This window comes from Pleurodeles waltl, chromosome 2_2 (assembly GCF_031143425.1).
Source record: "Pleurodeles waltl isolate 20211129_DDA chromosome 2_2, aPleWal1.hap1.20221129, whole genome shotgun sequence".
NCBI classification, from domain to species: Eukaryota; Metazoa; Chordata; class Amphibia; order Caudata; family Salamandridae; genus Pleurodeles; species Pleurodeles waltl.
This window is the reverse complement of record NC_090439.1, coordinates 839,904,540-839,976,628: the sequence shown is the minus strand read 5'-3', so window position 1 is coordinate 839,976,628 and position 72,089 is coordinate 839,904,540.

The window sequence follows — 72,089 nt, the reverse complement described above, 5'->3', positions numbered from 1 at the left end:
CACATGCCACCACAGAGCCTCCCCCCTCAGGAAACACCAGCACAGCACCCACCCAGCAGGCCCATGCCTCTGTCCCCAGGACATGTCAAGCAGCAGTGTGTCCACCACTACAGGGAACCCAGGCAAACCCACCACCCCAAGAAAATCAGGGACCTGGGGGCAGTGGCAGTGGGCACACGGTTCAGGGGACAGAGCCACAGGAAAACAGGGAAGCTGGGAGAGCAGCTGTGTGACAGGGAGAGGACAGGCCCAAGGAACCCACTCTCCACTAGACCCTCTCCAACATCATGGGAGCGTACCATCATTCCCAGGAGACGATGGCAACGGTACTGGCCAACTTTCAGGAGACCCAGCGGCTGCAGGAGCAACACTATCTGGGGATCAGAGAGGAACTCAAATCCATCAACACCACCCTGGTCACCATTGTAAGGGTGCTGAAGGACCTTGTCAACACCAGCAGGGACACTGTGGCACAACATGGGGCCCCTGACACTAGCTGGAGGATGAACAGCCCACCACCTCTGCTGGCGCTAGTGGACAGGAGGCACCGCCACAGGACCACGACACCAGCACTGCACCCCCTGCAGATGGAGAACCACCCCGCAAACGGTCCCTGAGATCCAGGAACAAGACAGAGAACAATTCCAAGACCCCCACCAGGAAATGAGACCCCCCTGAATGTAATCCTTCTGTCCCACTTTGTCACCCTGTCCATCCATCAACTGCCCTAGCTCCACTTCCTATGCCCCTTTGGATAATGCACCTGTGAAACAAATAGACTGGACTCTGCCATGGACTTTGATCCACCATCACCCCTGACCATTTTACAACCCCCTCCACCTATTTGCACAGAAATAAAGACCCTTGAATCACAAAACAATCCTTTTGTTTTCCCTAAGCCCTTGGTGGCAGGTGTTTTCTGCTTCTCCCTCCGGGATGTGGGCAACTTTTTAACTTTTGCAGGTGGCAGAATGTCCTTGCCTTCGCTCCGTGGCACACTGGCAGCCCTGTTGGTTGGCGCACTCCAATAGCCCACAGTTGCTGGCACCACTGTGCCTGGTGATGTGGTGGATGAGGTGCTGGGTTGGGACCTGGAAAGCCTGGCCCTAGGGGACAGACGGGGGGGAGGTGGAGGGAAGTGGTCAATATTAGCCAGCAACAGGTTTTTTAGACACACTGGGAGGGGGTTTGGGAGTGGAGGTAGAGGCAGTGGTTGTAGGAGGTGTACATTTGCTGAATTTGGGTGACGGTGCATGGGCTGGAGGCTGTTGTGAGGTGGATGGCTGTTGGGTGGGTGTGTGCCTGCTTTTGTGTACTTTTGGAGGAGGGCTCACAGACACACTGGGAGAGGACACAGGGATGTGTGAATGGTAGTGGGGCTGGTGAGTGCACGTGAGCGGTGTGTGGTGATGGGCGTGCTGGTGATGGAGGTAGTGGCTGAGGATGTAGTGCATGCAGGTGTGAGTGGAGACGAGACTGGGAGTGAGGAGGAGGACGTGGAGGAGGGGGACACAGTGGAGGCAGTGGATGTTGGTATGTGTGCATGGGTATGATGCTTGTGTGAGTGCCTGTGAGATGTGTGGTGCTTATGTTTGCCTGAGCCACTCTTGTGTGTTGACTTGTGTGAATGCTGGTCTGATGGTGTGCTTGGGATAGGCTGAGGTACAGGGGATTGGGTCTGGGTGGAGGAAGTTGGAGGGGGAGGCTGGACACAGGGACAATGGCTGCCATCAGTGCTGAGGCCAGAGCCTGAAATGCTCTCTGTTGGGCTGCCTGGCCAGAATGAATGCCCTCCAGGTATGCATTTGTTTGTTGCAAATGGCTCTCAACACCGTGGATGGCATTCCAAATGGTAGACTGCCCAACAGTGAGGGATCCCAGGAGGTCAATAGCCTCCTCACTGAGGGCAGCAGGGCTGACTGGGGCAGGGCCTGAGGTGCCTGGGGCGAAGGAGATGCCCACCCTCCTGGGTGAGCGGGCACGGGACACATGCTGAGTGAGCGGCTGCTGGAAGGGGGGTGCTGGTAGGGGGGGTGGCGGCTGTACCTGTTGATGCGGTGGGCACAGAGGTGCCCGCCACCGCAAAGGAGCTCCCATCAGAGGAGTCTCTCCGTCCCACTGGTGGCTTCAGACTCCGTTGTTTCGCCCTCCAGGGCCAAGTGGGATGCAGCTCCCTCCTGCTCCGGTGCCAATGCACCTCCACCTGATGATGCTATTGCACACAAGAACAGGGGGACCACAAAAAGGGGGGTGGACTGCAGAAGGACATGTTCAGTGCATGCAACGCCACTACAGTTGGCGGACACAACAGACACAGCAGCCCTCTGCACTTCGCCATGCACTTATAGTTCCTAGATTAATCACATGCCCATGGGGTACAATGCCTAAGCCTGATTGCTGCACACCTGGAAGTCACAGGAGCCTGACTAGGTGTAGATGGCACTAACCACTAGTGGGGTTGGGGTGCCACGGAGCCTGCCTCACAAGGGACCTTGCCTACCAAAATCGCCCTGGCCTAGGGGAACACTCTGCCCAACTCCCCCACCCAGACACATCGTAATGCACGCAGAGTCAGCTGCATGCAAATGTACCCACCCCCTTGTGGCTGGTGTGATGCCCTCAGGCGCCCATCAACTCTGGATACACCACTGCCAGGATCCGGAACATCAGGGGGGTCGTGGTGCGACGGGCACCCCTCCCACGTTGGGAGGCCATCCCCTGCTGGGCCTCCGCCATCTTCTTGCTTCAGCGGCGCAGGTCCTCCCATCTTTTACTGCAGTGGGTGCTCCATCTGTGGTGGACCCCCAGGGTCAGGACGTCCTCGGCGATGGCACGCCAAATAGCCTTCTTGTGGTGGGCGCTGACCTGGAGGAATAGTACAGGGTGAAAGGAAAGTCATTACGCATCCGGACCGTCTTCCTCATTGACCCACGTTCCCACCCTTGCCCTGATGCACATAAAATCACCATCTGCACATGCAGGCCTCAGCCACCCCATTTATCTTCCATCCACACCACTTCAAACAGGCATTGACCATGCAGCATGCTCACAGTGTACTCACCTGTTAGTCTGGAGGACCGTACAGTTGTGTGTACTGGGGGAGGACCCCATCCACTAGTTTCTCCAACTCCTCCGAAGTGAAGGCAGGGGCCCTTTCCCCAGACACATGAGCCATCGTCGCTTCCAGACACAGGTCACAGCAGCACTTGCAGTGTAGGTCCTCTCCTGTTGAAGGTCAGGTATCAAGTGAGTGAACAGACAGAAAATGGCGGTCACGTCCGCGCCGGTGCATACCGTCACCGCCGGCGTACATCGTCGTTGGCTCCTCTGACCCATAGGGTCCCATGTTAACCAATGCTGGACACACTGCTGATTGACGTGTCCTGGGGACAGAGGGATGGGCCCGCTGGGTGGGTGCTGTGCTGGTTGTTTCTTGAGGGGCGGGTCTGTGGTGGCTTGTGCCAGTGTCAGGGGAACCGACTGTCCCGAGGTCCCTGATGGGCCGGGCTGGTCATCTTGATCCAGTTGTGCAGAGCTGCTGTCATCACTGTGGGTCTCTTCTGTGGGGAGACTGGATATGTTTGGTACCTCCTGTCCGGTGACGTTGGGTTGGGGTCCGGCAGGGGTGTAAAGGCATGATTATTGCATCTGTGTGTGCCATTGTGTACAATGGGTGAGTGACCCTGTACTCCAGTGCTTGCATTCTTGTCTTGGTCCTTGTGTGATATTTGGTTTGGGGTCTGTGTGGGTATCTGCAGTGGACATGCTTTGGTGTTGGGTGTCCATGCTTTGGTGTTGCATGCAGGGTTGGCATTGGGATGGGTGAGTTGTGATAGTGGGGCATATGTGAGGTGTTGGAGTGATGGGGGTGAGTGTGAGGGTAAGGGTGGGAGTATGTGATGACATGTAGGTGGGAGGAGGATGAGGTAGTAAAGATTTGACTTACCAGAGTCCAGTCCTCCTGCTACTCCTGCGAGGCCCTCAGGTTGCAGTATTGCCAAGACCTGCTCCTCCCATGTTGTTAGTTGTGGGGGAGGAGGTGGGGGTCCACCACCAGTCCACTGTACAGCAATCTGGTGTCTGGAGACCACGGAACGCACCTTCCCCCGTAGGTCGTTCCACCTCTTCCTGATGTCATCCCTAGTTCTTGGATGCTGTCCCACTGCGTTGACCCTGTCAACAATTCTGCGCCATAGCTCCATCTTCCTTGAAATGGAGGTGTGCTGCACCTGTGATCTGAATAGCTCTGGCTCTACCCAGATGATTTCCTCCACCATGACCCTGAGCTCCTCCTCAGGGAACCTGAGGTGTTGTTTAGGTGCCATGATGTGGTGTGGGAGATGTGTGAGGTGTTGTGTGTTGTGATGTGTGAGGGGATGTGTTGGTGTGTGTTGTTTGAGGTGCGTGGATGTTGTGTAAGTGATGGTGTTGTGTGTCTGTAGATGCTAGTGTTGTTTATGGTGGTGTCTCTCTCTGGCGTGGTTTCAGAAATCTGGTAGTGAGGGTTTGTGGGTGATGTGGGTGTGTGCTTTATTTTGGATTGGGTGTGTGGGTGTGGTGTGTGTATGTGTGTCAGGTGTGTGTATTTTGAATTGTCCAATGTGGTTTTGTTTTGTAAATGTGTGTGTATTTTAAGGGCGGCGGTGTGTACCGTCAATGGAATACCGCGGTTGAAAGACCGCACGTGGATTCGTGGGTCGTGATAGTGTGGGCGTATTCCTGTTGGCATGATGGCGGAGGTTTTGTTATCGCCAGTTTTTCACTGACCTTTGGTGTGGCGGACTTGTGTGGGTGTCTGGATTATGGCGGATTCCGAGCTGTGGTTCGTAATGGCTGTAGCGGAATTCCACGGCCGCAGCGGTATGTTGGCGGTCTTCTGCACGGCAGTAAGCGGCATTTACAGCCAGGGTTGTAGTGAGGGACTATGTATTTAAATGGTAAAAACAAAATGATTTCCCTGAATGAATCTGAGATACCTCAGCAAAGAGTTTGAGGTCCTGATTTAGATTTTGATGGTGTTACTGCCAATCTGCATCGATGGCGGACCCGAGAAGACTGTCAAGTCGGCAGTGTTCTGCCTGCCATATTTAGATGTTACAGCTCTGCAAGCAAAGGACTGGTGACAGACCACTGACAGAGTGAGACACTGGCTGGACCCTATGACTTTGTACAATGGCAGGGGCAATGGAATAGAGGTAAGTGACATACACACACTGTACCTTAGCCATATGTGTCCCCCTACATTGCACAACACACCAGATACACACCATCATCCATCAAAATCCCATTACAACCCGTGCATGCCTAAAACACACATTGACATACATCCACGTCACAACACACACACACACACACTATTGACACTGCACTCACAATTGACACAACTACGACAACCAACACAACTACACACTCAGCTATATAAGTACACTCACAAACAAGCACAATGACATACATCACAACAACACCTGCCACACAGCAACAACACTCACCTGAATGTGTCACACAGCAACACAAAATATACAATAACATCGATCTTGCATGCGAGTGACACAGATACAGACATAACCACATCATCTACTCCAGCTCCCTTCTCCTCAACCTACCAATTCACACACACAGACACACACACACATACTGACTCACATACACAACAGATAGCGCAAACCTTCCAGTACAGGTTCCCTTGCAATGCATACATGGACTCTGTTGTCAAGTGTAAGAGTACTGTCATTGTGGTGCCAGCATTCATTTGGCAATGAATACTGACACCACAATGACATGTGTGTATGTGTGCAACATGTGTTGTGTACCTCTGTGTCTCTATCTGCATCTGACCCTCTCATGTCTCCATCATATGCATGTCAGAGGGATGTTAATAAATTACTGTGATGTACATGCCTCAAGTGGTCTTGACGTTCCATGCAGGGCCCACCCAATGTAGTGGATCCTATTTGGTTTTATTGGAAATCAGGAGATAGCTTAGCCTTCTGGCTTGCAGGCCTGTGCACCCATCACCTAGTGAGTTTTAACCTACTTACCTTGCTCTGTATTAGCACATTTATTTAATTATTTCTTCCAAAATGGCTGCTATATGTATAGTTAGGAAGATGTTTTAATTTCATGTTATCAGTGCCACTCTTTGAAGGCGTCATTATCAGTGTCAAAGACAAGTGATATACGTAGGTAGTCACATAATGTACTTTCCCACTTATGTGTAACAGTAACATAACATACTTTTCAGGGAATTGTTAATATAATTGCCGCCACAGACATGTCTTCTTATCAATTGCTTGGGAACATACTTGCGTCAGGGGTCTTACAAGATCTGTATAATTACATTTCACGCAGACAGGGTTATCAGAGGGATTCCTATCAGATGCGACACATCACCTTGATGCGTACCCAGCCTCTGTGTCCCCATGTACTCGGATCTAGACACCTAATTCCAAGGTAACGAGGGGTGGGGGGCTCTTCTCTGGGACATGGTACTGGCAGATTAGGTTTAAGAAACCTAGCTCTCGTTAGGTTAGGGATTAGGGTCATAATGCAAGGGTATTAAATCCTATTGCATATCTCATGTTGGTGCAAGATGGTAGGGCCCTTTATAGTCACGACTCGTTTGTACAATTCTTTTTTTTGCATTGATCATTATCCTAATCATTGCAGCCTATGCATTTTACAGTAGATTGTAGTCTTGTTAATAAAACCTATTGAAAACTTTACTGCATCTCCTTCATTGCCTGTGTGTGACTGAGACCTATTGATCATGTGAGAAAAGGGTAATCTTCGTTTAACCACTTCTCCCCTGAGATGTCACACTCTTGAATCCATGCATAAAAACTACCACAGATCACCATTTACTGTTTGGGTTTTGGTGAGGTACTGCTTGTGAGCCGGGTGGGTTGGGCTGACAGTTGCAGCATGCTGTAGGAATGGCCTAGTCGCCTACAAACAAAAGTGCTGTCATCCTTAAAGTAGCAGTCTTGCTTAGAGCAAGAGTCCAACTACGACACCAATGTATCCTGGCAATGCGGCATCTGTTAAAAAACACACCTACAGAGGGGTGAGAGGAAGAGATTCCTTGTCCAGCCTCTCAACCTATATATCAAAACCACAAACAGGACAAGAAACCATGGTGGAGGCCCCTACCACAGCAGACCAGACTATACCACACATCAGGCACAGCTCAGCTATTAAAAATTGCCCTCACCCACTGTTTGTGGCATGCTTCATCATAGAGCTTTTGCATCCACATCCCTGCGCTAACCAATGTCAAGGATGGAGCAATGGGGGAGGGGAAACAATACAATACAAAACAAAACAAATAGGGTCAATCAGACAGAATACCACTAACAGCTATTAAAACTATCTCATAGGTGTCCACTGCTAATCTTTATTCCGGGACCACCTGGATAGGTTAAAAAGATAGATTCATGGTGAAGATATTAGGATACAATCGCCCTTTCACCCCAAGTCTCTGCTATTAAGTCAACATGTTTCAGCCATATCCGTTGCCCATATAGATCATTCGGTCTTCATCAGGACCATCGAACCCCTTTCAGTTAAATCCCCTGCCTGCTGTCAAAAAATCTTCGATCAACAGGATTGCTTGAGCTCAATTGTCCCCTATCAGAACACAGACTCTGGGTTATTGAGTGTTCATTATGTAACTCCTAAACTGGAGCTCGGTGGGAGCACCTCCCTGTAGTCATAAAGGGATAGAAGCTTTTTCTGTAGTGTCTTGTGAGTAAAGCTTTTCATCTGGACCAATAAAAAAACAATGTCTTCATAGGAACAGGACAGCTTCCGTCAATTTAGCAAGCCTAACAAAGAACGTCCTAAACATAAGATACATTTGACTACAAATTGTAACACGTTTATCAATTTGTTTCATTCTCTCAATGGTTCTTTCTATATGACAAAACAAGTTAAGGTAAGTACATCAGATTACTCTGTCAGATCACTTCTGATCTCATATGCTTCTATTGCCAAAACCTATTCATAAAGAAACAACTTTTGAAGACTGGAATGACATTAAATACATTATTAGAATTTATGTAGGTCAAATGGGTAAGAAAGCTAAACCCTAGCAAATACTCCATTAATTCTACTGTTTCAAGAAGGCATTTGTGTCATGAAAAGACATACACATGTGACCATGATGCAGGTCAGAGCAAAAAAAAAGATAGGAAAGAAAGAGAAAAATGCATTTGTCAAAGCTTTAAGCTAAATACACATCTTTATGAAAACACAGTGTGAGAAGTCATGTTTGAAGCAGCGCTCAGTTGAGTCCTACATGACATATCATACTTAATTATGTCAATATCAAATTAGTGAAAACGCTTCCACAGGACCTCATAAATGACTGACCAAAGACTTCTGGTTAATTGGTCGGGGGCATGCAGTTTGCAAGATAGTTAGGCAAACAATGAAAGAGCAACATTTGTATGAAGTGTTTTGAACGCCACTCACTCTTTTCAGAATGCCATTGGACAGATTACGGGTTGGATTATTGCGATTACAATGCATGAGGCCAAACAATAGGCATGCTACATAGTTTTAAACTTTATGTACTTTAGAGAGTGAGCTGCTGAGTAGGCGAGTACATATGTTATTGTAGTAGCCTAGGCCTGGTATGACTAGCTCACTTAGCCAAACACCAGAGCTGCAACACATTTCCATGGAAAATTATTGAGGTAGCGGCTTGAAATAAAACCATATAGCAAGTAATATTAAAATAAATTAAATTATTTAAAATACTTAAAGAATATAAAGACATATAATGCAATGGTGACTACATCTACAAATGAAATATTTTATTTTTACTGCATAATAAAATTTAGAAGGAATGTTTTTGATTTTTAATTTAAACTTCAGAAAAACTAATTTTGAATTAATTTAATTTATTTAGATGAGTTAAGGATTTAATTAAAAATGAAATTACGTTGCATTTTACCATAGGGAGGCTCCAATGTCAAGCTGAATATCTCCGGCAGTGTAGGTCCTGCAAGGATGTGAAAGAGCTCATCTATAAGGTGAATGTAGAAAGGCTGTGATTTCTGTGATTTTCAACACTCTAATTACTTTTTTAAATCCAACAACCCATAACAGCTTAAGATAAATTGTAGTCCCCTTTATGGCTGAGGAGTCCTAGAGGACTACCCTCAATCAGGCTGGGAGTTGTCAGGGGCTCATATAGAAATATATGCAGATGAATCCTTCTTTTAAATTCTGCAAGGATGGTATTTGGCAGCAGATATGTTCTAACAAATAGACATGGGATTTCAGGTGCTGGAGAAACTTCCCTCCACAATGAGTGTTCAATTCCCTAAGCAGAATATTGCTGGAAATAGGTTCTTGTCAGGCAAAGTTACACACTAGTTGGGACCTCCATATTGACAGCCTACATATTCTGTTTAGTGCTCCGGTTGGTGGCTGCTGGACCCACAGACACTCTGATGGCAATGGTTCTCAATCTTGCAGAGAACTTAAGTTTTTTAAATTAAACTTCAGTAAAATATTCTTTAAATAATGTTATATATTCAGATTAATAAAATTTTCCACATTGTGAAGCATAGAGACGATCTTTAAAATCTATTAAAAATATTACAAATATTTTATGATACATAATATGTAAATCCTACAGCACTATTAACTTAATTTTCAATTCAATCTTTAGCTAGCATTAATATGATAAACCAAATTAGATAATTAAATAGATGAAACAATGTTTCTTCTGACAATTAAACAAAACACAAATTCCCACCTAAAGTAAAAAAATATACTTTTTACTATGCATTAATAATTATTAATACTTGTTGCTGATTTGGAAGTTCATGGGACCAAAATAGGTTTAAATTCAGGATGAGCCTCAAGAAAGAAATTATTTTAGAGGGGTTCTTATTAGATTATACAAATATATTCTTAATAACATGCGAGTTACAAGAAACAGTTTTATTTTGGTGTTAGGACTCCCTGTTTACTGCCCACTCAATGAAAAACAAGATTTCTGTGTTGGTGGCATGATGTGTCTGGTGGCTGTCCATGAAAAAGGGTGGGGCATAGTATGTTCAAAATGTACAATCTGCGCTCAAATAAAGTCCATCAGAAAGCCTTGGGTTTATTGATTACTTTAACTTCCTCAGCCAAACCTTGGAAGAATCTATCAATTGACTTTTTACAGACTTACACCATTCCAGAAAGCATATTGTAATCTAGAGTGTGATGGAATTTTCACCTTATCATGGAGTACTCATAGCCCCTCAGTTACCTATTGTATTCCTGCAAACAGAGGTCAAGTGGTCTGGATGGCTCCTTTTTTTCAGGTTCCAAGACTCTTTCAATGAGTGTGCCGCATGGGAGCTACATCGATCCCCACACTTTATAATGTTTGTCTTGCATCTCTGGAAAAGCTGGTGGAGTCTTTTGGAGCAAATGTAATTTCCCATGAGGGTGACACAAAGCTTCTATTCTCGATTAACAAAACTTTCCCCATGTAGATCATGGTCTTAAGTTTTGTCTCTTCAGTGTTTTTAAATGGGTGCATCACAATCTTTTTGGGCCTCATTACGAGTATGGTGGTCGGACAAACCAACCACCTGACTTGCGGTGAGGAGACTGCCACAGTGCTGGTGGTCTTCCCGCCAGCCCCATTACTAGGTTTCCACTGAGCTGACCAGCGGAAACCAAGATTTCTGCCAGTCAGTCCAGTGGAAACTCTACTGTTGCATTGGTCTTGGCTCCACATGGAGCTGAGGCCAATGCCGTTGCACAGGGAGGCCATAAGCACCCTCAGAATGCGCACTGTCTGCATGATGACAGGTCCCATTCCAACGGTGCTGGGCAGGGGGCCCTTGAACTGCCCATTACCTGGGCATGGGCAGTGCAGAACCCCCCCGTGGTCCACTCCACTGGCTTATCATTAGCCTTTCTATGTCTGTCACACAACGCCATGGAAAGGTAGGAGATAAGTAGAGTTGTAATCAGCTAAGCCTTGTTAAACTCAGTGCCGCCCTGGCTGAGTACAACTCAGGCTGATGTCACCCCATCGGTAACCATGTTCCTGGCGGACACAGCTGTCCCCTGGTGGTCTAAACACTAGGTTCGTAATGTGGCAGTCGGGCAGCCACAGTTGTGGTGATCTCACCGTCACAGTGAGTTTGGGGGTCCCAGCCTCATAATGAGGCCCTTTATGTGCAACATAGACAAGACAGATGTCCTGCTAGTCAGGTCATTCCCTCCTCACAAGTAATTTGTCTGTTGGCACCACAGAGCCCCCTCACCAACTTATCAGTAGGTAAAGGTTAAAAATATTGGCTGTTCTTTTTGGCCACAGGTTTTGACAGTGGGGAAAATTTGCTTCAGTCTGCTTCAGTCACTAAAGAAATTCTTGTATTTTCTCCTCTTATTTGAAAGGAAGACAGTTGACCCTGCCTGTACCAATGTTCTTTATTTGATCATCCTGGACTACCTGATCAAAGGACTCCAAATTGTGCAGTATGCGCCTGCTCAGCGTATTCCTAAGATCCCTTTCAGAACATTAGTGTCATGAACCTTTAGCTAAGGTTTCAAGGGTAATGATTACCAGAAGGTGAGGCCCCTCTTTTTCTTTTTGACTGTTGGAGCCTGGAATAAGCTCCCTTATAAGCTTCGCTCTGTAGCCTCCAATTCACTGTTTGAGAAAAATGTCAAGGCTTGGGTCTTTGGTCAGACATAATTCTTTTCACCTGCTCTTTAGACCTTAGCAATACTCAGAGAAAAAGCAGTTGTGCTTTATAAGACCTTGTTCATTCATTCATGTTCATTCATTCCTGAAGGAAATTGTGAGATTGCATGAGTGTCCTTCAGAAATAGTGACTGACAATAGGTTCCTGTTCATTTCAAAATGTTGGAGTATTTTGATTCGGAGATTGGGTACTTTAAATCTACTAGTCATCACCTCCAACTAATGCCCATACCAAAAGGGTAGGTCAATCCTCAATACTGTTGATGTTTTGTCTTGAATCAACAGGAACAATAGGTTACGTGGTTGTCATTAACTTAAAAGGTGTACAATAACTCCTTAAATTATTTCTTAAGGTTATTCTCTCTTCTTTTGCTCCTTTGGATTCAACTCAAAATTTCCCTCTCAATAATACACTTCAAGCTACAGTCCCTTCAGTCACCACATTAACTTTCTAGTAACCCCATAGCACAAGTCAACATTGTCCTTCATGTACAACAAGCCAAGGCTGACTACTAATGCTCTAATGAAAGACATTGTCAAAAGAAAATTATGTATCAGTATGGTCCTCCCTCTGTTGCCTGTCATTCCCTTGTTTTCATCCTAGGTTTACATCTGGGCTTGTAGGTCCTTTTCCAAAAGTATTAGTAGAAGGCAAGTTAAGGCAGTTGCCTTAACTCTTCCTAGGGGGTGGCAGGCTCCCCATGTTTTTAACTTTTCTAGGTCAAAAAAGCTACACTGAAGCATACCAATTCACCTTCTTCATTTATCAAGGATTGGATTACAGTATTTTAGATGGAAGCTAGTTGACTCCAGAAGAGCAAGTGGTGGGGGGACCACTTGAAGTACCTAATAGCTTGGAAGGGGGAAGGACTTGTTGAGTACTCCTGTGAACCAGATTCATAGATTCTTTTTACCACATTAGAGGCCTCTTTTCTCTACATCTCCCATCTAAAGTATTGACAAGAAAGGTAAGTCTGTGAGGGGGAAGCAAAGTGCCTCAAAGTATTGGTGTGCTCCTGGAATGCGGCAGACAAGGACTGTGAGGAATTTTCCAATAAGACTGTGGCAGGCCAGCCTGTGGTGACTATGGTGGCTGGGGTGCTGAGACTACTAGGTTGAATAGAGGTCAATGGGTGGGACTTACAGAGTATTATTGGCAGCAGAGGTTTATTTAAACTCAGAAGGTGCCTGGCAATTTTTTGAGTTGCCATCGTATTTTCATTTGCTGGCTAGTTTGTTTATCTTGAATGTATATATTTGGTATTCTTATAGCGCAAAAATATTAAAAAGGCAACAGAGCACCCTGCAGGTTGAAAGACAAACATAAGGCCATTACCTGGGCATGGGCAGTGCAGAAGTCCCCCGTGGCCCCCAGCACTGGCTTATCACTAGCCTTTCTATGTCTGTCATACCGCCATGGAAAGGTTGGAGATACATAGAGTTGTAATCAGCCAAGTCTTGGTGAACTCAGAGCCGCCCTGGCTGAGTACAACTCAGGCTGCTGTCAGACCATGGGTAACCATGTTCCTGGCAGACACAGCTGTCCCTGGGTGGTCCGACCACTAGGTTCATAACTTGGCAGTCGGACAGCCACAGTTGAGGTGATCTCACCGTCACCGTGAGACTGGGGGTCTTGGACCCCCAGCCTCATAATGAGGCCCTTTATGTGCAACATGGACAAGACAGATGTCCTTCTAGTTAGGTCATTCGCTCCTCACAAGTAATTTATCTGTTGGCCCCACAGAGCCCCCTCACCAACTTATCAGTCAGTAGAGGTTAAAAATATTGGCCTTTATTTTTGGCCACAGGTTTTGACAGTGCTGAGACTTTGCTTCAGTCTGCTTCAGTCACTAAAGAAATTCTTGTATGTTCTCCTCTTATTTGAAAGGAAGACAGTTGACCCTGCCTGTACCAATGTTCTTTATTTGATCATCCTGGACTACCTGATTAAAAGACTCCAAATTGTGCAGTATGTGCCTGCTCAGCTTATTCCTAAGGTCCCTTTCAGAACATCAGTCTCATGAGCCTTTAACTAAGGTTTCAAGGGTAATGATTACTAGAAGGTGAGGCCCACTCTTTTTCTCTTTGACTGCCTTAGCCTGGAACAAGCTCCCTTATAAGCTTCGCTCTGTAGCCTCCACTTCACTGCTTGAGAAAAATTTCAAGGCTTGGGTCTTTGTTCAGACATAATTCTTTTCACCTGCTCTTTAGTCCTTAGCAATACTCGGAGGAAAAGCTGTTGTGCTTTATAAGACCTTGTTCATTCATTCATGTTCATTCATTCCTGAAGGAAATTGTGAGATTGCATGAGTATCCTTCAGAAATAGTGACTGACAATAGGTTCCTGTTCATTTCAAAATGTTGGAGTATTTTGATTCGGAGATTGGGTACTTTAAATCTACTAGTCATCACCTCCAACTAATGCCCATACCTAAAGGGTAGGTCAATCCTCAATACTGTTGATGTTTTGTCTTGAATCAACAGGAACAATAGGTTACGTGGTTGTCATTAACTTAAAAGGTGTACAATAACTCCTTAAATTATTTCTTAAGGTTATTCTCTCTTCTTTTGCTCCTTTGGATTCAACTCAAAATTTCCCTCTCAATAATACACTTCAAGCTACAGTCCCTTCAGTCACCACATTAACTTTCTAGTAACCCCATAGTACAAGTCAACATTGTCCTTCATGTACAACAAGCCAAGGCTGACTACTAATGCTCTAATGAAAGACATTATCAAAAGAAAATTATGTATCAGTATGGTCCTCCCTCTGTTGCCTGTCATTCCCTGGTTTTCATCCTAGGTTTACATCTGGGCTTGTAGGTCCTTTTCCAAAAGTACTAATAGAAGGCAAGTTAAGGCAGTTGCCTTAACTCTTCCTAGGGGGTGGCAGGCTCCCCATGTTTTTAACTTTTCTATGTCAAAAAAGCTACACTGAAGCATACCAATTCACCTTCTTCATTTATCAAGGATTGGATTACAGTATTTTAGATGGAAGCTAGTTGACTCCAGAAGAGCAAGTGGCGGGGGGACCACTTGAAGTACCTAATCGCTTGGAAGGAGGAAGGACCTGTTGAGTACTTCTGTGAACCAGATTCATAGATTCTTTTTACCACATTAGAGGCCTCTTTTCTCTACATCTCCCATCTAAAGTATTGACAAGAAAGGTAAGTCTGTGAGGGGGAAGCAAAGTGCCTCAAAGTATTGGTGTGCTCCTGGAATGCGGCAGACAAGGACTGTGAGGAATTTTCCATAAGACTGTGGCAGGTCAGCCTGTGGTGACTATGGTGGCTGGGGTGCTGAGACTACTAGGTTGAATAGAGGTCAATGGGTGGGACTTCCAGAGTATTATTGGCAGCAGAGGTTTATTTAAACTCAGAAGGTGCCTGGCAATTTTTTGAGTTGCCATCGTATTTTCATATGCTGGCTAGTTTGTTTATCTTGAATGTATATATTTGGTATTCCTATAGCGCAAAAATATTCAAAAGGCAGCAGAGCACCCTGCAGGTTGAAAGACAAACATAAGGCCATTACCTGGGCATCGGCAGTGCAGAAGTCCCCCGTGGCCCCCAGCACTGGCTTATCACTAGCCTTTCTATGTCTGTCATACCGCCATGGAAAGGTTGGAGATACATAGAGTTGTAATCAGCCAAGTCTTGGTGAACTCAGAGCCGCCCTGGCTGAGTACAACTCAGGCTGCTGTCAGACCATGGGTAACCATGTTCCTGGCAGACACAGCTGTCCCCGGGTGGTCCGACCACTAGGTTCATAACTTGGCAGTCGGACAGCCACAGTTGAGGTGATCTCACCGTCACCGGGAGACTGGGGGTCTTGGACCCCCAGCCTCATAATGAGGCCCTTTATGTGCAACATGGACAAGACAGATGCCCTTCTAGTCAGGTCATTCGCTCCTCACAAGTAATTTATCTGTTGGCCCCACAGAGCCCCCTCACCAACTTATCAGTCAGTAGAGGTTAAAAATATTGGCCTTTTTTTTTGGCCACAGGTTTTGACAGTGCTGAGACTTTGCTTCAGTCTGCTTCAGTCACTAAAGAAATTCTTGTATGTTCTCCTCTTATTTGAAAGGAAGACAGTTGACCCTGCCTGTACCAATGTTCTTTATTTGATCATCCTGGACTACCTGATTAAAAGACTCCAAATTGTGCAGTATGTGCCTGCTCAGCTTATTCCTAAGGTCCCTTTCAGAACATCAGTCTCATGAGCCTTTAACTAAGGTTTCAAGGGTAATGATTACTAGAAGGTGAGGCCCCTCTTTTTCTCTTTGACTGCCTTAGCCTGGAACAAGCTCCCTTATAAGCTTCGCTCTGTAGCCTCCACTTCACTGCTTGAGAAAATTTTCAAGGCTTGGGTCTTTGTTCAGACATAATTCTTTTCACCTGCTCTTTAGTCCTTAGCAATACTCGGAGGAAAAGCTGTTGTGCTTTATAAGACCTTGTTCATTCATTTATGTTCATTCATTTCTGAAGAAAATTGTGGGATTGCATGAGTGTCCTTCAGAAATAGTGACTGACAATGGGTTCCTGTTCATTTCAAAATTTTGGAGTATTTTGATTCAGAGATTGGGTACTTTAAATCTAGTACTCATTACCTCCAACTAGTGCCCATACCAAAAGGGTAGGTCAATCCTCAATACTGTTGATGTTTTGCCTTGAATCAACAGGAACAATAGGTCACTTGGTTGTCATTAACTTAAAAGGTGTACAATAACTCCTAAAATTATTTCTTAAGGTTATTCTCTTTTCTTTTGTTCCTTTGGATTCAACTCACAATTTCCCTCTCAATAGTGCACTTCAAGCTACAGTCCCTTCAGTTACCACATTAACTTTCTAGTAACCCCATAGTATATGTCAACATTGTCCTTCATTTACAACAAGTCAAGGCCGACTACTAATGCTCTAATGAAAGACATTGTCACAAGAATATTATAAATCAGTATGGCTCTCCCTCTGTTCCCTGTCAATCCCTGGTTTTCATCCTAGGTTTACATCTGGGCTTGTAGGTCCTTTTCCAAAAGTACTAGTAGAAGGCAAATTAAGGCAGTTGCCTTAACTCTTCCTAGGGGGTGGCAGGCTCCCCATGTCTATAACGTTTCTAGGGTCAAACCAGCTACACTGAAGCCTACCAATTCCCCTTCTTCATTTATTAAGGTTTGGACAACAGTATTTTAGATGGAAGCTAGTGAACTCCAGGAGAGCAAGGGGTGGGGGGACCACTTGAAGTACCTAATAGCTTGGAAGGAGGAAGGACCTGTTGAGTGTAAGTCTGTCAGAGGGACGTAAAGCACTTCAAGTTATTGGTGTGCTCCTGGAATGCGGCAGACAATGACTGTGAGGGATTTTCCTATAAGGCCAGCCTGTGGTGACTGTGGTGGCTGGGGTGCTGAGACTGCTTGGTTGAATAGATGTTAATGGGTGGGACTTCGAGAGTATTACTGGCAGCAGAGGTTTATTTTCACTAAGAAGGTGCATGGCAATTTTTAGAGTTGCGTTGTATTTTCATTTGCTGACTAGTTTGTTTATCATGAATGTATATATGTGGTATTCCTATAGCGCAACAATATTCAAAAGGCAGCAGAGCACTCTGCAGGTTGGAAAGACATACATAAGGCCAGATTTAGAAGGTTCTAGCACCTCCTTGCATCACATTAGCGGCATTCTCATGTTATGCTAATGTGGCTCAAGGAGGCAACTTTCGGTACACCATATGAGGGCTTGAGCAGCAGTCCTGAAGTTGCTATCCTGAAGAAATAGTTCCACTTTGTTAACAGAGAACTGACACAAGGTAATTTTGCTTTTTTGGCAATGTGTTCCTTGAGGGTAAGGTTGGTGTCGAAGATGAATCTAAGGGCCACATGTACGAACACATTTTCCCATTGACACAGAATGGGAAAAACCGTTTGCTACATCTGGCCCTAAGTGACTTGGTGTTCGGTGAACATTAGGATTCACAGCCATGAAGGTTCATGTCATTGTACCGATTTACACATTTTCTTGTATTTCTTGGCAAATAACAAGAATGCTATCTTGGTTGGGCTGAACTTTAGGTCAGAGCTGTACATCTTGATCTGTATGACATGAAGACAGTGTTTGATATGTTTGGTGTCCAAAGCAGAGGAGACTTTCAGGTAGAGCTGTGCATCTCCAACAAGTTAAGGAATCCTGATTGTGTTATATGTGAGAATACCAAGAGCCTATTTGTAGAGGCAGAAGGTGATAGGGGACAGTATGGAAGCCTGGGGCACTCCACAGGTGACAGGGATCTTTTGGGACCTGGAGGTGCCCTTCTAAAAAAACTGCCATTGGCTAGAAAAGTAGGAAGAGAACCAGTGAAGGACACAGAAGGTAAATCCCATTCAAGACTCCAGGGTGTGTGTGAGAGTGGCATGGAGTGTCAACTGTAGTTGTGTCCCCCACTTTTTTTGTTTTCTTACCATTTATGGTTATCTCACCTCCTGACTATTGACTGCTCTAAGACCTTGATGACAGATTGTGTTTTGACTTGGTTGTTTTGCGTTGATGTGTTCTTTTAATCACTTTAATTTCAGGATTGCTAGCGATCTAGACTGGTATCATTCTTTACACAGTTTTTTATCACGCATTGTGGCTTAGTTTCCTAGTGGCCCACCATTTTGAAGCTGGTAATCAAATCCTATTATTATATCTGCTTAATGTATATTCATTTATGTACATTTATAGTGCTAATAAGATCAGTGCTTTATTTACTTGTTGGTGTGTACCTAATTACCTGAGAACATCAGCATGCAAAAAAGCCCATTCTTGAGCACTCCTATCTGTCTCTATTTCTCTCAATTCTGTTCCTCCTTCCCTCCAGTATTTAGTTTTGCTTCTACTATTTCACCAGGTGCGCACTAGAAGAAACACATTCCAGGGAGCATGGCTTCAGACTCTGCTAGATCACAGTTGTGAAACTTGGCAAACCTTTGTTGGGTTTCTATCTGTACCGACAGATCAATTAATGCTGCAGAGGTAATAGTCTTGTTGACAACCAGTGAAAGAGTTTTTTTTAAATCTTCTTGTCCCCTGTTAAAAAAAAGCAATGATGTTTTGCCACCAGTTGTTGATACTGTATAATATACCTGACAATGTCTTGATTGCCCTGTTTAAGTGTTAATAACTCAGCATGATTTGAGGAGTTGTCTGACAAAAACATATGTGAACTGAGTGAGGAATTGAGCCCAGTATTTAACCAAGGACTGTCTTTTAAGATTAGAGTGGGGACCTATGTAACAGCATCCTTGGTTAAATAAGATAGTATAAAAGCTACAATGGAAGTGTCATTAGAAAACTTGAGATTTGGTCAAAAATATGTAGCTGACATTGCACCATAACACTCTCCTTTTATGTGAGTCACCACGACATTTCTCAGTATATTAGGACAAGCTTATTACTTAGTAGTGGCTTTCTTTCTATCTCCATTCTAAAGTTGTTATTATTTTCAAGATCATTACTACATTCACTGTAAGTGTTTCTGCAAGATGTGAGACTACACCAGTGCTATGCAAACTTGGTGCTATCTGATTGATTTAATATAACAGAAATGCTCAATATTTACTAGCAGTTTCTAATTCATCATGGATTTGTGCTGTAGTTTGTGCAATTGTCTGATGGGAGTTTCAGATGGGTAAATTCTTTAGGCCTTATATACTCTTAGATTATAGATATGTGGACCTGCTGACATCCCTACCATCCCTGAATACTTACCCAGCTTATCAATGGTGGGATTGCTACCTGCATTACAAGGCTGAGAATAACAGGAGGGAGAGAGAGAAGCAATGGACTGGACAGCACTCCCCAAAAAAGAATGATCCTGTTTTAGAAATGGCACAACTCTTTCTTGATGTTTGAAAAACAGGCATTACTGAATTTGTTGAGGGGTGACGACGAGCAAAAGAGAGTAAATAAGTAATGCCAGCCTGGTTTAATATTTTTACTACAACCATTTTGTCAGTCAATATGAAAACCCTAGGATGTCACCGCATATTCACAGGTCAGAAACTAGGAGGTAATCAAAGAAACGTACAATATACACCTCAAGGAGTTGGGGGGCCTAATGAAAATGGCCTAGGGAAACCAAAAAAGTAGAAAATAACTAATATTCAGCCATTTCATAGACCAGTGTTTCCCAAATTCTGCAGCTTCCACTAACCTATTGTTCATTTTCCCCAATACCCAGGCACCTTTGCACCAGCTTGTGTGTCTGCTCTTATTCTGAAACTTGACAACACATAGCATTTTATGACCCTTATATAAATTACCCTAGATCAATGAGTAACTTAGCCACCAGGTTATTCATCTTTCCAGCACCAGTATTAGGTTAGGGAGATTTTAATGAATATTTTCATAGGTGGGGTCCTAAACAGAGCTGCACCCCTTCCAATAAAAAGCAACCAATAAGATTGCACCTTTCTTAAAAATGTGATGACTAGGCTTGTGCATAGTTTTCATTATGACAGCATAATGATGTGTAAACTTTAGGGGCTTATGGATGGCCTTGAATTCATATCAAAGTTGGGTATTTATTTCCTTAGTATTGCGTGTGGTCGCTAAGTTGGCAATGGTTCTGGTATTTCAGAGTCCAGACCCACGGAGCCAGATATTTTCTTTGTTCTCAGACACCTTCCTTCTTATATGCTTGCTGGGCACTTTATGTGTGTATGTAATGGTTGATTAATGTGCATTCATTTTCTGTAATTGTTTCCATTTTGCTGTGCTAATATTATAAATATTTTCTTTTTTAATTGCTACTGCTTTGCCATGTGGGTGGCCACCATTTTGTGGAGTCAGTGTATGTGACTGATTATTAATCTTGTATGCTACTGTTAAAATTTGTTTGCTAGGAGCATTGATTGGAATTACTCTTTTGGAGGTCATGTTATTTTGGTTCACCTTTAACATATTTTTTATGTTAAATGTATTTGTGCTGTGGATAATTGGAGTAGTCTGAAGTACATGTTTGTTGTTTTTTAAATAATTTAATTGTTTAATGCATGTCTTCCCCTGCCTCCCATGGAGGACCCATGGGCCCTTGGAAGATCCCATGTATTTTTATACTACTTTAATCACATTTTTCATAATATTGTTATGACACTGATGATAATGATGACGATCATCATCACCATGATTTGTACTACATTGAGAAGAATTGCCAAACCTCCCTTTATTTTTTCCTATTTTTTATTGCCAGCAGGTGCACAAGGGGAGGAATAAAGTATATGAGTTTGTTGGAATCAATGTCAAGAGACCTCTCTGGTAAGTGCTTCTGTGGCTGACCAAAAATAGAAGACGTCAAAAGAATGGCCCCACAGAAGCAGAAATAAAATGGCCAGTGAGGAGAGGTTTGTTGCCATCACTGGCATCAAGTCCTCTTCTTTTTTCTGGCAACGCAGCTTAACTGCTGCACCCTCTTATGGACCGGAACACCCTGGGCATTGGCTCATGCTTTGAGCAGCCTCCACCAAAACTAAAGAAAATGTCATTGAGTACAGCAATGGCAGTCGAAATAGGCAAGATTGAACCGCCAGCATGTTGGTGGTGCAATCGCCAAAACAGCCCTGGTGGTCTTTGATTGCCAGGGTTGTAATGAGGGCCATTGTCTTTACTTAAATTGTTTCCTTTTTAATGGAGAATGGTTCCACCAGATCCAAGAAACTGCTATGGAGTACAGGTTGACCCCTCTTATGACAAGCTATTTAATGACTGGTTTGAGAAGTGGTATGCCTGTCCCTCTTCTGCTAGTAAATGGATGGAATACATGTATTATTGAGGACACATTATAGGTGATAGTCTTATTAGTTAGATGGTTTCCCAAACTCAATAGCAAGAGTATTTAGTATACTTGAATGACAATTCATATAATGTATAGTTCACCATGTATTGCAACAATAGCAGTATTACTTTTTTGGATATAGATTTATATGAGAAGGATGGTAAAATTCAGAGCAAACTCTTTAGGACCACTGGTAATTCTTTGAGGGTGGATAGTTTGCATCCTAGATCTTTCATTAGAAAGATACCCTTTGGGGAAATGATTAAATTACAGAGGAACTGCAGCAAGAAACTGAATTTTGAAGCAGTAATACATGATTTCACAAACAGGCTGGTGTCACAGGATTATAGTGAAAATCTTTTAAAACAAGCAGAGGGCAGAATTTGGACTGTGGACAGGAATAGTATCTTGCTACAGAACCCAAAGAACAATAATGGTAACTGACTGACATTGGTGACTATGTATGTTTCTGAACATACTGCATTATCTAAATTCTTATTGAAACATTGGTTGTTTCTTGCAGAAGGTCTGGATTGGTTTAAAGGATTTCTAGTAAGCCTCTGCTTACTAATAAAAGGGGATGTGTAATTATGAAATAGAGTCAGCAGGAATTATTTGCCACCAATCGGTAATAGTAAGAGTGGCAACTGGTTATCTTAAATATTATCTTAAAGGATTCTATGTGTGCATGGATTGTAACGTGGCATATGGAATGGATACGATAAAATTTGTTAAGTACAACTCTGACATGGTTTTCCATATAGCACATTAATTAATTGCAATACAATTTTTGTGGTATATGCAATTGTATGTGATTGGTCTAAGGTATATGTGGACAGTACCAAAAGATTTTCAAAATTAAGCATCCAAGAACATTTTAGGGCCATCAAGAATAAGGAGGCGAGTTCACCTCTTGCACAACATGTCAAGGGATGCCATTCAGATAGGAAGGAATGTAGATTTCATTGGTTGCAAACGATTAACCCTAGTACTCAAGGTGTTAACATGGAACTCATTCCCCTCGAAACAAGGACAAGGTGGATACGTTGGTGAAGGACATTGGATAAGGGGGCGAATTGCATTAATTTCCATAATTCAGTGAATGTGCTTGCTTAGATCTTTACATTCTAAAGCCTATAGGGTAATTGGATAGCTAGGGGAAAACCCACAGCTTGTTTTATGAGTGGAATAACTAAATATACTATACAAAAATAATGATCAGGCTTGCTCAACCATAGGTGTCAGGATATGATTTATTGTTACTGATGCTGACATGACATGTACACACAGTTGTATAAAATCAATGCTTTTCTTTGGCAGTGATTTAGAAAGTGAGTTAAATTTCATGTCTATTAAGGATGCATTTACAATCCAATGCAAAAGAATGTTTACTTACCAATATGCCTCTGAACATTTGCCATGACATTTTTAAGATTTTAAGATGTAACAATGAAAATAATTCCTCTTGGAATGGAAGTTGAAGACAATTTAACCATTCAAAATGGCAGGTAGTGAGACGGGATAGTTGACACTTTGAAAATTAATATATATATTTGTTCATGAGAGGGCCCTTGTGGGATTAGCCCATATTTTTGAAGATGGAAGGCTTTAACTGGTGAGGAAAGTGTATGTGTGTTTTTTAGGTTGATATTCTTGCATGTTGTTGTAGGATTTGTAAATATAATGTGTTTAAGTCTGTTTGCAGAATAAGAATTAGCCATTTTAAGACAGCAGCAAATTAGAAGGAATAGTTATTGTGTTATTACTGTGTTGCTGTATTTGTTAGCAGGAGTGTCTAATTGGGTGGATATGTTTTATGTGAATTACACGGTAGATATTTATAGGTTGAAAGGGTGAGGAATATTCCCCTTAGAATTGATGTTGATTACCATTTAACCATTGCAAGAAGGCATGGACGTGTGATGGATTAGTTAACATTTTAAGAATATATATACATTTTCCTGTGTGTGGGCCCTTGTGAGCACTGACACGCATGATTGGTTGGGGTGTACTTTAAAAAATGGCAAAGATCATTTGTTTCAGGATCTTTACGGACTATGAATTAACCATTTTAAGATGGCATCAAATTAGAAGGGATATTTATCTTGCTCTTACTGAGTTGCAATATAGGTTAGCTGGAGTGTCTAGTCGGGTGGAGATGGTTTTTGTCAGTTATAGGATAGATATGTTTTGGTGAGGGTAATTCCACTTATGCTTCATGTTGAATGCCATTTAACCGTTCTAGGATGGCGGAGAAGTGAGATGGGATAGCAAACACTTTGAGAATATATATATCTTTTGACACATATGATTGGTAGGGGTGCATTTAAAAAATAGCCAAGACCTTATTGGCCACTTTTGCTCTCAACCAATGGCGTGTTATATTGACAGTGTTTTAAAAATGTAAGGTGAGGTGTGTTGAAAGTTAACAGTATTGATGGGATGTTAAGTTGTATGTGAGGGGTGATGCTAAATATGTTTTGGATGTGAGAGTGGCAATTCTTTATTTGTTGAGTTATAAACTTTTCTATTTGTTCAGGAAAGTGTTGTATAATGATGTATGCGTCTCGCAATATATATTGTGGGTTGATGATGTTGAAAGTGGTTGTGAAACTCAGAGTATGTGATGATTTTGATGGTGAATATAGATGTGAGTAAGCAAAGTGTATGTTGGTCAATAGTTAAATATGCCCTAGTGAATTAAGTGGGTGGTGCACATATTTTCTGTTTTTGAAATTGAGTGTAGAGGCTTTTAATTTTTTTTAAAAAAGTTGGACACATATATCTTCTAATATTATATACTGTTGGAGTGAAGATAATAAAGGGGGTTTCTTGTGTTTAACTGCATGTTTTAAATTATGTTTGTGAAAAGGATTTATTTGAATGTTGAAAATAAGGATATTTACAGATTTGAGATACTATGATGCAAGTAATTTTAGATTGTTTCATGTGTTATGATATAAGTGTCTTCATATATTGTTTGACTGATATTTGTGGAACTGGGATGAGGATACAGGTTTTTTCTTGGAAATTGTCGATATGCAATGATATTGATATATGAACATGTGTATCATTATAAATTTGAGTATGGATTTTGAGGGCCTCTGTCAAAATATGAAATTGCATATAAGAAGTGTTATTTATGGACTAATCGAAATAATTCTTGATATGTTGATTTATACAATTGTATAGTAATGATATCTGAAGTATATATCTGTTTAGGCAAGTTCAGTCCATTTCTTGTTTCGTACATTAGAGCCATTTGCCAATGCTCTACTGGGATATTGTAACTCATGATGATGTCCTTGCAAATTTTTAATATAATCTTTGTATTTGTATGTTTGTTTACAGTTCTGACGAAGTCCTTTTTTGGGTGAAACACATTTACTGGACTAAGAAGGCTTTTTTGAAGAATAAACTGTGTTACAACATACATTGGCTTCTGTGATTTTAATGGTTTGGATGAAAAAGGACATACATTTAGATACCCAATGACTGATTACAGGAAATATACTTTTGAAATTATCTTCACAGCTTATTGAGTGTTCCCCTTTCCAATGTATACAACATCTTTACTATCTTCTCTAAAGATAATAAAGAATGATTCCCCCTTCTGCTCAAAGCCCTGTCATATAATTGTGACCCCTGAACATTTTCATGGGAGATAAGGGAAAAGGAAGGCTGCCGAAAGTCTTGGAAATGAAGAAGATGAACTAGTGGTTGTTCCTGTGGTGAGTGGCATAGAGGAAGTCCAGCTCACTTCTATTCAACCTGCTGTGAGTCATGTAGTGACATCAATAATACCTGCAAGAATACCTACTTCCACCTTTTCATGAGCCCAAAAATATGCACCAACACCCATCCTTACAGCAGTTGCGACCTTTAGAGAAAGGCAGATGCAACCACCTAGCTCTGCCACCACAAGGTGTTCATATTTTGACTCTATAAGGCCACACGAGAAACACATCGCAGATTACATAATTTTCTGTAAATCAGTGCATCATGGGAAGCCAGTTGGACATTATGGAACCAGGGGACAAGTGGCTGACCTGAAAAACTAACATGCAATCATGTGGAAAATGACATTTGAAAACGATAGCTGATGCTGAGAGAAAGGAAGATGTCACCATTATGTGAAGGCATCCAGTTGCCCGCCTCCCTTTTTCTTCAATGGAACAAGAGGGATCTATCAGCATTCAATGGAGAAATGACACACAGGTACAAATATCCTGCAAGACTTTAACACTAAAGTCTTCAAACAGCTTCAACCTAGAGGTCTCAGCATGGATTTGTTACAATAGACAATGCCAGTAATAAAATCAAAGTGATAGTCGAAGGAAGATACTTCAGAGTACTATAGTTAGCTCATTGCATCATTGCTAATGGTGCAGTACTTCCTGAAATAAGAAGAAACAATTAACAACATGTTGGTCATCTGTCACAGGATTTTGTATCACTTCAAAGTACAGAAGCCTCTGAGGATCCTTCAGCATGCTACAAGAGTTCCTGTCGAAGTCCTCATACAGGAAGTCCTAAACCAGTGGAGCTTTATTTCTACATGCTGCAACACCCGATTGATCAGTACAGATCAATGATTAACTACTACAAAGAAGAGGGGATCCAACGGCTAAAACCAAACCAATGGCAGTTGAAAAATAGGTGTCAGACAAGTACTTGATCCTAAAGCTACTGTCTTTTAGGATTTCCATATAAAAGTCATTAAGGAAGATTGTACCATGCGTCAATCCAATTAATTGCTGCAGTTGCTAAAGGACCATTTGCTAAAGGTGAAATAAACATAAATGACAATAAAGAAGCAGCTGCTTTGGTAAGCAGTTTATTACTTCATGTGAACACAAATCATATGGCTGCAAAAATAGATTTTGTCCTCCTAAAAATGCACATCTGTGCCACAATATTAGATCCACAATACAAGAAATGGATTATCCACTTCAATTCTTTTTTCATCGCTGAATGTCTCCATTTGCACAAAATTGGATTGTCCAAACAGTGAGGGACCTAAATGATGAACAATTGCAAATTCAAGGCATAGCAGAAGTTCTGCCTTCAACCTCTGAAGTGTGCTGTGGTGACCACAAGTCTAGAAGTACGTTGAAAATTCAGCAACAGCACCCACCAGTGGTAACACAGTTGCCTGCTGCTAACCTCACAACACAAACAGCATCACTTTCATATCCAACATCTGCAATTGGTTGGTTTATGAATACTCCAGGATTTATAACAGGCACACAGGTACAGGCAACTCCAAAACACCCAATGTTTACAACTATGGCAATGTAGAAGAAGGTACAAGACACTTTGGGTGACCGACTAGACATCTACTTGGATTAAGACCTGTTGACCAATTGACATGGAAAAATTGAGCACATCAACAATCAAGCAAGACATGGCATTTTTTAGTGGTGACCCTAATTCAACCCCAGGGTCAACCATAGACAATGAAGTGAGCAATGTATCTAATCCAGCAGAGGATGCCACCATTTTCTGAAACACCAAGATATCTGCCTCACATGCCTAACATTGCATGCCAATCAATGGATTCATAGAGCGCTGCTTCTCAGTCCTGGGGATATCCAGGTGGTATGGATTGTTGTTGTGGGCTGGTGGATTCTTCCTGAAGTCAGGGAGTGTGAGAGCGGTGCACATGTGGAGGGGGAGGTAATTCCAGATTTTGACGGCAAAGTATGAGAAGGATTGTCCACCGCTGTGACTGCTACAAACTCTCTGGACTTGAGCAAGGGCAAAGGTTGTGGAACGTAGCTCCCTGGTGGGTTGGAAGGAGAGTCTATGGTTGATGAGTTTGGGTCCAATGTTGTGGAGGGCTTTCTATGCGAGGGTGAGAAACTTGAATTTGCACCTCTTGTGTACAGGCAGCCAGTGGAGATCTCTGAGGTGGGGGCTGATGCACGTCCTCCTGGGGAAGTCCAGAGTGAGTCTTACCACAGTGTTGTGGATGCTTTGGATGCAGCAGATAAGATGGGCGGGGAGTCTGATGCAAAGGGTGGTCCCATAATCCAATCTGCTGGCGATGATGGCCTGGGTTACCATCTTTCTTCTTTTGATGGGGATCCATCTGAAAATCTTCTGAAGCATGTGAAAGTTGTGGTAACAGGAAAAGGCTACTGTGTTTATATGTCATTTGAAGATGAGTTTGCTGTTGATGATGACGCCGAAGTTGCGGGCGTAGTTGGACAGCGTTTGTCCGAGCGTGGAGGACCAGCCTGAGTCGTCCCGGGAGGAGGTGTAGTGTCCAGAGATGATCACTGTGTTTATTTTTAGTCAGTTGAATGCCATCTATTTGGCTACATGGGTCATGGTGTTGTTGAAGTTGGTTCTGTGGGAGGTGTGGTTTTTTTAGAGAGAGACTATAAGTTGAATGTCGTTGGCATATGAGATGATTTTGAGTCTGTGGGAGTGAACAATCTCAGCTAACAGTGTCATGTATGTGTCAAAAAGGGTGGGGCTGAGTGAGGACCACTGGGGAATGCTGCTCTCCGGTTCTGAGGTGAAAGAAGAGAGGCAGACTCTCTGGGTACGCCCTGTGAAAGAGGCATGGATCCATTTGAGGGTGTTGCTTCAGATCCCCATATGGTAGAGTCTGGCAGTGAGGGTGTGGGGGGAGGTGCTATCAAACACAGCAAAGAGGTCAAGGAGGATCAGGGCCGCCTTTTACTCTGTGGTGGAGGAGGGATCTGACGTTGTCCATTTGTAGCGATCTGGGCAGTCTTAGTGCTGTAGTTGGTGCAGAAACTGCATAGGAGGAATCCAATAGATTGTGTTTTTCCAGGTGGTCAGAGATGTTGGTTGATGACTCTTTCCAAAACCTTAGATGGGAAAGGGAGAAGAGATATTGGGTGGCCATTTTTTTGTTTGTTGGGGTCAGAGGATGGTTTCTTTAGGAGCGGCTTGACCACTGCTTACTTCCAAGCTTCTGGATGGAGGCAGTCCTGATAGCGGTGTTGAGGATATGGGCGAGGATGTTGCTGATTTCCTTCTGTCCTAGGTTGAAGATGTAGTGGGGTTCTGCTCACAGGTGTGTGAGGAGGTGGCAGGCAATTTACTTCTATGCAGCTAAGAGTGTGGGAGTGATCAGTTGTGGGGTTGGGCTGCTGCTAGTAAATGTTAAGTGATTATATGACATCTATATTCCATTGGTTGTTGTAAGTAGTATTCCTCCTTAGAAGTAAGTGGTGACAAGGTGTAGAGAGTAGGGCACTACACAGATATTACTACTGATGAAAAGATGGGCTCTCGGCTGCCATAAATCATGAAGGGGCAGTACAAAGTTATGCATTATGGGTTTCTTTACAGTGATTGCAGGAGGGTGAACTTGAGGCCTGAACTGGAGACAGACGTGTAAGGGAGCTCAGATCAAGTGAAGCTTAGAGATAAGATTCTGAAAGAGGAATACTGAACAACTTGTTGGTGATATATCAAGTTCTGAGCTCAGCTTCTGTTGGTAGGAAGGTGGAGTATCCTGGCTTAACATGGGTGGTACAATAAACAGAACAGCTAATAATAATAATAATAATAATAATAATAATAATGATGACAAAGGAACATTTTCACTGCTGTATGACAGCTATTAATAAATGGATGACCTGCAACTGGCTGAAACTTTATGGGGACAAAACAGTGATCATGTACTTGGGGGGCAAAGTGTCCCCTTGGGATAATAACTGGTGGCCTCCCGTTTGTGGGTGCTGCCCCTCACCGGTATCAGCTGCCAAAAATGTGGGTATTATGTCTGATGATTTATTGTCTTTTAAATCACAGATCAATCAGCAGGTTAAGGTTTGTTTTTGGACACTAAAAACCCTCAAGAAAATTCTTCACCTTCTGGAGGAAGACCTTAGACGCCCGGTGATACTGGCGTTGGTCACCTCTAGACTAGATTACTGTAATTCTTTACTGCTTAATGCTAATAAGTCCTCTCTGGATAAATTACAGTCTATCCAGAATGCGGCGGCCCGCTTAACTTTAAATATGCCCAATTTTGCCTCTGCTTCTAGGTGCGTGTTATCCCTCCATTGGCTCCCAATCAGGAAGAGAATCATGTTTAAGACACTTTGCCTTATGCATAAAGCACTTCAGTCATTAGGATGTGACTATTTAAAATCTACTTTTTCGTTTTATCAACCTCCGAGACTTTTGAGATCAGCTTCTAGATTTTTGATCAAAGTCCCACGCTGCAAAAAAGCGAGATGGGGAGATCGCGCTTTTTCGGTGCAAGCATCCAGACTCTGGAATGGTTTGCCGCTTTCGTTGTGAAAAATACGGAATCATTTGGCCTTCAGGAAGTGCCTGAAAACCTGGCTCTTCGCAAACTAATTAGTAGTATCTTTCTGTTTTCACTTTTTTCAGCATTTAAGGTCTGCATAGCGCTTCGATGCTCCCGCCGGAATGCGCTCTATAAATAACTCAATACAATACAATACAATAATATTATTAATAATAATCATAATAATAATATTAATACCAAAAAACTCCTAATAAAAAGCATTTATTTCAGACAAATAATTAACCATATAAAACATCAAGAGCCTGGTTTAGAATTTGACGGAGGGGGTTACTCCATCACAAAGGTGATGGATATCCCAGCCGCCATATTACAATTTTGTTATATCTGATGGAAAACATATTACAGCGGACGGGATATTCATCATGTTTTTGACGGAGTAACCCATCTGCCAAAATCTAAATCAGGCCGTAAATTTTGATACTCCTCCTTAAATGTCCCCACCCACACTATACACAACAGGCCCAAACCCTAAAAAAACACTGAACCTAATTTCTATTTCCTATACATTCCCCAACTGATCATACCCCTACCACCAACCAGAGGTCCACCCTGTCCCTCATTAAAATGTCCCCTTTAAAATATTAAGGCCATAACTAAGACAATGGCGGTATAAGCCACCTACCGCCGCTGTGACGGCCACCAAAAGACTGCGTCGCGGCTAACATCTGTCCGCCAGATTATGACCACAGCTGGATTTCCACCACAAGAATGGTGGAAATCTGGCTGTGGCCATACTGGCTGATGCTGTTAAGGTGGCGCTGCTAACACCAGCAGCGCCACCCCAGTAGACCGCCGCCAGCCGTATCATGACACAAAATACGGCCTGGCGTTGTTCTGCTGGTGGGCGCTGCTGGCGGTAGTAGCGCCCCGTGCTGTTCCCTGCCAGAAGACCCCCTTGATGCAGGTAAGTTGGGTTTCTGACAGGGGAGGTGGTGGGGTGGTATGTGTGTGTGTGTGGGGTTGTGTGCATGAATGTGTGAGTGTGTGTATGTAGGCAACTGTGCATTTAGTGTTGTTTGCGTGGGTGTATGCATGTGTGAGAATGCATGTACAAATGGAATTGTGAATGTGTGTATGCATGTCAGTGTGAATGTGTGGACGGATGTGTGCGAGAATGAATGGATGCATGCGTGAATGAATGCATGTATGCCATTGTGTGTGAGTATGTGTCTGCGTGGTGCGTGTCTGTGAGTGTGTGCGTGTATGGGGAGTGGGAGATCCGAGGGGGAACGTGGATGGAAAGGGGTTGGGGTGTCTGGGGAGTGTTTGGGGGGGTGGGTGAGCCTCCTACCAGTGACAGGTAAGGAATTCCCTGTCACTGGTAGTGCCTACCACCATGGTTTTCACGAAAACCATGGAGGTAGGCAGCGTCAAAATGCAGCTGGTGATACAATAGCGGCCGCCGGGCTGGAGATTGTTATCTCCAGCCCAGGGGCTGCTACCGCCATGGTGGTCGGAATGGTCAGTAGCCAACTCACCAATGTCTTAATGTGGCAGTATGTACCACCAGCCTGTTGGCCGTACTACCGCCACATTATCACCAACTGCCTGGGTAATAATGACCCCCTAAGTCTCTTTAGAATTTCTTTCTGGAACTTCTTGACTTCCTCCCAGCCTTGCAGGACCTCTCAAAGAGGTGTAAGGGGTACACTGCTCTGGGGGATGGTAGTCTTAGATGCATCTGGTGAGTGCAACAATGGTGGTGTCTTCTGATGCCATCTGCTGGCCACTGGAAGAAGCAGGCATTGCTCCTTCCTCCTCCTCCTCATCCTACAGAATCACCAGCTAAAGGAAGGCCTCTCCTGTGGCCTCCATCATTTAGTGGAGCAGCCAAGTACCTGACCATCTGTCAGGGTTGGTCCTCCTTACCACAGGAACCTGGGACTTCAGTGGAGACAGATGTATGGTCTGAGGAGAGCAGAAAAGTATATGAATTTTAGTACTAACTGCAAGTAGATTTTTGTATCGTCAGACAGCCACTCAGCATTGCTGAAGCTCCAGTGCAATTTGCATTCTACATGTGATTCTGTGTACTCTGGCCTTTTTTAATAATAATATTAATAACAAAAAACTCATAATAAAAAGCATTTATTTCAGACAAATAATTAACCATATAAAACATCAAGGGCCTGGTTTAGAATATGACGGAGGGGGTTACTCCATCACAAAGGTGACGGATATCCCAGCCGCCATATTACGATTTTGTTATATCTGATGGAAAACATGTTACAGCGGACGGGATATTCATCATGTTTTTGACGGAGTAACCCATCTGCCAAAATCTAAATCAGGCCGTAAATCTTGATACTCCTCCTTAAATGTCCCCACCCACACTATACACAACAGGCCCAAACCCTAAAAAAACACTGAACCTAATTTCTATTTCCTACACATTCCCCAACTGATCATACCTCCACCACCAACCCGAGGTCCACCCTTTCCCTCATTAAAATGCCCCTTTAAAATATTAAGGCCCTAACTAAGACAATGGCGGTATAAGCCACCTACCGCCGCTGTGACGGCCACCAAAAGACCGTCGCCGCGGCTAACATCCGTCTGCCAGATTATGACCACAGCTGGATTTCCACCACAAGAAGGATGGAAATCTGGCTGTGGCCATACTGGCTGATGGTGTTAAGGTGGCGCTGCTACCACCAGCAGCGCCACCCCAGTAGACCGCCGCCAGCCGTATCATGACACAAAATACGGCCTGGCGTTGTTCTGCTGGTGGGCGCTGCTGGCGGTAGTAGCACCCCGTGCTGTTCTCTGGCAGAAGACTACCCTTGATGCAGGTAAGTTGGGTTTCCAACAGGGGAGATGGTGGGGTGGTATTTGTGTTTGTGTGGGGTTGTGTGCATGAATGTGTGAGTATGTGCATGTAGGCAACTGTGTGTTTAGTGTTGTTTGCGTGGGTGTATGAATGTTGGAGAATGCATGTACAATTGGAATTGTGAATGCGTGTATGTATGTCAGTGTGAATGTGTGTACGGATGTGTGCGAGAATGAATGGATGCATGCATGAATGAATGCGTGTATGCCAGTGTGTGTAAGTGTGTGTCTGCGTGGTGCGTGTCTGTGAGTGTGTGCGTGTATGGGGAGTGGGAGATCGGAGGGGGAGCGTGGATGGAGAGGGGATGGGGGTGTCTGGGGAGTGGTTGGGGGGGTGGGTGAGCCTCCTACCAGTGACAGGGAAGGAATTCCCTGTCACTGCTAGTGCCTACCACCATGTTTTTCACGAATACCATGGAGGTAGGCAGCGTCAAAATGCAGCTGGTAAAACAATAGTGGCCGCCGGGCTGGAGATTGTTATCTCCGGCCCGGGGGCTGCTACCGCCATGGTGGTCGGAATGGTCAGTAGCTAACTCGCCAATCTCATAATGTGGCAGTATGTACCACCAGCCTGTTGGCCGTACTACCGCCACATTATCACCAACTGCCTGGGTAATAATGACCCCCTAAGTCTCTTTAGAATTTCTTTCTGGAACTTCTTGACTTCCTCCCAGCCTTGCAGGACCTCTCATAGAGGGGTAAGGGGTACACTGCTCTGGGGGATGGTAGTCTTAGATGCATCTGGTGAGTGCAACAATGGTGGTGTCTTCTGATTCCATCTGCTGGCCACTGGAAGAAGCAGGCATTGCTCCTTCCTCCTCCTCCTCATCCTACAGAATCACCAGCCAAAGGAAGGCCCCTCCTGTGGCCTCATCATTTAGTGGAGCAGCCAAGTACCTGACCATCTGTCAGTGTTGGTCCTCCTCACCACAGGAACCTGGGACTTCAGTGGAGACAGATATATGGTCTGAGGAGAGCAGAAAAGTATATGAATTTTAGTACTAACTGCAAGTAGATTTTTGTATCGTCAGACAGCCACTCAGCATTGCTAAAGCTCCAGTGCAATTTGCATTCTACATGTGATTCTGTGTACTCTGGCCTTTCTTAACACATAATTCATATACTGCTGTTTGCAGTATGTGGCATTAATTATGAATCCACATACACCTGAATACACATTTTTTCTAATACAGTGGATGACGTGTAAATGAATGAATTCATGTGGTGAAAGTTTCAACGGATGCTTAAAGTGTGCGTAAAAAATTACTAAAGTCCAAAGAAATGCTAAAATGCATATCTACATATTCACTGTAAAAAAAGCAAAGCTTAAAGTCACGTTATAGTTAGATGCTGAAACAAGGTAAATCTAATGTTTAAAAACAAAGAAAACCTCTGAAACTCACGAGTTATAGTCTACAAAGCTAACTATGACTTGCACCCAGCCTTTAATTGCTTGTGACTTTGACATATTACATCACTGATGACATGGTAAATTACATTACTGATGACATCACTGATGGCACCTGAAGTTACACCATTTGCCAAATAAAAAGTGGCTGAAAAGATTTGCATCAAATAATGAAAAGCACACTTTATGAGTAAAGCTCTAACTTCAAGCTAACTTTTGTGCAATTACCTTTAGTCATTTTTTATGTATCACTTTCCTAAAATTCCTATACAAATTATCATGGGAAATCTTAGCCCCTGCTTAACAGATCGGCATGAAAATTTCATAGAGCTAAGATGGATGAAGTTTTATTTTTCGAAATGTTAGTGGAGATTTGTTGAAAGGTGCCAAAGGTATCAGAGAAACAAAAATCAAAAATCATTCTTGGTATGGAAACACTGATCTTACTGTAATTACACGGTGGCAATCACCACGGGGCAATGTGTATGTGTGGGGGTGGGGGTGTGTGGGTGTGTGTGTGTGTGTGCACGTGCCATCAGACACTTGACATGCATTTTAAAAAGATGAATAAATTACATAGTGGATGGAATGGAAGATGCTAGATGCGGATGTGCGGGCCTTAAGCAATAACCTCTTCTACCTATTAATTTAATTGGCAGAGTCAGATATAGAAACGAAGCAGGATGAGCAATTTAAAATGTATCAGGGGCCGGGCTGAGATGTAAGGTAGGGATACCTAAACAAATTAAGAAGTTGTTATTGAGAAAATAAATGTACTTACCAATCATCCATGCAGCTGCTTTGTTCTTCTGTTCCACATCCACAGGTTGTTGTTGGTGCTAGCCCTCCCCTTCAAGTGTGTCAACCTGGACAAATTCTAGACAAAAGCAAGAGGCATTTATATAGTAACGTCACTACCAACCACTTTTTATTAATTTACTAAATAAATTTATGATGTCACCAGTGATGTCATAAATGATGTGATACAACATGTCATGAGGGATGTCATATATGAGGTCATAAGCATTCCATGGTGGGGCACAAGTTATAGTTAGCACTGCAAAATATAACTGGTGAATTTTCTGTGTTTTTTAGTTAAAAAAGATAGCATTGTCACTGCACAGTTCACCCAACTATAATTTTACCTTAACCTTTGTTTTTTCAGTGAATTTCTAAGATTTCTTTTTAAACAAAAACAGATATTTTTATTACAACAAACTATAACGTTACTTTAACCATTGTTTTGTTTTCAGTGAATTTCTAGGCTTTTATGAAATAAAAATATATTTATAAATACTTAGAAACTAACTCATAATATTGTAGATTTATGCACTAATCTGTTGCAGAGTTCTTTTTCATATAGGCAGTTATTGCTAAATGTTCATATTTATTTAATAATAAAGTCAGCACAGTATGTACATTTTATTAGTTGTTTTGTTTGCAAACGTACAGCTCTCACGAGACAACCGCAGGAGCTGAACACACAATCCCCTTTGTGGACTACGAGGGGGCTGTACTTCTTGTTCCCCTCTTGCAAGGCACATTTGGTGTTCAGTTCAGAACAGTGCATTTTTGTAGAAATACATGAGAAGTGTTGTTTAAAGTACAAAGACAATTGAGGCATTCTTGCATTTGAGATATTGAGAAAGTTATCTGTTTTTTATTATCTTGAGTGCCTCTTGTGAGACACTCGCAAGCTACGTGGAAGAGGAAAGACATCCCAAGGAAGGATTGTGAATGGTTCATATGGATGTTCTTATTTAGCAAAGAAAAATGTATTCCTTGTTGCATCCTTTGCCTATTGGGATTTTCTGTGATGACACCTCTTTGGATACTCTCTGACTTTGCTTGTTTTCTACGATCAGAATGTCACCATGTGACTCAGATGAGAACTGTATCCTGTGCCTGCAAGTCAGCCATCTCAGCCACTTAGGGAGTCTTTGGTCTGGCATTTTTTTTAGATGAAGCCTGGTGGGAAGTAAGTGTCTGCCAAATATGTAGTTTGTAACATATACAAAAAAGAATTCAGCAGGGGCAGCAGGAACAAGGAATATTCCATGAGTACCACTCAGATGTGATGACACTTGAGGGATATGCATCCTCACGCCTTGCTGAGGTAGACCGTGCTGCAGAGCTTGATAACTCCTCAGGGAAGTATAGTTCTTTCCAACCTGGTGACTCGCAATTCCTTGGCGTACATGTGGCCACAATCACAATCCAAAAAGGGAGCACCCTGTCTTACATTTCAGCTCGAATAGCCCCAAAGCATTATGATAAATGCAGTCATTAGAATGAGTTCGAATAAAATTTCAAAAAGTCTTTCACCTAAATGGGTGCAGCAAATGCTGTAACGTTGTAGAAAGTTTTTCACCAAAAGTTGGTGTGGCGAATGCCGTATCTCCGGACACGTGTTTCTGGCTTTCGTTCGTCATCAGCGGAGAGCAAAGTGTGGCAGACGGGGTTGCTTGAAATGCCGCCTAAACGTTTTCTCAGGTTTTTGTACCACTCAGTAGGCGCTATTTATATTTAAATGACAGCATTTACCATGATGCCTTGGGGCTATTTTCCGCTTGAATGCAAGGCAGTGTACTCCCTTTTCTTTTTGGATGTCTAAATGACGGCTCCCATGAGCCTCTTGCTGACGAGCACTGGCATGCACCTGTGTGCCGACTGAGTGGTACAAAAAGCTGTGAAGACGTTTGGCGGCATTTCAAGTGACCCCTTCAGTTACATACGCTCTCTGCTGATGACGGCCGACAGCCAGAAACAGGTGTCCAGAGATACGGCACTCGCTGCACCTACCTTAGGTGAAAGACTTTCTACAGCGATACGGCACTTGCTGCACCTACTTAGGGTGAATAATTTTTTTTTAATTCTTGCTATTTATATTTAAATGACTACATTTACCATGATGCCTTGGGGCTATTTTCCGCTTGTATGCAAAGCAGTGTGCTTCCTTTTCTTTTTGGATGTCTAAATGACGGCTCCGGTGAGCCTCTTGCTGACGAGCACTGGCGATGCACCTGTGCGCCTACTGAGTGGTACAAAAACCTGTGAAGACGTTTGGTGGCATTTCAAGTGACCCCTTCAGTTACATACGCTCTCTGCTGATGACGGCCGAAAGCCAGAAACACGTGTCCAGAGATACGTCACTCGCTGCACCTACCTTAGGTGAATGACGTTCTACAGCGATTGGCACTTGCTGCACCTACTTAGGGTGAATATATTTTTTTCAATTCTCGCTATTTATATTTAAATGACTGCATTTACCATGATGCCTTGGGGCTATTTTCCACTTGAATGCAAGGCAGTGTGCTCCCTTTTCTTTTTGGATGTCTAAATGATGGCTCCCGTGAGCCTCTTGCTGACGAGCACTGGCGATGCACCTTTGCGCCTACTGAGTGGTACAAAAACCTGTGAAGACGTTTGGCAGCATTTCAAGCGACCCCTTCAGTTACATACGCTCTCTGCTGATGACGGCCGAAAGCCAGAAACACGTGTCCACAGATACGGCACTCGCTGCACGTACCTTAGATGAAAGACTTTCTACAGCGATACGGCACTTGCTGCACCTACTTCGGGTGAATACATTTTTTTTTAATTCTCGCTATTTATATTTTAATGACTGCATTTACCATGATGCCTTGGGGCTATTTTCCACTCTAATGCAAGGCAGTGTGCTCCCTTTTCTTTTTGGATGTCTAAAAGACGGCTCCCGTGAGCCTTTTGCTGACGAGCACTGGCGATGCACCTGTGCGCCTACTGAGTGGTACAAAAACCTGTGAAGACGTTTGGCGGCATTTCAAGCGACCCCTTCAGTTACATGCACTCTCTGCTGATGACGGCCGAAAGCCAGAAACATGTGTCTAGAGATACGGCACTCGCTGCACCAACCTTAGGTGAAAGACTTTCTACAGTGATATGGCACTTACTGCACCTACTTAGGGTAAATAATTTTTTTTAATTCTTGCTATTTATATTTAAATGGCTGCATTTACCATGATGCCTTGGGCTATTTCCTGCTTGAATGCAAGACATTGTGCTCCCTTTTCTTTTTGGATGTTTAAATGACAGCTCCCGTGAGCCTCCTGCTGATGAGCACTGGCGATGCACCTGTGCGCTTAATGAGTGGTACAAAAACCTGTGAAGACGTTGGTGGCATTTCAAGCAACCCCTTCAGTTACATACGCTCTCTGCTGATGACGGCTGAAAGCCAGAAACACGTGTCCAGAGATACGGCACTCGCTGCACCTACCTTAGGTGAAAGACTTTCTACAGCGATACGGCACTTGCTGCACCTACTTAGGGTGAATAATTTTTTTTTAATTCTCGCTATTTATATTTAAATGACTGCATTTACCATGGCGCCTTGGGGCTATATCCCGCTTGAATGCAAGGCTGTGTGCTCCATTTTATTTTTAGATGTCTAAATGACGGCTCCCGTGAGCCTCTTGCTGACGAGCACTGGCGATGCACCTGTGCGCCTACTGAGTGGTACAAAAACCTGTGAAGACGTTTGGTGGCATTTCAAGCGACCCCTTCAGTTACATACGCTCTCTGCTGATGACGGCCGAAAGCCAGAAACACGTGTCCAGAGATACGGCACTCGCTCCACCTACCTTAGGTGAAAGACTTTCTACAGCGATACAGCACTTGCTGCACCTACTCAGGGTGAATAATTTTTTTAAAATTCTCGCTATTTATATTTAAATGACTGCTCCCTTTTCTTTTTGGATGTGGCCATAATCACAAGGGCCACATGTAGGAAGCCAAAGAATTGCGACTCATTGCAAATCGTTACTTCCAACTCGCAAAACGGGATGTAGGTAGAAATAGCAATACCATTTTCGATTCGGTGCGGAGTCGCACCGCAATTTGCGAAATCGCACATTGCAATATCGCAAATTGCACAAGGGTGTGGTCCGGAGTCGCAAATTGCGACCGGCTGCTAATAAAATTATGGTTCTGAGTGATGACATCAGAACCAGGAAGTACCCCCCATGGAACAGGGAGGAGTCTACCCAGCACAGACAGCAGAGACACCCCCAGCTGAGAGGAGCAACTACAGCTATGTCAGCTCAGGTCAAGGAGACACCAACTGCAGGGAGGAAGAGGAAACTAAAGTTTTCAGAAAAGGAGCTGGAGGTCCTGACTGAGGAGTGCTGCCTGCACCATGATGTCTTGTTCGGCACGGCATCAATGAGTGTCCCTGACACACAAAAGAAGAAGGTCTGGCAGGACATCCTGAGTAAAATCAATGCGATTGGAGTCAGCCATTGCACCATAGATAAGGGCCGCAAAAGGTGGTACGACCTCAGGTCCAGGACCAAAGAAAGGGTGGCAGAGCGGATGTGGGAGTTGCACAGAACTGGAGGAGAACCATCCACAGTACCACCTCCTACAGCCATTGAGAGCATGGTGGAGACCACTCTGGAGCCGAAGCTGTGGTAGGAATTGGAGACCTGGACAGTTCTGCACCGGGAACATCCAAAAGTAAGTAGAAAAAATCACTTATTTATACCACTCAATGCACCATGCACACAACTACAGTACACAAAAGCATGCATCCTCCAGATCTGCTCCATGCCTATATTGCAACCTACAGAACAGTGCATTATGGGCAATGTAGTACAGTAGTCCAACTTTTGATGAATATTTATTGTGATACATCACACATATGAGAGGCACTGACAGTGTATCCCCTGTGTCCCACAGGTCTCCCACAAGTACCCACCAATGACCCTAGTCTGCAGGGAGAAGAATTTGCCACCATCACAGCAGACGAGGCAGCCAGTGTAACAGCAGGGGAGTGCATGACCACACCACTTGTCCACCATGCACGTGAGACCACCGAGGAGACAGACCTCGACACTGAGACAGGCAACGTAACACCGGAGCCACAGATGGGTGTGAGTCAGCCACATAGGTCAGCTGGGTCTGGGCGGAGACGGCAACGTCAAACACAGTCAGCAGGTGAGGAGGATGTCACAGGTGAACAATTTCTAGGACTGGAGGCATCCTTACTGAGCAGTCACCGCCTGCAAAATAAACATATGGGGGTAATGAACAGGAACCTGCACAGACTGCAACAGACCCTCTCACAGGGTTTTGCCAATGTTGACACACAATTACTACCAAGAACAACAACATGGTAAACCTCTTCACCTCCATCAATGACCTGGTCAGGGAAATGGTGGCAGATAGGGCCCATGCAAGGTGCAGAGAGCGCAACACTGCTGCCCGTTTGGACTGGCTAAGTCAGTCGATTGGCCGCCTTGCAACCACTACTACCTGCCTGTCAAGGCGCAACGTAAAGTTACAGGTGGAACTTGGGCATTTTGCTGGTGATGTAGCAAGGGGACTAGGGAGCATCAGTCATGCAGTAGACCTAATAGAGACCACCCAGGCAGCAAGGGGCATTGGTGATACCCCTCACGGATAGTGAGGACATCTCCAGCGTGAGCAGCGTTTCTGCCTCAGATGCACGCATCCTGCGGAGTAGCAGTGCCCGCCAAGGATCAGGGGACCAACCAGGATCGGCCCATGGTGGCCGTAGTCGCAGGAGGGTGTGATTTTGGTAATCTGGGATTTGCCTGAGGCACATGATGTAAATGTGTCACACATTACATGTTACTTTTTTTCTTGCTGTTTAAACGTCAACAGTTCATTATTACACTCCTGACATTAAAGGTGTTTTTGTTTGTACTGCACAACCTGGCTATGTGTATCTTACATTTGTGAGTGTTGCCACGGTTGCCACGTACCTGCCAAAGTAGTGAGTTGCAATGTGGTCCCGTCTCTGTCTGCCCTCCAATGCGATGCTACCATCCCAGGAGGTCGGTGTGGTAGCTCTTGCTCCTCATCCTCTGAATCTGTGTCGTCAAGGGTGAGATGTAGCCCACGTCTGGTGGCGATGTTGTGGAGGATGCCACATGTTGCCACGATCTTGCATGCAGTCTCTGGGGAATACTGGAGTGCCCCTCCACTTTTGTGCAGGCATCGGAAATGTGACTTCAACAAGCCAAAGGTCCTCTCAATGTTGTAGCACCTCTCATTCTGATTGGCAGGTGTTGTGTATGGGGTGAGTATCCATGGCCTCAGAGCATATCCACTGTCACCTGTGTGACAAAAGAGCAGATTTGAGCATGGCTTCACATGGTTATCAGTGACATGTATTTAAGACATCGGAGTGTACTACACAGTACCTAATAAATGTCCTTTGCCTAACTCCCCACGTTCTAGGCGTCGGAGAATCCCACTGTGCCTGAATATGTATGCATCATGGGTACTCCCTGGTAATTTAGCCACTATGTCAGTAATGACATTATGGGCATCACATACCACCTGGATGTTTAGTGAGTGGGTACATTTCCTATTGCGGAACACATATTCCAGATTTGCTGGTGGGCAAATTGGTATATGTGTCCCGTCCACACACCATAGTACATGGGGGAAGTTGGCAATTCTGTAGAAGTCCAACTTTCTGCTGTTAATTTCTGCCTCATTCGTGGGAAGGTATATGTATGTAGACATGTGTGCGAGTATGGCATCTAAGAACCGTCTAAAGAATCGTGACAGGGCACTTTGGGACACCCCACTAGCTACAGCAATCACCCCCTGGTAGCTACCGAGGCCAAGAGGTGCAGTGAGCATAGCACTTGCACATGTGTGGGGATAGAGCAGCCATGCATTGTCTGGCGTTCTAGCTGAGGTTTCAGCAGTTCAATAATCTCTAAGATAACTGCGCTGCTCAGTCTGTAGTTATCATAAATCTCATCCTCAGTTTGTTGAAATAGATACTGCCTGGTTCGGTATATCCTCTCCTGTCTCTGCCTCCTTCTCCTCTGCTGGGCAGCCTGCACTCTCCTCCTCCATACAATCACGTATAGTGCAGCCATTTTGAGAAACCCTGATGCTTTCTGGGTCTGCTTTTCAACTTTGGTTCTGGTTACCACCTGTTCGGAATCAGTGCTAATGTGGGTGTGTAAAATGGGGTTTTTTGCAACTACTCGCAATTTGCGACTGCCTTGTACATTCGGTTTGCGACTCGCAATTTGCGATTTCTTAATTGCGACTCGCAATTTTTGCAAGTTGCTAATTGGTCGCATCGCTATTTGGGACCATTTCACTTTTTGCAAGGTCACAAATATCGCTGCGACTGATTTGCGACTTGCAAAACTTTCGTACTCGTGGCCCTAAATTATCTGAAGATTTCTACATTTTCACCCACAATCACATTTATATGTAATGTACCACTAGCTTCATGTTCCTTTCTGTTAAAAAGATGTACAGTGTGAAAAACTGAATTTTTACCCACAATTAAGTTATAGCATGCCTTCAAACTTGGGCCGATATTTATACTTTTTGACGCAAAACTGCGCCAACACAGTTTTGCGTCAAAAAAATTTGCGCCGGCTAACGCCATTCTGAAGCATCATGCGGGCGCCGTATTTATTGAATGACGTTAGCCGGCGTTAGCCGACGGCGCTGTCTGGTGTGCGTTAAAAAAAACGACGTACACCAGGCAGCGCCGGCGTAGGGGGAAAATGGCGTATGGGCGTCCAGAAATGGTGCAAGTCAGGCTGAGGCAAAAAAATCACCTCAACCCGATTTGCGCCATTTTTTTACGACGCCCATCCCCCATTGAAATGACTCCTGTCTTAGCAAAGACAGGAGTCATGCCCCCTTGCCCAATGGCCATGCCCAGGGGACTTCTGTCCCCTGGGCATGGTCATTGGGCATAGTGGCATGTAGGGGGGCACAAATCAGGCCCCCCTATGCCACAAAAAAAAAAAAAAAAATACTTACCTGGACTTACCTTAATGTCCCTGGGGTGGGTCCCTCCATCCTTGGGTGTCCTCCTGGGGTGGGCAAGGGTGGCAGGGGGTGTCCCTGGGGGCAGGGGAGGGCACCTCTGGGCTCATTCTGAGCCCACAGGTCCCTTAATGCCTGCCCTGACCCAGGCGCTAAAATCCGGCGCAAATGCTGGTTTTTTAGTCCCGCCCACTCCCGGGAGTATAAATACGACGCATATGCATCACAGTCATTTTTTAAGACGGGAACGCCTACCTTGCATATCATTAACGCAAGGAAGGTGTTCACGCAAAAAAATGACGCTAACTCCATGAACTTTGGCGCTAGACGCGTCTAACGCCAAAGTATAAATATGGAGTTAGTTTTGCGTCGAAAAAAACGATGCAAATTCGGCGCAAACGGAGTATAAATATGCCCCTTGGTTCCATAAGAATTTGTAAAGTAACATATTCTTCTTCACCCACTTTTCCTAAGAGTGAACTCAGTGTGTGTTTTACTGTAGAAATTGCAATGTTTCCACTCAATTATTTCATGGGGTAGATTATGTGCACAGTAAGGTTCATTAAAACCCTAGGCTTTGTGTTAACAGATTGCAGACACTTTGGGCCAGATGTATGAAAAAAACCCTTTGCGAATCGCAAATAGCGATTTTTAAGAAATCGCTATTACTGAGTCGCAAACTGCAATGTAACAAATTTGCGATTCGGAAATAGCGATTTCTTAAAAATCGCTAATTTAATGTGCACGGCCCAAATACCGAATCGCAAAAAAATTTGCGATTCGGTATTTGAAAATCGCAAATTGCGAAAACGCACACCTGGCACAGCCTGATGACATCACAAGCGGGAAGTGAGTCAGCCCAGGCTGTTTCCAAGTGCCACACCCAAAGGAGCAGTGAGAGAGACACAGCCCAGCCCCAGGGAGCAAGTCTGTGATCAAGGCTGGACTTTACATCACCATGGCCAATGCTGCTAAAGGGAAGGAGAAGGGAGAGAGGAAGAGAAAACTGAAGTTCAGTGAGCAGGAACTGGAGGTGCTCACTGAGGAGGTGGTGAGGAGCCATGACCGGCTTTTTGGGACAAGCTCACTCCAGGTCCCAGAGAGTGAGAAGCGCAAACTCTGGGCAGACATACAGACCAGAATCTGTGCAGTTGGGGTTGTGCAGCGCTCAGTGGAGGAGATTAGAAAGAGGTGGTACGACCTACGCTCCCGTGCCAAGGAGAGGGTGGCCAGCAGACTACAGGAGGCAAGGAGCACAGGAGGTGGACCATCCACCCAGACACCCTCCACCCCCATGGAAGACCTGGTGGAGTCGACACTGCTCCCAGAAGCTGTCAGTGGGGTCACTGACAGACACGTCCGGCACACCAAGCACCAGTAAAGGTAAGTGCAATAATGAAATGTAACTCCATATGTGTATGTGCAAATGCCACTTAGGAATTAGCAATTAGTGCTAAGCATTGTGATAGGTAGTCCATTCCACATCTTAGAAGGGGCACAACAATGCCTTATGGGAGTGGTAGTCCACAACCCAGAGCTGAAAGTAGCACATAGAATGTAATTAGGTAGAGCGGCATCCAGAAGAACAAAGCACCCACTACATAGTGATATGATGTAACTGTACATTTATTACCATTGTGCAACATTTGGTGATACAAACATAAATGACATGCTGCACATTGTCGTTGCAGATGGCCCAGGCCCAGCAGCATCAGCATGTGCCATTTTGGGGGATGCTGAAACACAGCCCCCATCAGACTCCAACACCAGCGAGTCAGTGAGTATTGCGCCAATCAGACGCAGGGCAAGGGTTGTACCTCTCCCAGAATTGAGCCAGGACTCGGATGACATGCGGGATGAAGGCCACACTCCATCCCCAGAAGCCAGATCCACCATAAGGCATCATTCCCAGCATCACTCACCACCCTGCAGGAGGCCTCAGGATGCAGGCACACATCACGTGGAAGTAGGTGAGGGCCCATCATTCTTCGGTGGCCTGGAATCATCTATGCTTAAAGTGCAGCGCCTGCAAAATAAGAACATGAGGGCAATGCACAGGCAGATGCAGGCACACAATGCCAACATAGAGGGGCTGCATAAGCAATTGGAGTGCCTTAATACAAACATTTGCAAGCTGCATGAGGGACAGATTACAGCTGAGGAGAACACCAGGGAACTAACAAATGCAGTGAAGGAACTCTGTACAGAGATCAGGCATGAGAGAGTCAGCCACCGCAGGCATGAAAGGCGATTCATGGGGATGTTTAGTGGATTTTGAAGATCTGTCAATCACCTTGCAACATCTACTGCCCTCATATCACGTGCCAGGAAAAGAGAGCACACAGCAGTCGGCATGTAGCCCAGGGACTGGTCCAGATTACAAATGTTCTGGATACTACGATGGCTAACCGCAGTGCTACACCCAGTGAACTTGGACTGGGGGAGACTGAGGAGTCATCTAGCCTCAGCAGCCTTGCAGCGCCCACGACAGATCCTAGGTGTCGCAGTGCCAGGCACAGCACTGCCACTGAGACAGAAACAAGAGGTGCCGGCAAGGCCACTGCGCACTCGACTGGAATGCATGGCCTTAAAAAGTGACTTTGATGGCCACAGGGTACTGACTGCAAATGTTGGTTTACGGTAAACTATGAGGACAATAGTGAGACACTGTAAATGTTTCTTTCATGACATGTGTTTATTTTTTTTCCGAGTGACACTTATGTTACCTGAAGTTAACTTAATAAAGGTACTAACTACCAGAATACATGTCAGTGAGGTTGTGTTGTTATTACTTACATCTGAAATGGTTGTGCGTGATGTCAGCACCCCTTTGCCTGCCCTCTGCTGCACTGGTCCTGTCAGCTGGCTGTAGGGGTGGTATGGGATCCTCATCCTCATCTGAGTCTGGATCTGATATTTCCACAGGTATGCCCCTGGTGGTTGCTATATTGTGCGGGATCACACATGTGGCCACTATTCTACAGGTCGTGTCCGGGCTGTACTGTAGTGCCCCTCCACTTTTGTGGATGCACCAGAAGCGACTCTTCAGCAGGCCAAAGGTACGCTCCACCACATTGTGGGTTGCCCTGTGTGCTGAATCGTATCTCCATTCTGCTGGTGTTGTAGGATTTAGGTAGGGCGTCATCATGTAGGTGTGCACTGCAAAGGCACTGTCTCCTGGAAGGAACAGAGGGTATAATGAGTATCTGAGCCATCTGATGTCACACTGCCATCAATGCACCAGGGTACAGAGGGGCAATACCTAGTAGATATCCTTCACCAAACTCCCCAGCTAGCAGTCTTGTGTGAATCCCGCTGTGGCGAAAGATGTACGAATCATGTGTGCTCCCTGGGTACCTGGTCACGAGATCAGTTAGGATGTAGGAGGCATTGCATATCACCTGTATATTCATGGAATGTTGATATTTACGGTTTCGGTACACATACTCTGTGGCCGATGGTAGACAGATTGCAACATGTGTCCCATCTATGGCACCAAGGATGTGGGGGAACTGTGCTATCTGGCAGAAATCTATTTTTGTCTGCTGTATTTCCTTTGGGGCGTGGGGGAATCTGATGTACTGGTGTATCCTACTCAGCATGGCGTTATGAAATGCATTGAATAATCTAGAGAGGGCACTCTGTGATACTCCTCCAGCTGCTATGAGCCTTTGATAGCTCCCTGAGTCAAGTAGGTGCAGGGAGCATAATACCTGCACATGGGTGGGTATGCTATTAGTCCTATGTGTTGTGCGCTGCAGTATGGGTTGTAGCTCAGCTATCAGGTCAAGTATCATGGCTGAATTCAACCTGTACTTATCATATATTTCCTCCTCAGTCTGGTCAAACAGGGTAATGCGCACTCTGAAAATGCGCTCCTGTCTCCTCCTCCCTCTCCTCAAACCTGCCAAGATCCTCATTCTCCTCGCCATGACGTAGAGTGCAGCCATTGTGGAAATGAGTCTGAGGCATTCTGGGCCTCTTTATATAGTTTGCACCTGGTTACCACCTGGTTTCTCTCCGTGGTAATTTGCATGTGCAAAAGCCTATTCTGCAAAAAGAATTGCGACATGGTTTTGCGTGTTGCATTTTGCGTCTCGCAATTTCTGATGTGAAATACCGAATCTGTATTTGCGAGTCGCTATTCCGACTCGCAATTTGCGAAATGCTAATAGCGATTCGGTATTTAATGTCGTAAATTGCGAGACGCAAAATGTGACACGCAAAACCATGTCGCTTCCCAAAAAAACGCAAATTTAGCGATTCCTTGTTTTTGGCCTGCGAATGCATTTCATGCATCGCAGACCACATTTTTGCATTCGCAAACAGCCAAATTCTGTGATTCGCACCGTTTGCAAATGCAAAATGGTTTGATACATCTGGCCACTTGTTTTATAATTTCAGAAACACTGCCTCTTTTAATTACAACTACATACAGATTGAAAATTTCATTTTTTAACACAACATCTAATACTTGGTGATACTGCTCCACATTCTAAAGCCTACCTCTCAAACCTATACCATTAAATATGCACTTCTACAAACAGTGTTGTGCTCACTAAACCTTGTATAGAATAAATTTACCAATAGTAGTGCACTACTGATACTTCCCAACAAAGTTCATAAAGTGTATTTCTAATTACCTGATTACCTGAACTTAGATCAGTGTGTTATACACAGCGGAAGACACTGGTCTGCCCCAGTTACAAATTCAGTCACTTCTGCTAAGCACAACTACAACAGACTTCCTTCTTCTTCAAATCACCAAGAACAATCTGAGCTACGCCTGGTTTTGCACACTATCACATCACGGCAGTTCTCTAACCATGCAGTAAGAATGGTAACTGTTAATTGAGCCTTGGCCCTTTTTTCTTTACTTCTCCCCTTTCAATCTTGTCGGACTCTTGGAGGATTCTAAAACACCTCATGGTGGGCTCACTAATTTTCCATGTGAATGTTGTGAGATGCTCACAAGACTGTAAAATACCTCGTGGCAGTCTCAGAAAATTTCCCTCAGGTCTTGTGAGCCTCCTGCAACATCACACATGCCCATTCAGCAAGCGTTACTCCCCGAAGCTTGTGAGCTACTCTTGTGAGAGTCTTGCAGAATCTCAGCAAAATTTTAGGGGAATAGTATATGTGGGACAGAGTATCCTCTCCACTGAGACCTATCTCTTACATGACAGGCATGTGTAGTAGGGTGTGGGGAGAGACTGGCCTCTCCACACAGACCTCTGTCTCAAACAACAGGTGTATGTAGTAGTGTGTATGAAGGGACTGGCCTCTCCAATAAGACCCTTCTCTTAGAAGAGAGGTTTGCATAGTGGGCTGTATGGAGAGAGACTGCCTCTCCACTAAGGGCCAGATGTAGGAAAGTCCCAAATTGCAATTCGCAATTTGGGATGCAGAAAGGTGTCTCAGACACCTTCTGCGAGTTGCTATGGGGTCGCAAAGACCCACCTCATTAATATTAATGAGGTGGGTCGCAATTTGCGACCCCGTAGCGACTTAGGGCACTCACGGGGATGGAGGCCTGCTGGGAACAGCAGACCTCCATGTCCGTGACTGCTTTTAAATAAAGCAGTTTTTTTTTTCAAAGTGCAACCCGTTTTCCTTAAAGGAAAACGAGCTGCACTTTGAAAAATAAACCGAAACCTTTTGTTTCGGTATTTTCCAGGGCAGGTAGTGGTCCATTGGACCACTGCCTGCTCTGAAAAATTATTTTTTGGTCCAGACACAAAGGGGAAGGGGTCCCATGGGGACCCCTTCCCGTTTGCGACTGGGTTACCATCCACTTCAAGTGGATGGTAACTGCGAGTCCATTTGCGACCGCGAAATGAATACCAGTGCGACTCGCAAATAGGAAGGGAACACCCCTTCCTATTTGTGACTCGGAAATGCATTTTGCGAGTCGGTTCCGACTCGCAAAATGCATTTCTACATGCCAGATGGGCTTTAGCGACTCGCAAACAGCGTTTTTCGCCGTTTGCGAGTCGCTAAACCTTTCCTACATCTGGCCCTAGGTCCTCTCTTCCAAATGACGGACATGCAAAGCAAGTTGTGTGGAGAGAGACTGACCTCTGCTGAGACCTCTCTCTCTCTTGGATGACCGTTATGCATAATATGCTCTGTCCAAGGACTGTCCTCCCTGCTAACTGCCCTCTCACTGATCATGGATTTGCATAGTAAGGTGTGGGAAGAGACTATACCCTATTCACAACTCTTACAAAGCCAATGGGTCTAACTAATACACTCTGACAAACACAATCTCCAGTAATACTTCTTCCTAGAGTACAAGTGTGCATACAACAGTCTATTCAAAGATAACATACTCCTTTCTACTGTTCATGATCCTGCAAGATTGTAACTTTTGGGGAAAATAGGAATTGACCATCTACTCATCACAGTAGTTACCTTTTACAAACTTCCTCTAAACAACAATGACCACACTATGGAGTGTATTCAGAACTCATCTATCCCTTTTTACTATTTACGATCCCATGAGAGTCCCTTGAGAGTCCCACAAGATCGTAAAAAGTGGTTAAAAACAGTTTACATTTATTTTTATCACAGCAGTTATCCCTTAGACACTTCTTCTCTAAATCTATGGGACAGCATACCTTTCTGCTGCCCCTGTATATAGCATTTTTACCTCATTTACACAAAACCTCAAATTTTTCACAGAAAACAGTAATGTCCACCATTAAATTTTTAACATTCTAATAGCCAGTCAATCAGAACACTCGTGAGATTCATAGGAGCCTCTTGCTACTTTGAGAGCATGAAGGATTACAGCTTTGCCTTAACAAGCCTATTGCAAATGCATGGGACTTTAGATTTGTGGACCCCCCTTTTTTCAGGGCCTCAGCTATACAGATCACCCCAAAACTTTCCAGGAAGGAGCTGAGGTGAGTGGATTCTTTTTAGAAGATTTTGTGGAAATTTGTCAAATTGGGCCAAAGTAACGAACCGAAAAACTCTCCATCCAAGGGAAACCAGACCCAACAATAACTACGTACTGGCAACTGCCAGTAAGTAATATTATTTGAATATTTGTGTGCATGTATATTTAGTTGTCTATTTGTTTATTTATTATTTTGCCACACCTTTGCAATACCAAATTGTTACAGCTCTGAAATAAGCTGTGTTTGCTGTAGAGCTCTGTCAGGAGCCTTAAAACATTGGTGTCATTCACATAATTGAACTTTTTTTACCTGAATGCCTGACTCCACCAATTTTGTTGCAGTAGGTTCCTGTGTGTCTTTTTTGGGGATGAGACAATTATTATAATATTTTTTAAGCTACATAAAGTTCCCTAAAACTGTAAATCCTATATAATGGTAACTTTATTAAATTGTGATTACAAGGACTTTTCAGAAATACTAACTAAAATATTTGGCACAGTAGTGGGAAATCATCCTCCATGAAGATCAAATCAGATCCAGGTGGTCAGCTTCAAGATTTGGCAGTTATACTTGATATGCTGAAGGCAAATAATGGCCTTTTGGTAATAATAACACTAGATGCTACTAAGGCCTTTGATTGGGTAACTCTAACCTAGTTTTGAGATTTTTGGGTTGGAGCAAGGTTTCCGTAAGGCAATGAAGGTCTTGTACAGGTGGCAGAGCACTCTAGTAGAAGTAAATGGTAAACATATATCCAAGGAGGGGGAACTGAAGAGGAACCAGGAAAGGATGCAACTTAATGCCATTAATATATACTAGGTTTGTTGACTTCCTATCTCAGCTTTTCAGAGTAGACAGTACTCTTGTTTGTGGTTTTGAAATAGACTTGTGTTGCATTCCAGGGACCTGATAATTTATATTTCAGAGTCTGTTGGGACAATAGACAGTGTTAATTAGTTGGTGCTTCACTTTGACATTTTTGCAGGTTATTTGCATAAGTGAGAGATAATGATCTAGAAGGACCACTATGAGGGTTGGCAAGATTTTAAGACAATTTAATTAAGGGTATCAAAGAAATTGAAACTCTTTAAAACCTGGCAGAGGCCCCCTTGTTACACTGGGGAAATTTGATTAAAATTTCTATTTAATATCATTCCAGCAAAGAAGAACTAAACATTGCTTTGCAACAGGATATTGTTAGTAGCTCTATTTGGGCATCCTAGATCATTAGATGTAAATGGAAAAAGTTCAGGATGCACTTTAATAAAGAAAGCCTATCTATACATGGCTTCCAAATATGCTGCTAGATGTTTACAATAAGAAGTAGGTTATGGTAAATCATTTTCTTTCCTCAGGTTATGGTTAAACATTTTTTTCCTCAGTTTCCTCAGGTTCTTCAAAAAGGTTTGCCTGTAGGTTTTGTACCCCCTGCAAATATGTTGCACAATATAACATCAAGGTTAGGATGCCAATATTATTGCAGCCCTGCTGCTGTTCAGGACTGTCTAGGGACTCTGAATTATTTAAAGAATGTTTTTAACCTGCCTTTGTGGAAAGTGTGCTTTAAGAACTGGGGCCAGCTTCTGGATGAAACGACGAGTCTAAAATCTTGGGTTCAAGTAAGTTAAATCTGGATGGATATTAGTCAAGATTTTTATATCTACATTTGGCATCCTGGGTTCCATCATAAAAGAAGATGGAAGTGGAATTGCTAAGTGTGGCTCAAAGTGAAAACTAAATCTCAAGATGATATAAGTGCTATGTGAAGCAATGAATGACAACTCAAAATCAATTTCTACAGCATGGGTTAGATACTTGTGTACGTCGCAGTTTGAAGACCTATGTCAATTACCTTTAAACATTCTTTATACTATTGTGAAATCTACTACACTAAGAAAGTATATGTTAGATTGCACAGAATTTATCAGATGCATAAAAGAATTGCTAGGAGGAGCGAGATCTGTTGGATGAGGGTGGTACCTAATATCGACCACTTTCATAAGTTTATCAACTGCTCATGTCTATCCTCCCTTCTGGGAGTATGTGGATAAGACAATCTCATTTGTTTTCTCTACAATGTTGTCATTAATTACACTTTAAGCATTTTCGTGGTAGAAGAGGGGCACTTTAAGTTCAGAAGGACATTGTCAGGCTTCGATTATCTGACCACTAGATGATGCTAATGTAGGCCCTGTTGGAACCTACCCTAAGACTTGACCATCTCAATACACTCTCCAGTACACTCCACATCTTGCGCCAAAGTGTGATCAGGTCTGATTTCAACTTTGTCATCCTGGTGCATTGTGGTACAGGTAAACTTCTTTGTTGCCAAACCATGCCCCAATCATGTCTTTGAGGTGGTATTCAGTTTAGCATCATGGTTTCTGAATCCTCCTGACTCATTCACACTTGTTTCATTTTGTCACTCTTTCAAATCTGTTCCACACTCTGTTTCTGGCTTCTCTGTTTCCCTTCTTGTGCCTGCTGGATTCCATAGTCTTCCCTTCTCCAATTCCTGTCTAGCCTACTTGTCAGTGGTGGTTCCCTAATTTCCTGCACCTGGTTGATGACTCACATGTGGCTCAGTTTCAGCAGTGGGGCTCCTTCCCTGAGCCTCTAACTATTAACTGCCTTTGAACGCAGTGTGGAGGTGCTCACAACAGTTTTTTTCTGCTGAGGACCCACTTGTTCCATTCTTGTCTTGTTGCTCTGATTCCAGGCTTGCTCCTTATTCTTTGTGCATTTGTTTCACTTTATTTTGTGCTCCCTACTCCCTGCTACTGCCTGCTTTCTTACTCTGTTTCCCCTGTTGCTGTTCCTTGTTATTGCTGCCTCTCAGTCCCTCTTTTTACCAATTGTTTTAGTTCTGTCTGCACACTCCATGTCCAGCCCTTGTTGTTGTGCAGTTTATTCATTCTTGAATTCCTATTCATTACTCTGTGTTTCAGTACTGTCCCTGTTTGCTTGGGGCTTCTTTTTCTTAAATTTCTATCTTCCCATTTCTGCAGACTTGGAGTTCAATACTGTCACTGTCATTATAATTCCATCCTGCTTTTCTTGTGCCCAGTTCCTATTTTCTGTATTTCCTAGCACGCTCCCTTTTGTTTTCCCAGGTGGTTGTTTTCACATCTTGATTATCATTACCAAGGGTGAGAGTAAGATTCTGATGTTGTCTGAATCTAGCACAAAAACATAGCCAGTGCTCTTCTACCATTAGAGCTGCAGGGTGTCTTCTCAGACTCTGTGAGAGTACCTGCTCCTTGACTTCTGTCCCATCTTTTACTCTCATAGAGATCACTTTCCAAGGAGCATACAAACTATCCATTATTTCTCCTTCTGTTGGTACCATCACAACTGTGTCTCATTGTTTATTATTCACTGTATATGCCTTGCCTGAATAGTTTGCCTTTGCTCCAAATTGTTTCAGTTCACAGTTTACCTTGCCTTTTTCTTTCCCAACTTTCATGTACTGTCAAGTGTTTGCTAAATTCCTCCTCCTTCAGAATTACATTTACTGTGACAAAAGCAATCTCTCCTTGATAATTAATTTAATATAGATCTACACTGAGTCTATGACAGATTGCAAGAATTTGTTTTTTAAGGCATGACTTTGACCACACCCGCCCTGGGCATCTGAGTGGCTGCAATCAGTGATAGCAAAGCATAAGCGAAACAGAAAAGGAGTCAAGGCTTTAGATGCTGTTTGATTGATGGCTGGAAAATGAGAAGGTAATCATTTGAAGAAAGTTTATTGATTATACCTTCCTGACTTAGCAGATAACATGGGTTTGGCTATCCACAAGACGTTTGGAAGAAATATTTCCAATGAATCAAAGGCCAGCTATGGTATTTCCAGGAATATTTGGTTTGCCTGGGGCAGTGTAAGAGCAACTGAAGGTGATATGAGGAATTGAAAATAGTAAGGATACCTTTTTTAATTAGCATGTGAGTTACCCAATTTGGACTTTTGAAGACACACACTACTACTTTCATCTTTTTGGCTGCATTATGTTCCATTTGTGCCTAAAAACAAATCATAATGACAAAAATGAAAAGCTCAGAAGAATCCAATTAAATATTTGTTCATAACGTAGTGGTATGTCAGAATATAATCGAAAGATAAGATGCAGGTAGAGCTATATTCTAACTACCCTCTATCATACAATGTTATTTAATGATTCTTTCTTTTTCCACTCTACATTTCTTGTATTTTCTATCACATTCTTAAAGTACTTCTTCCGCAGTCCTTTCTCATTGTTTTCTTCTGCTTTTCTATCTATTTCCCCCTTTTCTTTCTTTTTGAACAATTGCTCTGGGGGGGGTCTGATGATGAAAATAAGTCCTGCTTTCAAATAGTGGGTACGAATGGATACTGCAAGAGTGAATATTATTTGTAAACAAAAATACTTCATAGGGATAGTATGCAAACTCCTATGTATAAACAGCGCATATAATAAATGCATCAATTAGTAGCAGGTAATCATACTTAAAAGTTAGCTGCCTACAAATGAAGTAAATGTGTGGTGATTTAGGTTAGCCTAACTATTGATGCAATACTAACTGAAAATAATACATTAACATTCAAAGGCTTGTTTTTACATTTCATCATATTTTTCCACTAGATGTTTTTTCTCTTTTGCTGTTGTAAATGTTGTAACTTTCCAGGGGACCTCTGTTAGTTCGTGAATAGGTACTTGTTTTGTATTAGGCAGCTGATAATCAGGTTCTCACTGGGAGAAGATGAGGCTACTAGAACGATGATTCATGATAAGAACAGTCTGGCCCTTTCAAAGACTAACGTCTAAAGACTATTGTAAGAATGTGAGAAGATGGGGAGCTTGCCTGTTCCCAGGCATTTACTACAATCGTATTAGACAATTCAGGAGACAAAAAATACTTGTTGCCATTTGGAATATTATGTGTTTGTATTAGTGCATGTTCCTAGACTAGCAGCCATATTTTATTGCCCTACTCTCTGACAGGACTCATCACTGAGTTTCTAATACTTCTATACATGAAAGGTTACTTAACCTATCTTCATTGATTGTAAACTGATTCAGAGCTGAGAATACGTTCCAGCTTGAAATGCAGAGGCTTTATGCTTATGCATTGATTGTTTCATCAGAACTCTTTACTTGAGTAGCTGAACTAATACCTTGTTTTCCTTATTTTCAAATATTTAGATTAGGGAACTTCCATTATGGAACAAGCTTGCTGCATTATAACAATATTTACTATTGTTTTCAGTAATTTTCTGTTTGACCTTATATTAAAATATCAGTTATTGGATTATGTGCATTTCTAAAACTGATGCTTAAAAGACTAATGTATATTTAATAAAATTGATTAAACCTTAAACATTAAAAAATAAAACTCTGTAACTCATGCAAACTCTATTTATTGACTGTTCTAATGTCATTAACAACTTAATTCATTTGTTGAATTGACGTAGAGATCACTCCTTTATACTTCGCCTTGTGGATGAACAAAGGTCCATGTGGCTAGTGGTGGGGATTGTTTAATGATTAAAACGGAAGTCTGGGGTATAAAAAAAAACACTCCATCGCTCATATCTGCACAATTTAAGCACAGCTTCTCAACATCAAGCTGCCCTTAAACTGGCATGCCTGGACTGCCCACATCCAGTTCCTCCCAAATTCCATCCACCATCCTACAGGAAGTAGTTATGACCTTCGTTAGGTCGGACCACAGATCTCGTATACCTTCTGGTACCCAACACTGACCTGATAAAAATGTATTTTATGTACTCCAGTGCTCAATTTCGACATTGCCGTCAATGGTCTTCGATTCATTCAACATTTAGTTTTCCATTTTCTATAAACTATTTGAACATGTTCTTTTCGGTTTGCAAAAGTATTGCGAGCCAAAAGCAAAAGCAAAAAAGTTACTCAAGTCAGTGAAAAAGAGAAAGAAAGAATTCGCGTCTTTGCAATGCAATGTGAGTATGTGCAGAATCACAAAATATATAAAAAGTCAGAACATGGCTGACAGCAGAAAGGGAAGCTTAGCGGTACAATTGATCTCTTCTATTGTGAAGGTTTCATTGTGCTGAAGGTCATACTTTCTTATGGCGGGCTCACCAGTGTCCCTGTGTATACAGATTCAGCATAATGTACTATGAGCTGTAATGTATTCCTTTTGTGTATTTGGTCCCTAGGGGTGCACGCAATCCTCATATATTATCCATTGACCTTCTCTCTACCCAGTTGTTCCACTTTGTGTTAGAATCAATTAGTGTTCCGGAATAGCCATTAGATCGTTTGGACTAGCTCAAAGGACCATACATTTATATTGCTTTTTTATGTGTTTCTCTTTAATGACAGCAAGTGAAAATGCTTGCTTCAGGAGGAACCACATTGCCACATAACTACTTAATTGGATATGTGTTGATGATCAATACTGTCAAAGTACTAGCGCAGCTATATTCTCTACTCCACATAATTACTCATTTGAAATGTGTTGTGATCAGTGATGAATAGTTAAGAATACAACCAACATCATACATAATACAAAAGAGATTCAGGGGGTGATTCTGACCGCGGCGGACGGCGGTCGCCGCCCGCCAAGCGGTTCCCGCCGAAAGACCGCTCCGCGGTCAAAAGACCGCGGCGGTCATTCTGGCTTTCCCACTGGGCCGGCGGGCGACCGCCGAAAGTCCGCCCGCCAGCCCAGCGGGAAACACCCTTCCCACGAGGACGCCGGCTCAGAATGGAGCCGGCGGAGTGGGAAGGTGCGACGGGTGCAGTTGCACCCGTCGCGAATTTCAGTGCCTGCAAAGCAGACACTGAAATTCTTCGTGGGGCCCTCTTACGGGGGCCCCTGCAGTGCCCATGCCATTGGCATGGGCACTGCAGGGGCCCCCAGGGGCCCCGCGGCACCCCCTACCGCCATCCTGTTCCTGGCGGGAGAACCGCCAGGAACCGGATGGCGGTAGGGGGTGTCAGAATTCCCATGGCGGCGGAGCGCGCTCCGCCGCCATGGAGGATTCTCAAGGGCAGCGGGAAGTCGGCGGTACACCGCCGACTTTCCGTTTCTGGCCGCGGCTGAACCGCCGCGGTCAGAATGCCCAGCGTTGCACCGCCAGCCTGTTGGCGGTGCTACCGCCGACCTCCGCCATGGCGGTAATTACCGCCAGGGTCAGAATGACCCCCTCAGTGTTTAAAGGTAGTTAACATATGCTGGTAAAATGGCAAGGTGAGTTAATAACTTGCTGATGAAGACTTAACAGCCTTCCATCTTTCCAAGATTGGTAACTTGAGTAGTAATAAATTGGGGACTGGTTTTAGCATGCATGCATAGTATTTGGTTGAAGAGGTTCTCTGTCTGCTAATATATACGTGCACCCCTGCCCTCAGTTCCCACCTGTTCCAATGTATGGGTACCTAATGCTGATTTTCTGTTGTCACAGGCAAACACATATCATACATGTGCATTATGTCCTAGCTCCGTTTCACAAATTGAAGTCTTGTTGGGCCAGGAGGGGCACACAAAGAGCTATCCTCATAGTGTTGGAAAACCCCTGCTTTCACCAGAAGTTGAGCAGCACGAGAGCAGGGAGGGGGCAGCATACCATACAGTGATCAGTAGGAGCAAACAGGTTCTTTTCTTAAACCTGTGTCACTGGAGTTAGACCTACAGGCTCACTCATTTATAAAAACGTTCCAATGCTGTGTGCTTAACTCACCCTTGGCTACATCAGAATAGTGTGAAGTGCTAAGAAGTGCATAAGTGGCTGTATGTGTGCTGGGTGCATCTGTGCCTGGGGAGGGTGCCATGCATGGGCAATGCAGTACTGAGTAGTCTGTGCATGGTGTATCCATGTGCTGGAGGTGCATGTCCCTGAGAGACGTACAGCACCTGAAGGATGTGCAGTGCAAGAGGGATACATGCATGGGCTGGTTGTATGTTTACCTATGAGTGGTAAAATACATGAGTAGTGCAGTGAATACAGGGTTAGTGCATAGGTTGGGTGTATGTGTACTTGTAAGTAGTGCAGTACATAAAGGATACAATTCTGGGCAGTGCATGCATCATAAATGCGGTGCTGGATGTCTGTGTACCTCTGAATAGTATAGCACGTGGAAGATACGGTACTGTGCGGTACATGTATTTTGTATACATGCACTGGTTATATGTGTGCCTGCAAAAGGCACAATACATGGAAGGTCCTTGGTTCCATTTTGGGAGGCCCAGACCTGTGAAACATGAAGTGTAGGTAGAGCAATTCACCCAGACAGATTTGCTGATTGCACATTCCTGTAAGCTGGGTAGGACACACACTGGGTAGGACCAGGCCTCCCCGGACACTTCCAAGGGTGCTCTTTGATTTAGTGGGAGGTCACAAGAAAGGGGCCAGAATACATCTCAAGAAGGAGATGGGGGGGATAAGAGAATCATAAAGACTAGGGCTGGAAAACCTGGGTTAACCTTTTGATGCATATATCACTGTTGTGAACCTCCAGATGTGAACTCTAGACACTTTCATGGCCTTTGCTGTTGGACTATCATCTTCAGAGACTGACTACTTTTCAAGAGGAAGAAGGGGCGCAGGATCATTCTTATCTAAAGAAGCAGAACCCCAACATAAAACGTCAAACGCTCAATCCCTAAATGACATTTGGTGTCTGCAAATGGACTTTAAGTAGAGGAGCTTGAAACCCCCAAAACCGCCATCTGTCAAACAGCCAGATGAGCTGTGTGAGGAGGGGAGGTTCTGCAAGACGTCCGCCTTTGAGCAGGACTGGGGACAAGGCCTGTAAGTCTCCCTGCTGGGTGAGGGGACATAACTTGATAGATATAAGACCATCTGACCTAGAACCTGGAGTGCTAGCGCCTATCTGCTTGTCAAGGCCAATGTACCATGTTAAGATGCAGTATGTTGGAGGGAATAAGGTCTATTTGGAAGCCCTGTTAAGAGGACTCCCTGTGCGAGGTGTAGGGAAACAGCTGTTACACTGATTGCATTGCTGCCAATGTGCAGGATTGAGATGGCAACCATCATATGACGGGAGAAGGACACCATGAAGATACAGCTGTGGTATGTGGGAAATACTGCTGCGCAGTAAGAGTCAAAGCCTTACGCAGTAGTGATACCGCAACCCTGATTTAATAACGTTAAATCAGTTTTTTATGGTGGTGCTTCTTCTTTTACCTCTTTCACGTAGCTCTATGAATCATTACATTGTATGCTCCATCACTTGCCCCTCACTTACCGGTGGTGTTTTCTTTTTCTTTTTTAACGTAAGTCGTTTATATTTGACTGCCCTATGTTTGATTACTTACAGCCTTGAGAAAGCCCAAGGTGGACTCACCATAGAGGGCGAAACACGTGTCGGCTGTGTCTGATCTGGAATAATTGAATAAATGATTCAATATTAAGTACAGTCTGCAAATTTAATTCAGCAAATTTGGATATCATTGAACAAAATAACAAGTGGGTTCTCACTCTCAACTAGTTCGGACTTTTCTATATAAGGAGGATTTTGGTCCATACCCCCTGTTTGAGTTCCCACCAGTAGTCTTTTTCAATCCTTAAAGGGCATTTACACAGGAAGAAATATCTGAACCACAGTCCTATTCAGGTACAGGTGTCAGCTCCTCCCCCCACTCTAGTCCAGAAAGACCCATCGGGATATGCAGGACACACTTTAGCTCCATTTGTTTGACAATCTGGTGTAAATTCACAAACAGCCAAACTATATTCAGCAGCAAGGCAGACGCTTAGAATGGTTAAGCAAGAAAATGCCCACTTTCTAAAAGAGGCGGTTTCAAACTTACAATCTAAAAAACAACTTTATTAAAAGATGTTTTTTTAAATCGTGAGTTCAGAGACTCCAAACTCCAAATCTCCATCTGCTTCCAATGGGAAACTGCACTTAGAAGATACTTCAAGGCAATCCTCATGTTATTCTGTGGGAGAGATAGGCCTTGCAATAATGACAAATTAATGCAGCAGTATCTTGCTATCAGGCCATGTAAAACCCACCAGTACATGCCCTACCTTTTAAATACACTGCATCCCTGCCCATGGGGCTGCCGTGGGCCTACCTTAGGGGTGACTTACAGATAGTAAAAGGAAAGGCTTGGGCCTGGCAAGTGGGTACACTTGCCGGGTCAAACTGGCAGTTCCAAACTGCCCAAACAAATACTGCAGTGGCAGGTCTGAGACATGTTTACAGGGCTCCTCATGTGGGTGACACAATCAGTGCTGCAGGCCCACTAGTAGCATTTGAGTTACAGGCCCTGGGCACCTCTGGTGCGCCTTACTAAGGACCTACTAGTAAATCAAATAATTTACTCATTGATAAACCAATTACCAGTTCCACTTTAGACAGAGAGCACTTGCACTTTAGCACTGGTTATCAGTGGGAAAGTGTCCGGAGTCCTAAAATCAGCAAAAACTAAGTTCAGCACAGGATCATAAAAGGAGCTCAGAAGCCAAAAAGTCTGGGAAAGCCACACCAAGAGTGCCTGGAAGTGTCAGTGTATGCATGAATATGTGCCTAGGTATGTTTGCTAGTGTATACGCCAGAGTGTGTCTAGGTGTGTTGGTTTATGCATGAGTGTCATTGTGTGTCTTAGAGTATACATCAGTGTGTGTCTGGTTGTGTCAGTCTGTGAATGAGAATGACTGAATTTATACATGAATGATGTATGAGTGAAAAACATGAAATGAGTTACCTACTTTACTGCCAAAGATATTTCTTTTAATCTGTGTTGAAAGAGAGAAAAGATAAATACAAGTTAAAGTTTCATATTACTATTTAACATATTAAAGCTTTACAATCTATAATAAAACAGTTATTGTTACTAACAAAACACAAGAAATGTATATAATTGTATAGCAATTATATATCTTACTTAAGCATCTCATGTTCCATTTTCCACTGTTCTCAGCTTCTATACTTTTGCACTATAAATGAAGCTTGTATAGAGTCTCATCAGTGAACAGTGAGGAGAAAAACAGTCATACGGACTGTAAAAATAAAAACAGAGTTACATAGCAGGTTATTTCAAATTAACTTTACTATGTATTACACTCACTTCAACTAGTTTCTAAACTCTGTTCTCTCTATTTGTTAAATAATATATTTCATTTGATCATTTTTACACAATTAATGTGTATGAATCATAATGGTAGGTGAAAACGCATATAAAAACATCACCCTTAGTAGACTGCAGAATGTTATAAAATATGGTAATCTATTCAAGAGGAGTAGACTATATCAGTGGTGTTATTATTTTTTATAGTTTTTCAGGTGTTCTTGAAACAGACGTTTAGCAGTATTTGATTTTCCCTTCAGTAGAGCTTTGTCATGGTTTGTAGTTTGTGATCTGTGTTTTCAGTTTAGTACTATGTTTGTTGTTTCCTTCAAAGTCTAACTACATGTTAGAGATTTGAAATCTGTCATAAAGGCATCACACCTTGTCGGCAGTGTGATGTCTTAAGTTGTTGTGTTAGATGTCCCCGCAGTGTACTGTTCCATTTTTAACTAGTAATTCTTGTAAGAACTTTGCTTGATGAAACAGAAGATACGGATTTGGCAGTTTATCTATGGTAATCTATGTCTGAATGTAAGGTTACTATCATTATATTCTGTCTATCCAGTTTTGTTTTTTTAATAGATGGTATAGTTTCCAGATGTAACATTCAGCCCTTCGTGAAAAATAATGGCTATACTGGTATATGTTTTTCAGGAAATAGCGATCTGTCCAGCTTTAAAATTTATAATTTGAGTTTCTAATTTAGTTCCATCTGTATTGCAATGCTGTGCCATTATGATGATATACTTGCCAGTTCTTATTATGTTAAAAGTTGATAGCATATCTAAATTGTATTTTGTGCACATAGTATTCTGTGACGCATCTTTAATTCATTTGTCAAAACATACAGGTTTACAGGTTGGTAGATGTATGTAAATAAATCGTTCTGAATATATTTCTATTTTTGCAGAAAAGAAACAATGCTGCCATGAGTACCTTAGTGCAAATAGGTCAATAGGTACCATCTCTTCTTCTAAGATACCAAATAGGACCATCAAGAGTTCTTCTGCATCCTCTTAAGTGTTTTGAGTGAAGTGTTCAGATCCAGTGCACAGCTCGGCAAGCTCTCTAATAAAAGATGCAGAACCTTTTTTTTGTTCTATCACTGCTCAAATGTTCGAACAAGGGAAAGAGTGCACAGCATAATCTTTTATCCTTTTATGTTTAATTGCAGAAGCCAGACCAAGTAAGGATAATAGTGCACTGAGAACAACATTGGAATAGCAGTTGACTTCAGACAGGTTAAAGGAACTGGTAACTAACAATTTCATCAGTACTGTCAGTATGTTTTCTTCGCCAATACATTTGTGTTTTCTTTTTTCCTCTTTTTCTCAGGAACATCAGTATGATCCTTTGAAATGTTTTGTTTGGTAAGATTGGAGGCTTTTTGCAAACTGGGTACTGTCGTAAATGAGGAGCACATAGGCTTTTCAAACGGTCATACTCTATCACACAACTCGAATCAGAGTTTACTTCACTATCATCAATCTCTATTAGATACAAACCAGACAAAGTTTTAACCTGTGACAATGCTACATAAGACATACCTTCTTTAAATACAGTTACACCAATGTTAATAAATGCTGCATCTACACTTAAACCTTGAGAATGATGTATTTTTACAGCATATGCTAAAGATATTGGAAACTGCTTTCTACTAACATACAAGCCTTCTTACAAGCAAGAAACGTGCAACAGACCTTGTTATATTATTTCACCTTCAAGGTCATCAAATTTAATTGCTAGGTATTGAACCTCGTTTCTGTTTGGATACAAAATGTAATACATTATTTTACCCATGGCTCTATTAACTAATGTTTCTTCAACATTTAAATTATGTCACAAAATCACCCTACAGTTCTTACAAACACATAAACATTTTACTAATCCTGCGGTTTTAGAAACAGACTTTACCACAGAATTAAGGGCCTGATTGCGATCTTGGTGGATGGGATACTCTTTCACAAACATGACAGATATGCCACCTGCTGTTTTTCAAGTTCCATAGTATATAATGGAACTTGTAATACAGCGGACGTGATATCTGTCATGTTTGTGATGGAGTATCCCATCTTCCAAGGTCGTAATCAGGCCCTTATATTTGATTGTAGTTTTTCACTCAACAGTATTATGACTCCTTAGTGATCCATTTCATCAATTGATATCAATTCCAATATTTGGTCGTACTCCAGTTGCAGTAATTGTTCATTTGAAAGATGTATTTTCTTGAAGAGTAGGCCTTAGATACACAAGGGATTTTTTTGTTGAATGAATTCAAACATTAGCTGTGCTGCCAATGTTTTGAAAGGAAATATGATCTCTGTGAGTCTGATTTTCAAGCAATGTTTTCCTTCTTTTGAGAGTATGCTTACTCCAGGATCCCTCATAATATTCCCATATTGTTTATCAGATGCTTTATGCATGTTTCTAGTTAGTTCTTTGTATTGGAAATTCAACCAATTGTTAACATTTCCAATGCTTCCTAATGAATTACGTCTTTCTTCATGTAACAGAGCTTTAAAGACAGGTTGTCCTTTTATGGGATGATAATAAATCACCAAATAAAATGAGATGCTTTCCTCCAAAAAGTACAACATATTCTATCTTCAATATATGTTGCACTCTTAAATGTATAAAAGCAAGCATTAAGTTTGAAACCATACTTACCTCATCAATGATTAAAAGTTTCACTTTCTTCAAGACTCTTGGAACTTCCTGACACGATAAAATGGAATCAGTAGTCTTTTGCAGATAAGTGGTTAGTACTTGTATCGAAAAACTCTTTCCACTTGCAGCTTGTCCACTGACATGTAAAAGAATTGGCTTAAAATGTGAACATTTACCTTGTTTTCAAGGAGGAATCCATGTTCTATTTTTTTCTTTGACTTCCATATTTATTTATTTCTGCTCTTCATTGAGTTGTGGTACTAACTGTTCCAAGCCCAAATTTTCTTCACTTACTTGTTGCATTGCTGTCTCCACTTCATCCACCGCTATAGCAGCTTCATTTTCGATTATGGGCTGTCCAAGAGGATTTTGACTGAGAGGTCCAAAAATCTGGTAGCTTTGTGAACTATCCTTTGCTATCTTTCAGATAGTTCGGAAATATTGGGCACTCAATGCTGTCTTCAATCACATTGAAAGAGTCTTCATAGCAGTCACAGGGCCGTATTTATACTTTTTTTAGCGCCGCATTTGCGCCGCTTTTTGACGTAAAACGGCGCAAACCTACAAAATACAATGGTATTTTGCAAGTTTGCGCAGTTTTTGCGTCAAAAAAAGATGCAAATGCAGCGCAAAAAAAGTATAAATACGGGCCACAGTGTCCAAGGAACTCTGTTTCAGAATGACAAGGCTTGAATAGCTAGAGAAGTGCTAAGTAGAAAAAAAAATTTTTCTCAGCAGTTTGACAAGTAAGTTTTCCATGGTTTATTAAGGTACATCTTGCATGCCAAACCAAACAACTGTCACAACCAGCTACTCCATATTTGTCTTATCAATGTTTTCTGGAACATTATTTTTGCACCTAGAGTGCTGCAGAATCTCATAAAGATACATATTTTTGAGTTGTGGACTTCTTCTTGGATAGTAGGAATCCAACATATTTGTTTTTCCAATATCTATACTCCAATATCTGTACTCTCTGAATGAAACTCTACTGAGTACTTCATTTCTGGGAAAGATTTCAAGACTCTGGCCCTCATTACGGGTGTGGCAGTCTCAAGGCTGCCACACTCGGAATGGCAGTTGGACCGCCACAGACAGGGCAATCCGACCACCCTCTTGTGACTGTGGCAGATGGGCCATGGTCCTACGGCCAGCACTGCCAGGTTGCCGCCTGTCGACAGCCTGGTGGTCTCAGTGGTCGCAATCTGTCAGGGCAGCGCTGCCCTGGGGATTACGGGTCCCCTTTCTGCCAGCCTTTGCATGGCGGTCTCACCTGCACTTGGCATGGGCAGTGCAGGGGCCCCCATGGACAGCCACGTTCCGCTTTTCACTGCCTGAATTATGGGCAGTGAAATGCGCAACGGGACACACCACAACATTGCTGCAGGCTCGATTATGAGTAGTGAGTTTTCTGCTGAGCCAGTGGAAAACTCCTAATAGGGCGGCCAGCATACCGCCAGCACTGGTGGTATGCTGGCTGCAGCGGCTTCGGCGGTCTATAAAAAAGTCCGCCAAAGCCGTAATGAGGGTCTCTGATTAGCATGTTGGCAAAGATTAGAATAGCCCAAACAATTCCGCTAGACTTTGAGAGCAAGCTTGCTGAATTCAATCTGTCACAGCACTCAACTGACCTTATCTTCCTCTGCAAAAGCATTTTCAAGCTGAAACTATATAATTGATTTGACCTAGATTTTTCAGAATATAGTTCACAGCATATGAGAGTCCTGACAAGTCACTCTAAAGTAAGAGATGGAATGTATAGGGAATACATTGTTGAAACCTAGGGTCCTCGGAATATTGTCTGGTTGCTCTATATAAAGCTGATGGTATTTGTACAGGTCGATCATCATAGCATCCCCCTAATCCTGTGAGAAATAGATGTGGAAAGCATTGAGCCTCTGAATATTTTTCCCACACACTCAATGGAGCTCCTCTAGCTTGTTTAATTTGAAATAGATCAATAGCATCCCCAACAACTTCTTTTGAATGTAGTGGATGAATATTATAGTGTTCATTTATTTCTTCTGACTTCTACTTTTTCCACTTAATTGAAGTGCATCATCATTGATACAACGTGCATTTCCAATAAAAAAAAAACTTGTTTGGAAAAAACATTATTATCTTTCAAGTGTATTGTGTCTTTTTTAACTTTATTGACATCCACTAATTCTTGCCAGATTATTTTACTTTTAGTGGGAACTCCATTTACTTGAATACTGAGTGGTTAATCTACATCTTTCCCAACACCCCCAGTATCAACATTTTTATAAACAATCTAAAGGTAAAAACACAACTGTTCCTTTAAGTCCATTCTGTAGTTCTATAAGTGTCAGTTTCCCTGCTTTTGGCATCATTCGAATGATTGCTTGAAATGGAAGCACAGTTTGTATTAGAATTGACACATACACATTTAATGTATTAAGTTCTTGGGGTACTGGTGCTAATTCTAATCTATTATGTATTGCTCTAGCTGGCATTACATCATTCTATAATTTGTCATAACAATACTTACATATTGTTTGCTTTTTGCCTAAATCAAAACGTTCTTCTACAAATAGATTGGCACCAAATTCCTTCCACTCATCATTGCTGTCTTTCTCAGTTTTAGAAAATATAACTACATTACGAGTTTGGTTTTTGTAGTGTGTGTGGTGTTAACAAATTGCAAACATACTCAGGTTTCTCAGAACAAAGTGCGTTGAACTTTCCTATCTATTTTTTAAAATTATTAATACTAATCTGTGTATCTATCCCCTCTACAGTTGATGTCACTAGCTCTTCATTTTCTCTATTCTCTTCTTCAGGGCCAAAGAAACAGAACTGAATCTCTTTACAAAAATTCTCAACCTCTACCAAAAGACCATGTGATAAAGCTCTATTCATATCTCCTCCACAAAAAGCAGGACTTTTTACATGGTGAAGCCTCCTACCAAAAGTTCTCATTCCATTGTGGTGTACAGTTAAAATTCTAAAATGATGAAAGGTGCCGTGGCACACTTTCCTCAACAAACATGCTAGTGAATGTCCTTGTAAACTGGTGTACTTCCTTACTTTGGATGGATTCTCTTCTTCAGGGCCAAAGAAACAGAACTGAATCTCCTTACAAACATTCTCAACCTCTACCAAAAGACCATGTGATAAAGCTCTATTCATATCTCTTCAACATAAAGCAGGACTTTTTACATGGTGAAGCCTCCTACCAGAAGTTCTCATTCCAGAGTGGTGTACAGTTAAAATTCTAAAATGATAAAAGGTGCCATGGCACACTTTCCTCATCAAACATGCTAGTGATTGTCCTTGTAAACTGGTGTACTTCCTTACTTTGCATGGATCTAATCCTTTCAACACACCTATTTTCCTCTTCAAACTCTTACAAGGAAATGTACAAAGAAAACTTCTTAATAAATCTATTGATTCTTGTTGTATACTGCATATACTACTACAGTTCCATTTATACACAGGTGCTTGTCTATGCCTTCCGTGTACCTCTTCAGTTATAACTTCCTCTACATTCTAGGTACCATCTCCTTTTTTGAAATTGGAGTACCATCCTTCATCTCATGATATCGTCCAGACACATTAACTGCATGCACTAATTTATTCTCTTGGAAATAGCTTCTTTCATTAAATAAGGTTGTGTACTGGAAGTATGCTTCCATTCTTCGCTGAAAACTTAGCAGAAGTTAGTTCTATTATAATTTCCTGTTAAGTTATCTTCCATGGCGCTCCTTTTTCACCCTCAATGTGATGTAGTTTATCTCCTTTCTTAGTTGTATTAAAACTTTCATTATTTCTTTACTTTATTATGCTTACTTTGCAGTTTTTCAATCAATCAATCAATCAAAGAAATTTATAGAGCGTGCTACTCACCCGTGAGGGTCTCAAGGCGCTGGGAGGGGGGATTGAAGGGGGGGCTGGGATGGTCACTGTTCAAACAACCATGTCTTGAGGTTTTTTCTGAAGAGCAGGAGATCTTTGTTTTTGCGAAGGTTGGTGGGGAGGGAGTTCCAGGTTTTGGGGGAGAGGTAGGAGAAGGACCTGCCTCCTGTGGTGGTGCATTGGATGTGGGGGACTGTGGCTAGGGTGAGGTCGGCTGATCGGAGGTTGCGTGTGGGAGTTTGGAAGTTCACTCTTTCGTTGAAGTAGGTTGGGCCGGTGTTGTGGAGGGATTTGTGAGCGTGGATGAGGATCTTGAATGTGATTCTCTTGTCTATGGGGAGCCAGTGAAGGGATTTGAGGTGTGGTGAGATTCGTTCATGGCAGGGGAGGCCAAGGACAAGGCGTGCAGCTGTGTTCTGGATTCTCTGGAGTTTGCGTTTGAGTTTGAGTGTGGTGCCGGCGTAGAGGGCGTTACCGTAGTCTAGTCTGCTGCTGATGAGTGCATTGGTGACTGTCTTTCTGGTATCTGGGGGAATCCATTTGAAGGATTTTTTTAGAGTGTGGAGTGTGTGGAAGCAGGAGGAGGTTAGGGCATTGATTTGCTGTGTCATGGAGAGGGAGGGGTCTAGGATGATGCCGAGGTTGCGTGCGTGGTTTGCGGGGGTGGCTGCGGGGCCTAAGGCAGTGGGCCACCAGGAGTCGTCCCATGTGGTTTTGTTGGGGCCAAAGATGATGATCTCGTTTTTTGGAGTTAAGCTTGAGGTGGTTAGTAGTCATCCAGTTGGCGGTGTCGAGGAGAGAAGCGTGTAGGTTGGTTTTGGCGGTAGTGGGGTTGCGGGTGCAGGAGAGGATGAGTTGGGTGTCATCTGCGTAGGTGAAGATAGTGATTCTGTGTGCTCGGAGGATGTTGGCTAGGGGGATCATGTAGATGTTGAAGAGTGTGGGGCTGAGGGAGGACCCTTGGGGGACTCCGCAGATGATCTTGGTAGTAGTGGAGTGGAAAGGTGGAAGGCGTACTCTCTGGGTCCGGTTGGTGAGGAAGGAGGTGAGCCAGTCTAAGGCTTTGGGGCAAATTCCTATGCTGTGGAGGCGTGTGTGGAGTGTGTGGTGGCAGACGGTGTCAAAGGCTGCGGAGAGGTCTAGGAGGATGAGTGCGACAGTCTCGCCTTTGGTCCTGATGTCGTGAGTGCATGCGATGAGGGCGGTTTCCGTGCTGTGCTTCTTGCTGTTTTTCACATACAATTTTAAGAAATGTCTTCATCTTCTTACCAGCAGTTCTATTTTCAAGCACCAGATTATCTACATTTTTCAAGCTTTGTTTCTCAGTTGAAGTAGATACTAACCTTTTTTCTCTTTCTTTCTTCTTTGACTTTTTGTAGGCATTGTTATTTTCTTCTTTTAGATATTGGTAGATTTCTACAAACATTTCTCTTACTTATGTAGAAAAAGCACAGTTTAACATTTGTGAAACAGATTTTCTCATGTCAAGTTAAACTGGCATTTAAACTTACACAGTTACTCTCAGTAGTAGTAGGCCCAACCAATGTTTAAAGGAGTACTTTTCTGAATGGGACACTACCTTGTCTCAGCACTTGTCTACAAATGTGAGTGAGTGTATCAGCAACTGGACATAATACTGTGTGTATCAGTGTATGAGTGTCTTTTTCAGTGTCTCACTTCCTGTCTAGGTGCTTCTGTCCTCTTATAAACAGTAACATGGGTTAAGGTGTAAGTGGGACTTTGTAAGTGTTACTGTGCATATGGGTATGCCAATGCACATCTAACTAAGTTCAAGACTTGTCAAGGAGGTTTTCTAATGACGTTTAAAAGTACACTCTAAGGGTCAAGTCATATTTACGGACTACTTTTACGGATGAGAAGCTAGCTTCTCTCAGCAGTTGCCTACATATGTGAATAAGTGTATCAGTTAGCAAGTGGATGTGATACTACAGAATGCAGAACTGCTCTTTGATAATGTGGGTGAATGTATAAGTATCTATTTTAGTGTCTGAATGTGTGAGTGTGTCTATACTTTTATAAGTAGGATCATGAGTTGCAGCAAAGGAGGGACTCTGCATATGCAACTGAGCATAGGAGTCTGCCACTGCAGAGCTAAGTCAGTGAAAATCTCTAGGAAATGTCTCACCTTATATACACATAGCAACATGGCTCATGGCCTACCTAAAGGCTAGGTGGTGGTGAACTTTCAGCAGTGAGAGGTCAGATTAACACTTATCAAGCAGGTTTTCTACTGCCCAGGCAAGCTGATGTTCAAAAGTACACACTCAGGGTCAGCAGTAGTTGCCCCAAGCCACATTCATAGGACTACTTTTACGGATGATAGGCTAGCTCCTCTCAGCAGTTGCCTACATATGTCAATGAGTGTATCAGTAGCAACTGGTTTTGATACTGCAGGGTGCAGAGCTGGTTTTTAAATGTGCGCATGAAGGTATGAGTGACTCTTTCAGTGCCTGACTGAATGTGTGAATGCTTCGATCCTTTCATAAGTAAGTCTGTATGTTGTACTATATGAGGGACTGTGCATATGCAACTGAGAATAGGATTCTGCCACTGCAGATAAAAGACAGTGAAAGTCCCTACAACGTATCTCATCTTTTAATCCCATAGCACATGATGGATTGTGGGAACATGGCGGCCGGCTAACGGCAAGTTGCGCGCCCGCCCGAAGGAGAGCCACACCAGGTAATGGTGCTAATTGTGCCACCTTGTGAGTGGTGCAGCGGCCTGGGCACCCCCTTCTCCTCTTACCTTGTGAAATATTGTGCATCTGTGGGTCACGGATGGTGGCCGTGGGTGCTTGTTGTTGGGCTGCAGTGGCCAGGACGGAAAAGATACCATAGACCTATAGCGAATGAAAGTCCCTGTTAGAGTAACAAAATCTCGGCCAAAGAATTCTTCAGTCAAGGCCTTGAACTCTAAAAATCCCTCAGTGAAAGCAGTAGGGGGTTTCCCAATGAAGAAAAAGGCTACTTTAGTTAAGAAACCACAGAAAATTACTCCCTCTCTAAAAACTTATTTCAAAATTCAAACTGCTGCAAGTGGCTGTTTTAAAAGGGCAAGGGGAAGCAGAAGGAAGCAAAAGAGCACTGGCACGAAGCGAGAAACATGGAAACTGGGAGAACTAACCCTGTGGAGTCATCCGTCACTGTGGACTCCCCAGTGATAGCGATGTTAACAACACATAATACATTTGCAAGTTTGGTGGTGGAAACTTCTGAGCCAGGCAAAAAGAGGATTTTTATGGGAGAAGGTAGTACACAGAGTGACCCCTTGGAGAGGGAAGATACAGGCCTATGGAAAGGCTGACCTAATGGATGGGATTTGGTTCAGAAGACACTTGCTCAGCTATTTCAAGAGATTAAAGAGCGCTTTGCAATATTAGATGTTAATCAGAAAGGGATTCAGGCTCAGTCTAGAAGCCAAAATAGAGAGTTTAACTCAGCATACTCTGGACCTGGAAGGGGGGCTCCAGGACCTCCAAATCGAGGTGCAAGGAAATGCCCGCAAGGTAATATGCCAAAAGTCCAGGCTGGAAAGAGTAGAAAATAATGCTAGAAGGAGCAATGTCAGGATCTTGAGGGAGGAAAGACGAGATCAAAGGTGAGGATATTAAAGCATTTGTGAAGAACCTATTGAGGAATTATTTCCCGCAAGACAGCTCAACTGACAACCTTGAAGCAGAAATCCACTGAGCGCACAGGGATCCTTTTAAACAACATCCTGGGAGGAAAAACCCTCAGAAGATTCTGGTATACTTTCTTTCATATTCAGTGAAAGAGAAAATACTGGGGCTAGCCCTGAAATCAGGTTCACTGCAATCGCTAGGGGTAACTTTCAGGATTAGATCTGACATCTCTAAAGAGATGGCCGACAGACAGGGGGAGCTGGGGAAAAGACTTGAGGATTTGAAGAAGGTAGGTGCCACGGCACAACTAAGGTTCCCAACCATTATGAAGGTTATGTGGCAAAACAAGATGCATAACTTTTCTGAACGAGTAGACTTGGATGATTGTATCACTCAGATAAAGAAAGGGGGACACACAAGTGGAAACTAAAAGCGTGAAGGTGTGGTGTAGGTTCACTTAGGGTTGGGAAAAACAGGTACCAGGAAATGCCTAGCAACATAGTAGGGAGGGTTACCAAGGGGTAGGGGCACTTGTGGTGGGGAGCAGTGGGAGAAAAGGAAAGAAAAACGGTCCTCAATTTCAGTCAGATGATTAGTAGCCAGTTTGAGACACCAATTAGATACATAGGTTCTGGATATACCAGGAATTGGATTGGAAAGAATGGGATTGGGTGAGAGAAATACGGCGAAAACCTGGGCGATCCTATGCTAGAATGTAAACGGGCTTGGCGTAGCTAAGAGGCGGCAAATAGTTCTACAATACTTAAAAAGAAAGTAATGCCCAGATATTTATGCTTCAAGTGACACATCTCTTGAGACAGGATTGTAAGGATCTTTTCTTGAAGCAAAGATGGGTGGAGACCATAGAAGCAACAGACCAAGTACATTGCACCAAAGGAATTACCCTGGTATAAAGAGTTAATTCAGGAGCGAGTCTAGTGCGGTATAAGGAGGATGAAGTAGGGCATTGGTTAATTGCAGAGATAAAGGTTAATGATGCCCTATACACACTAGCAAGTTAT